Genomic DNA, 72089 nt, shown 5'->3' on the forward strand with positions numbered 1-72089 from the left:
TTGAACTGATGTTATCAATTGAGATTTTTGTTTTTTGATATATCAAGTTGATAGTCTTTAAGGGTATGCATCATCCATAGTAATTGAGATGTGCATTCACCTAGTGCTATATATTCAGCTTCAGTGGTAGATAGGGCAACACAGTGTTGCTTTCTGCTTGACCAACTTACTAGGCAGTGCCCTAAAAATTGGCAACTGCCACTTGTGCTTTTTCTATCTAGCTTGCATCCGGCATAGTCAGAGTCAGAGTAGCCGGTTAGATCAAGGGTGCAAGATCTAGGGTACCAAAGTCCTACGTTTAGGGTTCCCTTAACATACCTAAGGATTCTTTTTACTAGGGTTAAGTGAGACTCTTTTGCACAATATTGGTCTCTTGCACACATACCTACTGCAAAGATGATGTCTGGTCGACTTACAGTTAGGTACAGTAGACTTCCTATTGCACTTCGATAGTATTTCAAGTCTACTGGTTTACCTTCTAAGTCTGAGTCAATTTTAACATTAGTAGCCATTGGTGTATTAATGATTTTTGAGTTTTCCATTCCAAATTTACTAATTAATTCCTTAGCATATTTGGTTTGATAAATATAAATTCCATCTTTGGTTTGCTTAATTTGTAACCCTAAAAAGAAATTAAGTTCACATACTAGACTCATTTCAAATTCATTTTCCATTAGTTTGGTAAATTCTATTAGAAATTTTGAGTTGGTTGATCTAAAAATAATATCGTCGACGTAAATTTGGGCTATAAAGATGTCGTTTTCAAAGGTTTTACAAAAAGGGTTGGGTCTATTTGACCTTGGTTGAACCCTTTTGATATTAGATAGTTGGACAGTCGTTCATACCAAGCCCTAGGTGCTTGTTTTAGTCTGTACAGGGCCTTTTTTAATCTAAAGACATAATTTGGATGTTCTATGTCCTCAAATCCTGGGGGTTGACCTACGTATACTTCTTCTTTAAAAAATCCGTTTAAGAATGCGGATTTTACATCCATTTGGAATAACTTGAATCCTTTGTGTGCTGCATAGGCCAACAACATCCTAATGGATTCAAGTCTTGCTACAGGAGCATAGGTCTCATCATAGTCTAGTCCTTCTATTTGATTGAATCCTTTAGTTACTAACCTGGCTTTATTTCTGACTATTTCACCTTGATCACTTAATTTGTTTCTAAAAACCCATTTAGTGTCAATTATGGTTTTGTTAATGGGTTTAGGCACTAATTCCCATACCTGATTTCTTTCAAATTGGGCCAATTCTTCTTGCATTGCTATAGTCCAATCTGGGTCTGGTAGGGCTTCTTCTATAGTTTTGGGTTCAATTTTTGAATTAGGGCTATTTGACTCTGGTTTCTATAGGATGACCTAGTTCTGACTCCTACAGTTGGATCACCCAAGATTTGGTTAGATGGGTGATTTGTACTTGTTCTGGTTGGTCGTGTGTCATTTGAATTAGTGATTTGTTCTTCAGATTCAATAGGTTCAAGTTAATTTCGTCATCTTCTTTGTTTATTGAATTAGCATTTTCTGTATTTTCAGTTTCATTTATAGTGTCTTCATCAAATTTTATATTTGTTGTTTCTTCTACTTTTAGGGTATTTTTGTTATATACTCTATATGCTCTACTAGTGGTTGAGTACCCTAAAAATATTTCCGGGGTTGTTTTTGATGTAAATTTTCCTAAGTAGTCTTTAGTGTTTAAAATGAAAATTTTACACCCAAATACCTTTAAATAGTTTAAGTTAGGAATTTTATTATAATAAATTTCATAGGGTGTTTTATTTTGAAATTTGTTAATTAAAATCCTATTTTGAATGTAGCATGCTGTACTAACTGCCTCAGCCCAGAATTGATTAGATAGTTTATATTCATTTAACATGGTTCTAGCAGCTTCTTGTAGGGTTCTGTTTTTACGTTCTACTAAACCATTTTGTTGGGGGGGGGGGGTTCTAGGGCAGGAGTATTCATGTTTGTACCCATTTATCTCACAAAATTTAGTGAAGTTGTGATTCTCAAATTCTCCTCCATGGTCACTCCTTATGCTTTTAATTTTGGTATCTTTTTCATTTTCTGTTAATTTGCAAAAATTACTAAATATTTCAAAGGTTCCATCTTTTGTTTTTAGAAACTTTACCCAGGTGAATCTGGAGTAGTCATCGATTATTACTAAGCAATACTGGTTCTTGCTTAGTGACTTGGCTCCATGAGAATCAAATAGATCTAGGTGAAGGAGCTCAAGTAGATAGGTAGTTCTAACTGAATTGGTTGACTTGTGGGTGGACTTGGTTTGTTTTCCTTGTTGACATGCATTACAGATTGAGTTTTCAATAACTTTTAATTTGGGCAACCCTCTAACTAGTCCATTTTGACTAATTTTTTAAATGAGTTTTGTGTGAGTGTGACCGAGTCTTCTGTGCCACAGCTCAGTTTCCTCTTGTTGTGTTAAAAAATACTTTATTCACTACAAGAAAAATGGGATTCTACAACACTTAAAAGACAACGTTTTTTTTTTAAAGCGTTGTCTTTTTTTTTTTAACAACGCTTTTAGTGAAAAGCGTTGTCTATTTCATTATTTTCTTATTAATAGACAACGCTTTTTAAAAAATCGTTGTCTATTAGTGATTTTTATGGGTCAAAGACAACGCTTCTTAAAAAGCATTGTCTATTAGCATTTTTTTACAACGATTTTTAAAAAACGTTGTCTATTGTCAAACTCTCATCTAAATCTAAATTAATATAAACCGTTAGATCAAGTAAGGAGTAGAAAACCCCTAATTTCACTCGCCCACCTATCTTCCGATCAAATCCCTCCCGAACCCTTCTCCCAACTCCTTAAACGCCCTAGTTCTCGTCTAAATCTCACGCCGTCCTCCATCCAACTCCTCCTCTCAAGCGGCAGATCCCGGTGCTGAGGTGATCGACCACGATAGATCGATCCCACCGCACCTACCTCTTCCCCTCCATCCCCTCCCGCCCCTCCCGCCTCCGGGCTCTTCTTCTGCGCTCAGTATTCTTTTCCGCAGGGATGCCGCAGCTGGCGGGATTTTAGGGTATGCGATTATTTTTCCGTGGTGTTGTTTGTTCTAGTTCTTAGATTTCCGGAACATGGCACGGCCTTCAGGAATCGCCGTCTCCCGTGCTCTTCTTCCCCTAATCGCCCTGGGGTTTCTTTCCAAGTCAGAGCTCCAGATGAAGGGATAAGGATACGCTGTAGTGGTCGGGAGCATGCTCTACTGCACGTTCCCTTCTCCCCAGCATTTGCTGGTGCCAAAAATTCAATTTTTTTTTTATATATATAGAAGAAGATCGGTAGATAGCTGTTCTTGTTCTTTACCGGTCCATCTTTCTTGGAGGAAGATGAAGAAATTGCTAAAATTGTGACAAGCGAAGTTGTACGTACTATATTACTTTAGTTTCTCTGTTTTTGGATTCTCTACTTTTTTTTTTTTTTTTGGCTTTGCTCGATCATTCGCTCCAACATTATTGCTTTTTCCCTTGTTGAATCAGGTTGTACCAACCACAAAGATCAAGCTTTCTTCTTCTATTTGACAAGATCTTACTGGTTTTTGGTCTTTTGTAAGATCTGCTTTAGCTCTGTGCCATTTTATCATGTTCCTGTTGTTTCACAATAATATATCCTTCATTTACTATCATTTGTGCTATTTTTTGTTGCTATACTTGGTATCTTGCAAAATCTTCTTGTCTTCTTTTTAGATGCTGATGCTATGTCTTCAGCTCTGCCTTTTTTATGCTGTGCATGCTTTGATCCAAGAATTTTTTGCAGAATAAATTGAGTTGTGGAATTAGGACTTTTTTGAATTAAGATCAAGCATCGACAAACATAGCAGAAAGCATAACTCTTAAGGAGAGACAAGGAATGAATACAACTAAGATCAAACGGAGAGTCGGTAAATATGAGCTGGGACGCACGATCGGGGAAGGAACATTTGCCAAGGTCAAGTTTGCAAGGAATATTGAAACTGGAGAACCCATTGCCATCAAGATTCTTGATAAGGAGAAAGTTCTCAAACACAAATTAGTCGAACAGGTGGCTAAATTTTCCTGAAATTTTTTACTTCCTTATGTGCTAAGTTTGTTTTTTTTTCTATATAACATCCGCAAAACTATTTTTGCAGTAACCTAATCCCAATGTGTGTGAATGCATGATGACATTGGAGCCTTTGTGCTGATTTCAAACAATTGAGTCCTGCATGTATAGGCAGATGCATTTGAAAACTTAAAATGCACTACTATTATCTTTTTTTTTTCTGAATATTTTTGTTTCTTGCCACCATAGAAGTAGCTTTGTTAAGTCTTCCTCGATCGTCTCTTGACATATTTCAAGTTTACTAACAGTAAATTCTTTGTGCAGATCAAGCGAGAAGTAGCTACTATGAAGTTAATAAAGCATCCTAATGTTGTTCGCATCTATGAGGTCTAATTTTGCTTTCAACCTTATTTCTAGTCTCACTATGTGATAATTTTGGTAACACTATCCTAGTTGAAAGAGTGGCATTGTGATGCTTTCCTTGTCCCTCGTGATGTCTATTTCACAATTCATTTTAGTTATCATCTAGTGACATGGTACTGTAGTTTGGTCGGTAATCATCAACTAGAGTCTTGCTGTCCATGCATTGATCTCTCAATTGATTCACACTTACAAGAACTAGGCAATAAACACACACACATAGATGCAGGAATAAGCACTTTCTGTCAATTTCTTCTTTGAGAAATGTTCATTCACTTAGCTGATTAATGTTTTCCCCTATTCCAGGTGATGGGAAGCAAATCTAAGATTTTCATTATACTAGAATTTGCTAAGGGGGAGAGCTTTTCGACAAAATAGTAAGTGCAAATTTTGATGCATCAATTTCCTTATGACAATTTTCTTCTCTAGAAAGAACATACATGCTCAAGCCATAAGGAATATACTGTTGTCTCATAACGCGAATTGATAAAGAGTATATACTACCGACACCAATGAATTCAAACATAGAACCTTTTTGAGATCATGTTAAAACTTATTAGCTTAAAACTTATCTCAAAACTTTGATTTTTCTTAGAAACTCAAATTATCACCATTCATATACTTCTCACTCTAGTCTGATATATCATGTAGGTAAACCATGGTCGTATGAGGGAAGATGAAGCACGAAGATATTTCCAACAACTTATCAATGCGGTTGATTACTGCCATAGCAGGGGAGTTTACCATCGCAATATGAAAGTAGACTAACCACACACATCCTTATGACGATGAATTATTCAAGTCTTTGAGCAATATTAATTATGTTAAATGCATTTCTGCAGCCAGAAAATTTACTACTCGATGCTTACGGTAACCTGAAAGTTTCAAACTTCGGATTAAGTGCATTATCACAACAAGTCAGGGTAAACTTCATTTTGATCAGTGGATAATTTCTTAATATTTTTCGATTTATAATCATCCAATTAAGCTTCAAATTTTTTTAATGTTTGTTCCAGGATGATGGCTTACTTCATACCATTTGTGGCACTCCAAATTATGTTGCTCCAGAGGTCGAGATAACTATCTCGTGACGATATGTTTTGAACTAGTTTGAAGATCAAATCTGATACTTGTCTAAAATAATTTTGCTCTTCGTATTAGGTTCTCAATGATAGAGGCTATGACGGAGCAACTGCAGATTTATGGTCTTGTGGAGTCATCCTATTTGTGCTGCTTGCAGGTTACTTGCCCTTTGAGGATTCTAATATTATCACCTTGTACAAGAAAAGTCACTAAAGTCATGTCTGTATGCTAAATGCACAATATTACACAACTCTGTTGTCTAAGTAGTTGTATGTATTTATAATTCTCATAAATTTGCAGGAACTGATTCTTCAACCCATTTTCATAAAGAACTGATTCTCATATTTCTGCAGTTTGAAGAAACGTTGCATTTCTACAACAGTGCTTTTTGCAAGAAAGCGTTTGTAGAGAAGAAAGTGTTTCATTTCTGCAAGCTTTCTTTATGCAGTTTGAAGAAACATTGTATTTCTGCAAGCTTTCTTTCTTTCTTTCTGCAAGCATTTCATTTCTGAGTAATGAGTTTTGGTTCATTTATAGAAAATAGCTAGTAGAAATAATTTTTTGGTTCAAACTATTGATTGTAATTTTTTATTTATATTTCAGGCCAACTGTTCAATCTGTTCAAAGCTCACAAAGATCCTAGACAAAATCCAATTGCTTATTCTTGTAATAGATTGAGAAAGATAAGCTACTTCTTCGGTATTGTGTTAGTAATTACTGTACTGTTTTGTCCCGTTCTCAAGACGATAATAATTTTTGAGTGTAGCTAGTAGAAGTAAACAGATTGTTGGCTTCGAGGTCGGTTAGTTATTTTGTGCTTTTTTGTTTTATTTGTGAATATCACTATCTACTTTGAAACAGAATTAGTGTTAATTTTGATATTTACTAGCTTCTCATGTAATTAAATACTAATATTACTTCAATGTCATAATTCTATTATTTTGGTATGAATTTGAAATCATTAGCTGAGTTGATTATATGTAAAATTTGAATTTAGACATGGTAAAAGAAAAATAATAGTTTCGTAAATATAAAAATAATGATTTTTAAATATTTTTTAAATTTTTTTTCTTTAAAACAACAACGCTTTTAAAGCGTTGCAAAAAGTGTTGTCTTTGTAAAAAAAACAACAACGTTTTTAAAGCGATGCAAAAAGTGTTGTCTTTGTAAAAAAACAACAACGCTTTTAAAGCGTTGCAAAAAGTATTGTCTTTGTAAAAAAAATAACAACGCTTTTAAAGCGTTGTAATAGTGTTGTAAAAGCGTTGTCTTCGCTACAAACGACAACGCTTTAAAAGCGTTGTCGTTGAGCAGACTTTTAACAACAGTGTCTTTAACAACGCTTTTTCAGGCACAAAGACAACGCTTTAAAAGCGTTGTCTATTAGCTTTTTTCTTGTAGTGATTGAGGATGTTGGTAGATAAACGGTGTAGACATTATCTTTCCTAGTACCCTTAAGTACGATTTTTGGATTATCAACATGTTTGACTATACATTTGGACTTGGTAAAATTGACTGAGTAACCAGTATCGCATAATTGACTTATACTTAATAAATTGAAATTAAAATCTTCAACTAATAATACTTTTTGAATAATGAAATCAGAGTTAAGTTCGATATTACCTTTTCCGATTACTTTCAATTTTCCATCGTTGCCGAATGCAACTGATCCTAGGTTCTTTAGCTTTAGCTTAGTGAACTTTAACATATCTCCAGTCATATGTCTGGAGCATCCACTGTCCAACATCCATTGATCCAATTCAGAGGGGTTTGGCCCTTCGGAAACGGATGTGGATCCGTGGCTTCTCTCGGACTCGGCTTCCGATTCGTCCTCACTTCCGGATTCATTGGTGTAGTCCCGGGCTGTCAATGCGAGAAAGTTAGTCTGCTCTAGTTCTTCGTCGTCGGATTCCTCGGAAGAAGACTCATCCCATGTTGCCTTCAATGCCTTCTTTCTTTTTGGTTTCTTTGGATCCTTCTGGTTCGGGCAGTTTGCCTTGATGTTCCCCTTCTGATTGCACCCGTAGCAGGTCACTTCGAATTTAACCTTCGAGCTTGGTTGGGCTTCTTTAGACTGGATGGCCTTTCTGACATCCTTTTTGTGGAAACCCTTCTTTTTGCAGAGCTTCTTTACCAAGTTGACTATTTCGATTGTAAGTTCATCGTCGTCTTCCGAATCTGGTTCTTCTTCTGACTCAGGTTCGGTTCTGCGCTTGATTTTTGATTCGCGCGTTCTCCCTGTTCCTACAACCAAAGCCAACCCTTTCTCAGTCGGGCGTGCATTAGTCAGTTCGTGAAGTTCAAATTCTGCAAAAAGTTCATCTAACTTAATGGTAGATAAGTCCTTGGAGACCTTGTAGGCATCTACCATGGATGCCCACAAGGTGTTCCTTGGAAAAGCATTTAAAGAATACCTTATGATGTCCCGGTTGTCTATCTTCTGTCCAATTACATGAAGACCATTGAGCAGATCTTGAATCCGAGCATGGAGTTGGGCAACTGATTCACCTTCCTGCAATTTGATGTTAAATAATTTATTGAAAATTAAGTCTCTTTTACTTACTTTGGTGTCGGATGTCCCTTCGTGAAGTTCAATGAGCTTCTCCCACAACTCTTTGGCGCTGTTGAAGGGGCCGACGCGGTTGAGTTCTTCTTTTGATAGGCCGCACTGGAGGGTGCAGGTTGCCTTGGCATTAGCTTCCACCTTCTTAATAAGAGATGCGTCCCAATCCTCGTATGGTAATGGTTTGCCGGCGCTATCAGTTGGCAGTTGAAGTCCGGTTTTGACAATCATCTAGACTTCAAAGTGAGTCTGGAGATATACCTTCATCCGACCCTTCCAGTACGCGAAGTCGTCTCCGGTGAATACCGGAGGGCAGGTTGTACTGTAGCCTTCTTGAAGGGCCATTTCAGATCAACCTAAAAAGAAAACAACTGACAAGATGTTCCAGGACTTGGTCCTGGCTTAGTAGTGCGGAAGGAAGAAAATGGATCACGAACTCGGGTGGTGCTGCACCAACTCCGAGTAGAAAACTGATTCGCGAAAAAGAATTAGAATATAGCTATGAAGCTAAATTCTAATCGACTCCGAAAAATCTGAAAATACCATGAAAAATATTTTGAATGGTGGTTGCACCGATTCAAAATGACCCCGCTCTGATACCAATTGATGGATCGAAAACACTAGAGGGGGGGTGAATAGCGCTCATGGCTATTTCGTTTTTCGAAATATCGGAATTGTAAAATTGAGTAACGCAGCGGAAAAAGTAAAGCAAGCACAGAACGACACAGGGAGTTTACTTCGTTCGGAGCCTGGGATGACTCCTACTCGAAGGCCCGCGATCCTTGATCGCTTTCCGTGGGCAACAACTATAAGCTCGTAAAATATTACAACTAGAATACAGTAGAGATTGCAATTATGTAAAGCGAAAACTAATACCGACAACGAAAGATCGAAGAGTCTGAGCTTCGGGTCGTCGGCGTCGAGTCGTAGCACTTCAAGGTCGTCTCGATGGCAGCACTTCACAGAAGAAAGCTTAGAATTTGTTGTTCTTTAGCTGCTCCCTCGACCCTCTTTTTATATGACATTCTGGGCACCTGGATCCCTTCCGGCCGCCTGGAGTGTGACGTGGCCAACCAACCAGGATGCTCCACGTGGCGAAGTCGCGGCAGGGATAAAACTTGGTCCCGGGCGCCTGGACCTATTCCGAGCGCATGGACCTCCGGGCGCCCGGATCCATCCCGGGCGCCCGGACCACCTTTTTCCAGCAGGTTCCTCTCCTGCAAAACAAGGTTAGTCCGAGCAAATACCCTGCAAGACAGTGTTAGAATTTGATAAATCATGGTAAAGAAGAACTGACAGTCTTCGGACTGTCCGAGTCTGACTTCGGATTTCCAACCGAAAACCCTAGGTCGACCCGACACCTACTGTTCTCTCTACGGGGAACGCGTCCTCACCTACTCCCCTCAGGAGAGATTACCTGATGTCAGTCCGGTCCTCCAGACCGACTGGACTTTCCGCCTAGGGTTACCACCACCTAGGACCTAGGGTTACCGCCCCCTAGGATTTTTCTCCACCTAGGGTTACCACCCCCTAGGACCTAAGATTGCCGCCCCTTAGGGTTTTCCTCCACCTAGGGTTACCGCTCCCTAGGACCTAAGGTTACCCCCCCCCCCCCCCTTAGGGTTTTCCTTCACCTAGGATTACCACCCCCTAGGACTTAAGGTTACCACCCCTTAGGATTTTCACCTGCCTAACCACAACTAAGACTTTCCTGAAACACTCATTCAACATGTTAGATCACAAACTAATTTAACTTTATATCCTTTGCCATTATCAAAACTAAGGTTCGATCGTCGGATGCTTCCCGCACCAACACATGGCAATCGTAGCTAAGCATAAATCATCATGTGGATCTATAAGAACTAAACTGAAATAAAAGCTAAGCTACACTACTGCTAACTGATGCTAAGTTGCTCTGTATTCACATAAACTATATTGTGAAGTTTTGAAACTATTTATCATAAATAGATGAAAATACATAATCATGCTGCTGATGGGCCCGGTAACTATACTTGCTATGCGTGCATCCCTAACTAGACCCGGGGTTGCAAGTCCCGAATTTAGTAGAGTTACTAGGTTATCTAAACCTAGGGACGATTATGGGAGCCCAGCCCAAGGACAACTGAAGTCTAGTACAGTGCCACTGAAAAGTAAAATACTGCTTTGTAGCTAATATACCTTATCTTGCTCTTACTAGGTTATCTGAACCTAGAACTAGGTTATCTTAACCTAGAGGCAACTGTGGGAGCCCACCCATTGAACCGTAGTCCCATAAAAGCTGTAGCAAGACTAAATGTGCTATAAAATGCTTCTACTGCATTTATCTAAACTATTGAAATGCCTATGGTGGCATTTTACTGAACTAAGCATTAAAGCAAACACTTGGTGTGCGCTAATTCACACCCTATATACTGAAAATTCTGCATATGACTAAACTAATGCATAAAATGCACGAAGAGCTACTTATACTGCAGGTGAGGGGTTTCTTACCTCCTGCTCGAAGTTTCTTACAAATCTAAATGCAAGGTTTCCGGTGGAGAAGATCCCTTTGTCGATCTCCTCGCGTCTACGTGCCCTTCTCGCGGAGAGGAACGTTCTCGTGCTGGAGTCATCGTTGGAAGGTGCTCCTATCGCTCTTGGAAAGGAACCCTAGGTTCCTTTGGCTGGGTGCACCGAGAGAAGAAGAGAAGAAGAAGAGGGCGGCGTGAGGGTTTGAGGGAGAAGAATTGTCGTTAAAACAATTCTCCACTTAATAATTTTCCTATTTATATTAAGTGGTTTATTCGGCCCAACTCTAACATAAATATAATTGATTCCCTTTTCTTTCAGTACGGCCCTGCTGGGTTCATTTGGTTACTAGAGTCACCCTATAAGGCATAGAGTTCGCTAGGTCTCGGGTTCAATTCTCGCTTAGGCTATTTATGTTTCTATTTGTTTTTGCTACTTCCGCTACTCTAAAAATTCTGTAAAAATATCCTAAAATTCCAAAAAAATCGTAGAATATTTCTAAAATTGGTTTTAGAATTTTTGGGCGTTACATAGGGCACATCATGTACGCGATTTAGATCTAATCTAATCGTTAAGGCGCTAATTAATTATTATTCTAGCATGCATCACATATACACACACAAGCAATTAATTAAATATTTTTGTGATTAGTCATGGCCCTACTACGATCTTCTCAAGCCAATGAGAAGATCGGACGGTCAACCTAAGGTTAACAACTTCTCAAGCTCCTTCCTTTGACCACCTTGTGTTGCTCGCGCCCTCCTCGTAACTCCGTCTCGAGTGGACCTTCCACCGCTCCATTTTGTACATTACAAAAGTGAAACTCGAGTTACATTCGAGTCTAAACTATTTACAATAGGAATATAAAATAAAGAAGGCACGACGCGCAGGTCGCAAATCAAATATACAACACGCACATCACAGAAAATGGCACGCATGCCATAATATGAATTACAACACAAATTTCCAATCTAATTGGGTCTTTTGGGCCATGACCATCACAAAATAATATATAATTCTAAATTATGTAATTTCTATAAATTTATGTAATTTTTCTTACAATTTTTTTACAATTTTTATGAGTAAAAATTCTCGGCGGTCCCGTTTAGCGATTTTCGGGCGCAATCGCGGAACGAAGCCCCTTGCGGGGTCAGGGGCAGTACCCCTACCCGCGATATAACCATCGCGAGTGTTCCTTAGCGATCCTACAGCGCCTTAGTCCGCTGTCCCAAAACGATTTGGGGCGAAACCTTGCCGTTTCGGAAATATTTTCTCGGTAGTCGAAGCCTACAAGTGTCTAAACACTTGTGCTTCGCTTCTACGAGAAAATTTCCCATATAATCTATAAAAATCACAAACTTACAGATATTCACAGATCTGTAATTTTCATAAAAAATACAAATTGAAACATGTATACTCTTCGCACGTGGCTCTGATACCACTGTTGGGTTTTTTGGGCCCCAAAAGCCGCTTTTTACGTTGCAGAAACCCTGAAATTCCCATGCCACGGATTCGTGCGAAGAAATAAAATTTCATATACATGTTTTCTAAGCCTAGATCTACTTTAGATCTACAAGATAAAGTGGTTACCCTTGATGCGAAGCCCTTCGTGTAATCCCGCTCGTCCAAGGTTCGCCGGATCTCGAGAGTATCAAAGTAGATACTCCTCTATGTGTATCCACACAAGCAAGAGATGGAGAAAACCACACAAAAGGTGTGCTAGCACCTTTGATGGATTCGGCCAAAGAGGAGGAGAGGGAGAGGGGCGGCAATCCAAATTAGACTCATCAATACATGAACCAAATTGAGTCCAACTCAATTAGCCTAATTTGGATTACTCTTAATCCAATTTGGTTCATCACATGAACCTAATCCTCTTGGTTCATCATATGAACCTAATCTCCTTCTAATTTCCCTTTGTGTGTGACCCTATTGGTTCTTATAACATTGGCAATGCTCCTAAACCCATTTGGAAGCATAAGTAATGAGCGGTATCTAGCAACACATCATTACTACCCAAGTTATAAGAATGTTGAGATCCAACATCACCTTGTGACTACTAATTGTGACTCCTCACAATATATAACATCATCCTTCTATCCTAAACATCTAGATTGATCAACTTGAGGCATAGACCGTGTCATCCTCTAATAAATCTAAATCTTGAACTCCAAGTAGACTCACTCAATCAAATGAGCTCAATATCTCATATTAACTCATTTGGGCATGGCCATGCACTTCGTGGTCTCACTCTATCAAGAATATCGATGTCACTCCCGTCATATAGGAGGGATAGATCCCATCTACATCACTCACATCCCTCCGCATAATTTGTTACATACTCAGTAATCGCCTTTATACTCCACCCAGTTACGGGTGACGTTTGATGAAACCAAAGTACGTAACTCCTTATGTAGGAAACCATGGTGACTTCAGGTCCAAGGACTAATATGTTGGTGCGTTAGCACTAACGGTCTAACTCAGGTTTTGATGAATGACAAATCGGGTTAAGTTAGGTTTGTCGTGATCTAACACTCTGATCGAGTGTGCAGACGAAGTCCAGACAGGTCGACGGGTTGAACGGATGTCTAGCACGAAGTCCAGCTAGGTCGACGGGCTGACCGGATAGTTGGCAAGAAGTCCAGCTAGGTCGACGGGTTGACCGGATAACTGGCAAGAAGTCCAGACGAGTCGAAGGGCTGACCGGACATCTGGCAGGTAAGTAAGGTAAGTCACTTGAGGGGAGTGACTGTGAGGACGCGTTCCCGGGAAGGGGACATTAGGCGTCGATCTGACTTAGATCCATTTCGGATATCTATGTCAAGATTGTGACTAGATTCCAGTCTCAGAAAGACGGAATCTAAGTCATACTTTTTATGTCAAACTTATAGACTATGCTAACGATCTGTTTTGTAGGATATACATTATTCATTTGCCTCGGACTAACCTTGTCTTGTAGGAAAGCTGGTCTCTAGAGAAAGGTGGTCCGGGCGCCCGGAGGTCTGGGCGCCCGGAAGGGATCCGGGCGCCCAGAAGGTAAAACTCATCCTTATCGCGCATCGCCACGTGGAGCTTGCTGGTTGGACCTGCCACGTCCCACCAGGGCGCCCAGAAGGGATCCAGGCACCCCGAGCCTCCTATATAAGGAGGGTCAAAGGTAGAGCACAAAACATAACTCAGAATTCTCAGACTGCTTACTCTGCTGCTCTACGCTCCAGCGACGCTAACGAAGCTCCTGTTCTTTTAATTTCCTCCTTTGTCGATATAAGCTTTGTTTTATTTTCATTAGCGCTTCTGTACTTAACTTTCTGTAATCAAATATTCGAACTGCTAGTGGATTGCCCAACGAAAGCACTCAACGAGTGCGGGCCTTGGAGTAGGAGTCAACACAGGCTCCGAACCAAGTAAAACCAAACTGTGTTAGCCTTGTCTTGCTTTCTTACTTTGTCTTTACTCTATTTCCGTTGTGCGCTTAACTCTTTTCGAATGAAAGTTTTAATCGATATTCACTCCCCCCCCCCCTCTATCGAATGCTTACGATCCAACATAATAGTCATACTAATAGCCACATGAGAAAGTATATGACACTCATATAACGATCCATGATACTTTCTCATGGCGGGTCATTCAGTATACATTCTTCAATGCATACCCATGTGTAAACTTGATATCTCTATATCCGTGACTTGTGAGATCAAGTCATCGAGTTGACCTACATGTTAGTCTTGTCGCATTAACATTGTCCCTGAATGTTAATACTTGACTAGGAATAATTAAGAGTAGTGTTCCCTATATCATCTCACTATCGATTCAACCAATCGATTGATATAGGTAAGAACCTTCTACTCAAGGACGCTATTATACTTAGTTATTTGGCACCAATACAAGTAAGTATAATAACCATAAACAAATTCCTTTATATATACATAAGAATATGATACAACGAGTGAATAAAACAATCATCAAATGATTGACTCTAGGGCTCTAACTAACAATATTCGAGGATGGTTATAGTTTTGTTTTCTACTTTACTTGCATTATGAATTTATGGACTTAACTTGAATTTGTTTTCTCTAATTCGGCTTTGTTTTGAAGTTTTGCTATGTGTTGACTTGTATTTGTCTTGTTGTGGTTGTATAAAGTGTTGGGTTCGTCGGGCTGCGAAAACCACTTTTTCGCGTCGCGGAAACCCTGAGTCACCCAAAGCCATGGATCTCGTGCAAAGATTCGTAAACAAAATTTTTCGAAAAACCTTTTTCTTGTACGAGTTTGTAAAAACTTTAGATCTACACTAAAGTTAAGATCATTACCCTTGATGCGCGCCCCATGCGAATCCTGCTCATCCAAATGGTGCCGGATCTCAAGACCGTCGAGTGTACGGTCCTCTAGAAGTATCCACACGGACACACTAGATGGAGGTGACCAAAAACCAAGGTGTGCTAGCACCTATGTGGTTCGGCCAAGGAAGGAGGAGAGGGAGAGAGCAAGAAGAACTCTAGGAGGAAGAAGAAGGAATGAATGATGGAATCAATTTTCAAAAATGAAAATTGTTCTCCACATTCAAGTGGCCGGCCACCTTCTAGGAGGTGTAACCCCCACATTAATTCCAATTAATGTGGAGACCATTAAGAGTTGTAACCCCCATGAGGTGGCACTCTAGGATGATGTGGATTAACACTATTGGTCCACATCTTGCCACCTCACTAAATGACATGGCAACAAGTGTAACCTCCTCATTTAATGTGGGCCGGCCACATTAAATGCTATGGAGGCTTGTAACCTCCATGAGGTGGCACACATTGATGATGTGGAGCAATCCTATTGGTCCACATCTTGCCAACTCACTAGTGATGTGGCAAAAGTCAAGTCAAACATGACTTTTCTCTTCCTCTCAAATCAAGTCAAACTTGATCAAATCTCTCTCATGGTTGATCTAATCCAACCATATGATTCAAGCCAACTTAATATAATGAATCTAATTCATTAAATTAAGTTGATTTAATGAGTCATAATCTAAATTAGACTCATTGAATACATGAATCAACTTGAGTCCAACTCAATTAGCCCAATTTGGATTACTCTTAATCAAATATGATTCATCAAATGAATCTAATCCTCTTGGTTCATCATATGAACCAAATCTCCATCTAATTGTCCTTAGTGTGTGACCCTATAGGTTCTTGTAACGTTGACAATGCCCTAAACCTATTTAGGAGCATAAGTAATGAGCGGTATCTAGCAACACATCATTACTACCCAAGTTACAAGAATGTCGAGATCCGACATCACCTTGTGACTACTAATTGTGACTCCTCACAATATATGTGACATTGTCCTTCTATCCTAGACATCTAGATTGATCAATATGAGGCATAGACCGTGTCATCCTCTAATCAATCTAAATCTTGAACTCCAAGTAGACTCACTCGATCAAATGAGCTCAACATCTAATGTTGACTCATTTGGGCATGGCCATGCACTTAGTGGTCTCACTCTATCAAGAATACCGATGTTGCTCCCGTCATATGGGAGGGATAGATCCCATCTACATCACTCACATCCCTCTGCATAATTTGTTACATATCCAGTAATCGCCTTTATAGTCCACCCTGTTACAGGTGACGTTTGACGAAACCAAAGTACATAACTCCTTATGTAGGGATCCATGGTGACTTCAGGTCTAAGGACTAATAGTCATACTAATAGCCACATGAGAAAGTATATGACACTCATATAACGATCCATGATACTTTCTCATGGCGGGTCATTCAGTATACATTCTCCAATGTATACCCATGTGTCAGCTTGATATCTCTATATCCATGACTTGTGAGATCAAGTCATCGAACTGACCTACATGCTAGTCTTATTGCATTAACATTGTCCCTGAATGTTAATACTCGACTAGGAATGATTTAGAGTAGTGTTCCCTATATCATCTCACTATCGATTCAACTAATCGATTGATATAGGTATGAACTTTCTACTCAAGGACGCTATTATACTTAGTCTATTTGGCACTAATACAAATAAGTATAATAACCAAACAAATGCCTTAATATATATACAAGAATATGATATACATGAGTCCATACAATCATCAAATGATTGGCTCTAGGGCTCTAACTAACATAAAGCCTAGTCGGGTAGCAGTCTATCATTTTTAGTTTATGGGTTTTCCTTTTGTATTCCACTATATTTTTGGTACAGCCGTGTAGACTACTTATATAACTGCGTGGTTGTGATTATTTCTATCCATGTGGGCTACATATATAACTGTGTGGTTGTGTTTATTCTTTCTAGCCATGTGTGTTGTAGATATTATTATTGTACAATCATGTGGCTATGTATCTAGGTTTCAATTATCATCGTCACAGGCAAGATGTTGCCTGTTTATCGGGCAGGAACTCGTATGGGGGTGACAAAAATACACCGGTGGAACGAGAAGGACATGTGTGGTGAATCCAAGAGACGAGAAGCCGGGAGGAAGTCTGCTTGAGGAGAAGGCTAAAGTTGGATTCGGATGAGCTCAACTATGGATGGTTAGAGCATCACCCAAGCAACCGTGAGAAAAAGAATGGTCCATGCTAAGATTGACCATTAGGATGAATAATACTCGAGGTGCCTGAGATGGGACTAGAGGTGCCTTGAGTATCTAAGCTAATAAACTGCCTCAAAAGGGAATGGAGGCGGCTCAATTGACTAAAGGTGCCTCAAATGAATAGTAGCTGAGGTGCCTCCAGCTAATCTGTGACACTTCCATTAAACAATAGTCGTTGAAGAGTCATTACTTCTTGGATCAAACCTCATCACTTTGAGGGTATCCTAAATGATATTTGAGGTGCCTCCAAGCCATGTCAGCAAAATTGTAACTTTTCCAAAAAGGTTATAAATAGCATCCTAGAGCTATGAATTCAATAACACACTTAGTATTCATTTTATGTACTTCATTTATGAACTTTCTGAAGGCGTTGGAATTCCGTTCTTTTTAAATTCTCCCGTACAAAATTGTACAAGTACAGAACTATTCCTAGCAACCCGCATGTTCGATCAGAAATGTGTTTGATCAATCAAGTAAGTTCTTGATGGATCAAAGTACATCTTGATCGAAGTACAAGATCGCTGGCCACTTATGTTGGTATTCAAAATTGATACAAAGAAAACTAACTAATTACGCAGCGAAATTAAAGAACTAGTTGTACTTTTTCTTTGTAGCTAAAGACCTCTTGATCTTCTGCTGTATTCATCTCCTCTTCTTGGACGTCATATGGGTGACGATCTACCAAGACAACACCACCCTCCTTCTCTTCTCGATTTCCAAACCGTCGACTACAAAAGGAGGCTCTAGGATGGGACACCTTCTCTTCTTCTTCCTCTTCTCCAAGCCGCCACCCACCAAGGAGTAGAAGAGGGGGGCGCCGACCTTAGCAAGGAGGGGACCGTAGGCCCTAGCAAGGAGAGGGGTCGTCAGCTCTTAGCAAGGGAGAAGGGAAGGGGAGGGGTGCTGGCCCTAGGTGAGGAGGAAAGTGAGGGGCGCCGGCCATAAGGAGGAGAAGAGAAAAAAAAATAGGTTTTAGGAGCCACCACCTACTCCTTTTTATAGGCTTGCCGTCAGTTACAAAGAAAGAAAAATAACAGAATTCTGTTTAGAAAAATCTCCCTTTCTATAACCAAGTTAAACCAAACTGGATGGGTGGATGCGAGGCTTTATATAGAGGCTACAACAGGGACCTAGAGGAGAAATTGGTTTAGGCCTCCTGATGGGCTTGAGCTTCCTGTGTTCGTTCCGAACACTCAACCCAAGTCCATCAATAATAACCCATACCACTAAAGGATTATTATTGAACTACTGCACCAATCCTATATTATAATATGGACTCCTTATCATGAGTGCATTAATCTCCCTATGTTTAAGTTATCGTAACTCCGTTAATTAAATGAGTTACTGACAACTCAATTAATTAACATCTAATTCCAAGAGTAGTATCACTCAACTTTATTATCATACCGTACTAAGTCCACCTGCAGGGTTTACATGATAATCCCTATGAGCTCCTCAAGGGGACATCATCAGCCTAAATAATTAGGACGCAGTTTCCTTCTATAATCAACAATACATCGTATAAATAGTACTATTTCCCAACTCAGCGGACCTATTGATTTAACGAATAAATCTCACCCATTGATAAGTTAAAGAAATAAATACTAAGTATACTTGCTTGTTATTATATAGGGATTAAGAGGATGCACATCCATAATAACAGAGGTTCTGTTCTTTTATATAGTCAGTATAAATCGAACAACCTCAAATGGTCCTGCTCAATACAAACATAGTGTACTACTGTAATTTTATAGTCAAGACAAACTAATACCAAATTACACTACAACCGTTCCAATGGTTTGTCCCAATCCATCTTGGTTGTGAGATACTATTTATAATTTATAAGGAGCCGATAACATGATCTTTTGTGTGGCACCACACACCATATTATCTATAATATAAATTAAATGGACAATTGTATTGACATATATATAAATATAAGATGCAAACATTTGACCAAAGTGATTCTCATTTCAAAATATTTCAAAACAGATGTTCATACAAAAGCTAGGTTTATAGTATACATCCCAATAATCTTCCACTTATACTAAAAGACTATGATGTCATACATCTGATTCTCATCCCCTCAACATGTCTATCAAAAGCTCTCACCGGAAGGGCCTTAGTGAAAGGATCTGCCAGGTTATCTGCTGATGTAATCTTGGCGACAACAACCTCTCCTCGTTTTACAATGTCTCGTATCAGGTGGTACTTTCACTCAATATGTTTACTTGCCTTATGGGATCGTGGTTCCTTCGAGTTTGCTACTGCACCACTGTTATCATAATAAATTTTGATAACTTTGGGCAAATCGGGAATCACATCTAAGTCCATCAAGAAGTTTCTGAGCCATACAGCTTCTTTGGTTGCCTCAGAAGTTGCCACATACTCAGCTTCCATGGTAGAATTTGAAACGCATTTCTGCTTAACACTCCTTCATGTTATGGCTCCACCTCCCAAAGTAAACACATACCTTGAGGTTGATTTACTGCTGTCCCTATTTGATTGGAAATCCGAATCCTTGTAACCCACAGGGAGAAAATCATCTGCCTGGAAAACCAACATATAATCTCTAGTACTTTTCAGGTACTTTAATATATGTTTTACAATAGTCCAATGTCTCGGTCTTGGGTTACTTTGATATCTGCTAACCATGCCCACGACAAAACAGATATCCAGTCTCGTACATAGCATTGCATACATTAAGCTTCCTAAAGCCGAAGCATAAGGAACTGTCTTCATCTCCTCTATCTTCTTTGATGTCTTAGGAAACATCTCTTTAGATAAAGGTACTCCATGCCGAAAAGGTAGAAAACCTTTCTTGGAGTATTGCATGCTAAAACGAGCTAGGATAGTATCGATGTATAAAGTTTGGGATAAGCACAACATCCTTTTCTTGCGATCCCTTATTACTTTGATCCCAAGAATATGTCCACATTCTCCTAAGTCCTTCATATCAAACTGCATGGGCATCCATACCCTTACGTCTGACGACACTTTGACGTTGTTGCCAATGAGCAAAATGTCATCTACGTATAGTACAAGAAATACCACCATGTTTTCATCACTTTTCTTGTATGTACAAGACTCATCCAGACACTGAATAAATCCATAAGACTGGATCACTTCAACAAATCGGATGTTCCAAGATCTCTAAGCTTGATTTAGTCCATAAATGGACCAATTGAGCTTACATACAATATGCTCTTTGCCCTTCGCAATGAATCCCTCTGGTTGCTTTATATAGATGTTTTCTTCAAGACTTCCATTACGGAAAGTTGTCTTGCCATCAATTTTCCAAACCTCATAATCCATATGAGCAGCAATAGATAAAAGAATCTGGATAGACTTAAGCATGACTACCAGCGAAAAGTTTCCTCATAATCGATTCCCTCTTTCTGAGTATACCCCTTCGCAACAAGCCTCGCTTTAAAGGTTTCCACCTTTCCGTCTGTTCCTCTTTTTCTTTTGTAGACTCATTTACATCCAATGGCTTTTACACCATTTGGTAGTTCTATAAGCTCCCAGATCTGATTAGAATACATAGATTCTATTTCAGAGTTCATTGCCCTTTGCCAAGATGCTGTATCGTTATCTTGGAGTGCTTCATCATATGTCCAGGGATCAATTTCATGTTCACCAGGGATTAAGTCCAAAGACTCTCCAAAAAGCATGAATATATCAAGTTGCCTAACAACCCTCCCACTACGACGAGGTACTATCTGTAATTGTGCATCATTTGTGACACGTGTTGCAGTTACTTGTGGTATCTCATCTTCTACCATTGGTATTAAAGTAGAAGTGCCCTCTCTTATTTCCTCAAGAACAATTTTACTCATGGGCTTGTGGTTTATTACATAATTCTCTTCTAAAAATCGGGCATTGGTGCTAACAATGACCTTCTGATCTTTAGGACTATAAAACAAACCACCTTTCATTCCTCTAAGATATCCCACGAACAAGGGAACTTCTGTACATGATTCCAACTTATCAGCATCTCCCTTCAGCACGTGTGTTGGACTACCCCAAATCTGAATGTGTTTCAAACTAGGCTTACGCTCATTCCACAATTCTGTGGGAGCAGAGGGTACTAACTTTAAAGGTACCAAGTTCATAATGTACGTCGTCGTTTCCAGAGCATATCCCCAAAATGAATTTAGTAATTATGAATAACTCATCATTAATCTAGCCATTTTCATAAGAGTCCTATTCCTTCGTTTTTCCACACCATTCTATTGAGGTGTACCAAGTGCAGACAATTGGGATTGAATCCCGACTTCTGATAAGTAACTCCTAAACTCTCCTAAGAGGTACTCTCCACCATGATCAGACTGTAGTGTCTTGATACTTTTACCATGATGTTTCTCCACATCAGCCTTGTACTCTTTGAACTTATCAAAACACTCAGACTTACGGTGCATCAAGTAAATGTACCCATATCTCGAATAGTCATCTATAAAAAAGACAAAATATTCGAAACCACCTCTTTCTTGGATAGTCATAGGTCCACACAAATCAGAATGAACCAATTCTAACACTTCTTTGGCTCTATACCCCTTTGCCTTAAAAGGCCTTTTGGTCATTTTTCCTTCCAAGCAAGACTCGCAGTTCAAAAAATTTTCCACTACCAATGAACCCAAAGGTCCATTGACTATTAACCTTTGAATCCTACTCAAGTTAATATAACCCAACCTTATATGCCAAAGATATGTTTGGTTCATTTCTGAAAGTTGTTTTCTCTTATTAGAATTAGAAGATGTGTTATTAATTTCCATTTGTTATATCGTGGGAGTTATTGGATTAAGAGCATACAAATTGCCAACCAACGTACCAGAACAAATAACCACCCTATTTTTCTTGACAACCACTTTGTCATCAAAAGAAACAGAATATCCATCCATAAATAATTTAGAAACTGAAATCAAATTCTTTCTAAAACATGGTATGTAAAGACAATTTTTCAAAATCAAAGTTTTACTCCTATCAAAAGATAGATAAACATCTCCCACTGCAACAACCGCCACTCTCGTAGCATTGCCTATGTAAACGGTGATCTCCCCTTCATGTAGTCGTCGGGTTTCCTAGAACCCCTGCAATGAATTACAGACATGATCAGTGGCTCCCGTATCTAAACACCAGGTACCTGTAGATAACACCGCTAAACATGTTTCAACAACTAGTGAATAAGATATACCTTTATTGTTCTCCTTTCTGCGAGGACAACCCACCTTCCAATGTCCAGACTGCTTACATGTGAAACACTTGCCCTTCGATTTCTTCACACCTGCCTGCGGCCCAGTCCCTTGAGGTCAAATCACTTTCTTTACTGAACCAACTTGTTTCTTTTTCTTCTTTCCGCCTTTCGGCTTATAGGCAGAAACATTTTTAGCAATGTGAACTTGAGAACTTTGACGAAATAGCCCTTCTGCCGCTTGGAGTTCTGTCAGAAGTTCCACTAACGAATAAACTCTTTTGTTCACATTGTAGTTCAGGCAGAACTGCTCAAAACTCTTGGGCGGTGTTTAGAGAATGATATCGACCTGGGTTTCCCCATCGATTTCATCTCCAAGGACTTCCATCTCATTCAAAAGAGCCATCATCTTGAGGATATGATCCCTTATGGATGTCCCCTCAATCATGGTGGTCGTCATTAAGTTTCTCATGGCCTCCTACCTAGTAGTCCGATTCTGGTGTCCGAAGAGTTCCTAGAAATTGAGCATCATATTATAGGCAGTGGGTATGGCCTAATGCTGATGTTGCAGCATATTTGACATAGAAGCCAAAATGTAACACCGTGTCATCTCATTTGCCTTGACCCATTTCCTATGTTTCTCTATCTCCTCTTCACTAGAATCCTTATCAGGCACGCTAGGACAAACCTCAAGAAGTATGAACTGTTAGGATCGAAAAGAATTTAGGTATCTCCACAATGACATGATATTGTCCACTTTGGACCTAAGCCCTCATGGCTTTGCTCTTGGGCTCTCCCCAAAAGGCATCATGCCAATGGAGATATCTTTTCTCTTATAGACCCATGAGCTTTTCCATGTGTTTTCAATGTGGGACTATGTTTGCAACCTTGCAACTCCAACAATCCCCCCCCCCCTGCTCAAACAAAAGACCACAGGCTTCCCACGTCCAATCCTCGACCCACCAGGTCTTCCTGCCCCTCGGTCCACTCGACCTACTAGGACTTCCTTGCCTAACCACAATTAGGACTTCCTGCCTGGTGTGTGGTCCTCTTGATCCAAACATAGGAGCCCCTCTTTCTTTGTTCGAGGTCAATATTGTACCCACATGGCTCAATCAGATCATAGCTCTTGTGCACAGTCGGCCGTTAAACCTTCTGCAGTCCAGGCTCTGATACCAATTGTTAGGATTGAAAAGAATTTAGATATCTCCATAATGGCATGATATTATCCACTTTGGGTCTAAGCGCTCATGGCTTTGCTCTTGGGCTCTCCCCAAAATGTCTTATGCCAATGGAGATATCTTTTCTCATATAAACCCATAATCTTTTCCATGTGTTTTCAATATGGGACTATGTTTGCAACCTTACAACTCCAACACGAACTTGTATTCTTCAGCAGTTAAGACAATGTCCAAGTTTCATTTCTAATCAATATAATTTGGACTAGTAAGTTTATTTTATTTTAAAATAACAGCAAGAGGATTGAAAGCCATTTTGAAATCCTGAGAATCACAAAATAAATATTTGGTCAAAACTTTAGAATTTAAAATAATATTGATTCCTTAAACAATATAATTTAAATTCACCAATACCTCAAAACACTGTGAATTTCGTATGTCATGATAGTGTGGAAGTATACTAATTCAAACATTTGTAAGAGGAGATTTTACCTATTAATTTTATTATCTTGTCAACCTAATTTTATGATAAATAAAATTAATAGTTGGTTCATCTTCAGTAACACAAATAATAGCAGTGATTCCGATGGGGAGGATACTATTAAATGTGCCTAAGTATATACCATTACTTGATACTTAGTCCATTAATTAGGATTGTGCCCCTTCAGATGTAGAAGATCACACATACCTAAATAATTTTCTATAATATCCATAGAGGAAGTTTGATCTAGTGATCCACAAACAAACTCATCCGATATGGAGGAAGGCACTTAAAGTCAATGCGTAAGTTTGAATGCATCATTTACAAACCAGTAATGGAGACCATGGAATTTATTTAAATAATCCCTCTCTTACTTAGTTATTTAAATTGAGGGATTTTAACATGCACACACATCACAACACACATCACAGCACATAAAATAGCATATAAAGGCAATAAATATGAAAATAAAATTTTAAACTATTATGGCCTCATCCAACGCTATCCTCCAATATGCCACCAATGGATCGTTGTCCTCCAATATGCCGTCAATGCATCAAGTCGTTGCTTCTATCTTGCTTCCTTCTCCGCCGCTACTCCGGTCCTCAAAATAGTACCACGCATAGCAAGGATACAAGTCGCAACAAAAAAAAATTATATTTATCGATCCTATATTCAATAAAGGAATTTATATGTAATCTAGCCATATTTAATTATTACGACAACTGACCATATTTAATTATTACAATCATGCGCACACAATAACGTCAACATGCCCGAGGGTTCAAATCACACACAAACACACAAAGACATAATAGTTGGACTTAGGATGCCTGCAACCATAGGGTTAAAATTTCTTGCACATCCTACTATTATCCGACTTAAACTTATATATAATCAGTGCATAATTTAACTGAAAACCAATTACACAGAACTAGAAAACTTGCTCTAATACCACTTGAAGGAGCTAGAATTCTGTTCTGTTTAAATTTCCCCGTACAAAATTGTACAAGTATAGAACTATTCCTAGCAACCTACATGTTTGATCAGACATGTGTTTGATCAATCAAGCAAGTTCTTGATGGATCAAAGCACACCTTGATCGAAGTACAAGATCACTAGCCTCTTGTGTTGGTATTCAAAATCGATACAAAGAAAACTAACTAATTACATAGCGGAATTAAAGAACTAGTTGTACCTTTTCTTTGTAGCTAAAGACCTCTTGATCTTCTGTCGTATTCCTCTCCTCTTCTTGGACGTCGTGTGGGTGACGATCTACCAAGACAACACCACCCTCCTTCTCTTCTCGGTTTCCAAACCGTCGGCTACAAAAGGAGGCTCTAGGATGGGGTACCTTCTCTTCTTCTTCCTCTTCTTCCTTTCTCCAAGCCGTCACCCACCAAAGAGTACAAGAGGGGGATGCCGGCCTTAGCAAGGAGGGGGTCGCCGACCCTAGCAAGGAGAGGGGTCGCCGGCTCTTAACAAGGGAGAAGGGAAGGGGAGGGGTGCCGACCCTAGTGAGGAGGAAAGGGAGGGGCACCGACCACAAGGAGGAGAAGAGAAAAAAGAAATTAGGTTTTAGGAGCCACCACCTACTCCTTTTTATATGCTTGCCGTCGGTTACAAAGAAAGAAAAATAATAGAATTCTGTTTAGAAAAAATCTCCCTTTCTATAACCAAGTTAAACCAAACCAGATGAGTGGATGCGAGGCTTTATATAGAGGCTACAACAGGGACCTAGAGGAGAAATTAGTTTAGACCTCCTGATGGGCTTGGGCTTTTTGTGTTTGGCCTAAACACCCAACCCAAGTCCATCAATAATAACTCATACCACTAAAGGGTTATTATTGAACTACCGCATCAATCTTATATTACAATATGGGCTCCTTCTTATCATGAGTATGTTAATCTCCCTGTGTTTAAGATATCGTTTGCCCATTAATTAAATGAGTTACTGACAACTCAATTAATTAACATCTAATTCCAAGAGTAGTACCACTCAACTTTATTATCATGTCGGACTAAGTCCACCTGTAGGGTTTACATGATAATCCTTATGAGCTCCTCAAGGGGACATCATCAGCCTAAATAATTAGGACACAATTTCCTTCTATAATCAACAACACATTATATAAACAGTACTATTTCTCAACTCATCGGGCCTATTGATTTAATAAATAAATCTCACCCATTGATAAGTTAAAGAAATAAATACTAAGTATATGTGCTTGTTATTATATAGGGATTAAGAGAACTCACATCCATAATAACAGAGGTTCTGTTCTTTTATATAGTCAGTATAAATCGAAAAATCTCAAATGGTCTTGCTCAATACACACATAGTGTACTACTGTAATTTTATAGTCAAGACAAACTAATACTAAATTACACTACAACCGTTCCAATGGTTTGTCCCAATCCATCTTGGTGGTGAGCTACTATTTATAATTTATAAGGAATCGATAACATGATCTTCTATGTGGCACCACACACCATGTTATTTATAATATGAATTAAATGGACAACTGCATTGACATATATATAAATATAAAATGTAAACATTTAACCAAAGTGATTCTCATTTCAAAATATTTCAAAATAAATGTCCATACAAAAGCTAGGCTTATAGTATATATCCCAACACTTTCAACTGTTGTAAGGGGCATCTCTGCCTCCTACTTAGTCAAATAAAGTGTTCTTGCTTGTACACTTTTATTGTATTATATTAACAATCGTTTAAGTTGTAACCAAGTAATTTCTAGTCCCTTCTTTATTTTTATTTAAATTGTTTTAAATTAATTAGTGTGTCCTTGCTAGAGTAAAAAGCAAGTGAATTGTAAATTTTTTTGCGAACTATTCACCCCCTCTAATCGGTCCATATGATCCAATAGTACGTCTTCTACCTTTTGACCATTTATATGAAGACATTAAACTGTTATCTAGATTTTTGTACAAACTCAAAATTAAATATATAAAAATAAAAAGGATAACATTGACTTAAGAATTAACTTGGTAAATGCATATATCTATTAGAAGAATTTGATAAACTTTAAATTAAAAATACAAAATTAAAAGAACATATTGAAAAATTAAAATCAGAAAAAAGATTTTATATATTCAAGTTAACATGCCCCCGAAAGTGACTTTAGATATAATGAAGGGTTTAATTGGTATATTAGAAATCATAGGGGTCAAAGTACAACAGTTGTAAAAAAATAAAATTCTTAGAAAATACTTGATAAATTTGGTAGATAAAAATTTATTTTGGATTCCAAAATCTATTGAAGGATCAAAAACATGATAGAAAGGGGGGGGGGGTTGAATATCGCTTATTAAAAATATTTTCTTTTATCGTAAAAGCAAATCAGAATAAGCAGCGACATAGAATAGCAAAAGAAATACAAGTGACTCAGGTGGTTACTTGGTTCGGAGCTTATGTCGACTCCTACTCCAAGACCCATGATCCTTTATATCATCATTAGGAAATTCACTAATAGTATTCTTTCCGAAAACTTCGGAGAAGAAGTAACTCATACAAAATGATGTATATGATAGTAACAAACTACTATCTTACAGAAATAATGCAAGCACAAAATATACTAACAAAGATGGAGAGTTAACGTGTAGATCGTTGGAGAATAGTCGTAGCAGCTTGCACACAAAATGAAGCATAGTAGCAGCACAAACAAAAGAGTAGTAGATCAGAAGGTTGCATAGCAAAGTTGTTTCTTTAGCTTAGATCTCAAGGTCTTTTTATCAGATTCTTTCGATCGGCTGAAAAGAGATTCGGTAGACCAAAAAGATGTTCGATCGACTGATCAGTTTGGTAAATCGATCTTCCTATTGGTTGATTGATCAATCAGCTTTCTTTCTTCATTGAGATCCGATCTTCATGTAATTAATGGCATTAAATGTTCGATCGACCGATAACGTTGATCGATCGATCGATCCGCTTATTTTCCTTCTTCGCTGAGATTTGAATCTGCCACTGTGTGTTACCAAATTAGGTTCGGTTGATTGATCCCTGCGTTCGGTCAATCGATCCGCCTAACTTCCAAGTCTACGCTGCGCGATCTGAACTCTACCACATTAGCTTAGTTCGGTCAATTGAACCTCCTATTCGGTTGATCAATCCCTTCAGCTTCTGCAAAATAGAGTTAGTTCAATAGTATAAAAATAATATCCTGGTAGCACAAAGTTAGCACAATATTATAATGATGCATGAGTAAGAAAAGACAGTAAGACATGTCTTGATCTCAACTTGGAAACCTTCCAGTTTCTTCAGTTGGATCAGCGACCTAGGGTTTGTTCCTTCTTGGAACACGACCTCCCCGTTGCTCCACACCAGTTGCTTTTCTCAACCTACCTGCCAATTATTGGGTCCTCCAAACCTGTTTGGACTTTCTCTGCTTAGTGTATGATAGTCTGATCCTCTAAGATTTTTCATGCAATATTAAATTAGTCAACAATAATAATAGTAATGTAAAATACTATCATAAAACTAAATTTAGATTTACCAAGATCTGATGGTCCGGTCAATCACACGTTCGATTAACCTTGCTTGGAGTTTACTCCTCCAAGACTTCACGCTACTTAAGGTTACCTCCTTAGGATTTTCTCCACTTAGCTTCATTCACCAAGACCTAGGGTTACCTACCCTTAGGATTTTCATCACCTGGCTTTACTCATCAGGACCTAGAGTTACCTCTCCCTAGGGTTTTCACCACCTGACTTCACTCACCATGACTCAACATCGGATCGGTCTGCTAGAGATTTGATATCAAGTTCTTTAAACCTATCGAATCCTACCTAGTTTTCACGATTTACTAAGATTTTCCTTGCCTAGCTATAACTAAGACTTCCTTTGCCTAACCGCAATTAGGACTAGTTACTCGGTAGACTTCTCACCCTACCCTTGCTAGTCATCTGGTTAATCTTGACCTGACTAGACTTTATTAAATATATTGTCAATCAAACATCAAAATCATGGAGTCGATTGTACCAACAAATCTATTCTAACCTATTAAATTATTTTTACGTGCATGTTAGAAATAAATTTGATTTAATCATTAACATTAGTCAATAAATTATTTTTCAGATACCTTCTCTTCAATTATTTTTATTTAATTTTTTTCTTAATAAAAACATGTGATTTACTAGCAGAAATACTTTTGAAAATTTTTAACTATTGTATAATTTTTTATAAATTTAATACCAAAAAATGAAATTTTCAAATTAAAAATTTTTAGAGGAAAATATTTGAAAATTTTGATTTTTCCAAAACTAACAGCTATATTATTTTAATTATTTATTTTGTAAAACATCATATCGGTAAAGAAAAATATTTTATAATTAAAAGAAGAATAATTTTCTAGTGAAAATTTTTTCAATGATTATAATTATTATGTTTCACATTAATACAAATTTCTAGTATTTTTAGAAAAGATAAAAATAATTTTTAACTTTATTTTTGATAATCTAGATTTTAATTCTTATAAATTAGTTAATTTGAAAAATAATTGTTTGAAAAAATATAGAGACTTGCATACTATAGAACATCCCCATGAAAATTTTTCTCTACTATTTTTTACTTTATTATCCATATTTTTAAGATGAGGACTTAATTACAACTAGTCATTACAAACAGACATTGCATGTATAATATAATGCATAAAAATGTCTAACTTAGTGCCCCAAGCCCATAAATTAGACTTGGTAAGGGTGTGTCAGGCCCATGCAGTAGTACAACGCAAAGACAACGCTCGAGAATCCCAACAGCAAATTACTATAATAGACTCTCCCTTATATAAAATTAATTTAATTTTTTATGTTAGATATTAAACTGATATGAGCAGATACTACACTTGATCTTACCTAAAAGGATGAGAAAGATATGTTTTCTAATGTCGCAGCCCCAAGGTATTTATAGAAGCTTCTCAGCTCACGGTGTTGTCAATCCTAAGATGTGAGACTAAAGATAATCATTATAGTTATATTTTTTTATATAATAAACAATCAGAAAAAATTACTAATAAGCCTTAAAATTATTTTTAGTGTAAAAAAGAACATTAACATAATTTTATTTTATTCTTTACCAAAATTGGTTAGTAAAGGGCCCAGATTCTTAATAAAATAGTAAGATACTTTATGCTTTTAATTGTTTTAAACATAACTCATTTATAGTTTAATTGTTTGATTACCTTAATCTTAACTCGGGTTGATACACATCAAAAAGAGGGAGATTATAAGTATTATGGTCTAAGTTTGATATTGATCAACCGAATTAAGTTAGGTCTTGTGTATTTTGATTCCTTGTGTCTAATTGTGTAGGGACTTAGTGTTGGTGTGGTTAGCACTAACGGTTTAACCCAGGTTTTGATGAATGACAAAATAGATTAAGTTAGTCTTGTTGTTGATCTAACACTCTGATCGAGTGTGCAGGAGAAGCCCAGACAGTTCGACGAGCTGACTTGATGTCTGGCACGAAGCCCAGCTAGGTCAATGGGCCGACCGGATAGCTGGCACGAAGTCCAAATGGGTCGACGGGCTGACCGGACGTTTGGCACGAAGTCCAGCTAGGTCGACGGGCTGACCGGATAGTTGGTAGGTAAGTAAAGGTAAGTCACTGGAGGGTAGTGACTGTGAGGACGCATTCCTGGGAAGGGAACTTGGGCACCGATCCGACTTAGAACCATTTCGGAACTCTAAGTCGAGATCTTGACTAGATTTCGGTCTCGGAGAGATGGAATCTAATTAATATTTTATTTAATGATAAACTGTGCTAACACTCTATTTTGTAGGATATATGTTTGCCTCGGACTAGCGTTTTCTTGCAAGTAGGGAACCGCTGGAAAATAGAGTCTGGGCGCCCGGGTACGTCTCGGGCGCCCGGAGGCAAATTCTATCCCCAACGTCGCTGTGCCACGTGGAGTTCGCTCGTTGGCACGGCAAAGTCACAACCAGGGCACCCTGAAGGTTTCAGTTGCCCCAAACCTCATATATAAGGAGGGTCAAGGCTGGAGTCAGAACATCAACTCTCAATTCGATCTCTGGTGCTCCTGCGATGCTACGAAAGCTCTCCAATAAAGTTCTAGTTTGCTTTTTCCTTTTCTAATTGTCGGTTTTTATTTTACTAATTAATTCTTGCACCTCAATTCTATAATTACTATTCGAATTATTAGTAATTGCCCACCGGAAGCACCCTTGTGTGCCGGCCTTGGAGTAGGAGTCGCCAAAGGCTCTGAACCAAGTAAATCTCTGTGTTGTCTTTAGCCCATTTCTTTTCCCACTGTGCTTAACTCTTTTCGATAAATTTTAAATCGATATTCACCCTCCCCCCTTTATCGAACGATCATGATCCAGCAAGTGGTATCAGAGCCGATACCACTCTGATTTGGTGCAACCACCAATCAGACAAGGGGGTGAAACTTTCCGTTTATTTGTTTTCGGCTTTCAATTTTCGCATAATTCCAAACTTGTATTATTACCTTTTTGAAAATTTTTTCCATTGCAATTAAATCTAATTTGGTGCAAGACCAATTTAGCTTTTTTTATTATTCTTAATTCTTCCCGCACTACTAATCCAAGACCAAGTCTTGGGACTTTGTTTGTCGTGGCTTTATTGTGTGCAGGGTCAGCATGTCTCAGATTGAAGGCTTCAGCACGGTACGTCCTCCCCTATTCAACGGGGATGATTTTATGTACTAGAAGAAAAGGATGGAAGTCTACTTGAAGATGTACTTTGACCAATGGCTCAACGACACAAAAGCCTACAGAGCACCAGTTGACAACTCCGAAAATCTACTTGATCCGGAACAGTGGACTTTGGACATAAAGAAGAAAGCATCGACGGAGAACAAGGCAATCAACAGGCTATAATGCGGACTGACAAGGGAAGAGCTGAACCGGGTAGGATCGCACCAGAACGCGAAAGAACTTTGGGACAAGTTGATCGAGCTGCACAAAGGAACCAGTGACACTAAGGTAACGAAACGCGATTTGTTATTAAATAGAATATTTAATATAAAAATGCAGGAAGAAGAAACGGTGAGTCAGCTTCACGCGAGGTTCAAGGACATCCTCAATGGGCTCCACACGATAGGCCACCAGATGGAAAATAGAGATCTGATAAGGTACGCGTTAAACGTATTTCCATGCAATAATTTGTGGGCATCTATCATGGATGCCTACAAAATTTCAAAAAATCTATCTAAATTAAAATTAAATGAACTGTTTTACGAATTAGAATTACACGAGCAAACTAACGTCAGGACCGAGAAAAGTATTGCTTTGTTTGCAAGTTCCTCCAAAGAAAAGAAGAACAAACCTGAACATGAAGAAGATTCTAACCAGGATTCTGAAGACGAGGAGCACCTGGTGAACCTGGTAAGGAAAATATTCACCAGGAGGAAGAAGAGCTTCAGCAAGAAGGGCCTGCAGAAGATCAACTTGTAGGACCGTTAGATTCGATAGAAGAGGGGGGGTGAATATCGATTCGAAAATATTGAGTATAAGCGCAGCGGAAAAGTAAAGTAGACACAGGGTTTTTTTACTTCGTTCGGAGCCTGTGACGACTCCTACTCGAAGGCCCGTACTCCTTGAGTACTTTCGTTGGGCAATTCACTAGCAATTCGGATAATTACAATTTAAGTACAAAAAGATGCTAATGAAAAGAAAAACAAAGCTGTACCGACAGACAAGGAATTTAAAAGAGCGGGAACGTGTCGTCGGAGCTTTGTGAGCGTCGTTGGAGCGTAGAGCAGCAGAGCGAGTAATCTCAAAGGTCTCAGATGTGAATTATATGTTGCTCCGGGCGCCTGGAATGTGACGTAGCTGCTCAAACCGAGATGCTCCACGTGGTGACGACTTGGCATGGATATAATTTGCTTTCCGGGCGCCCGGATCCCTTCCTGCAAAACAAAGTTAGTCTGAGGCAATATATATCCTGCAAAATAGATTGTTAGCACATTTATGAATTAGCACAAATAGTATGACTTAGATTCCGTCTTTCCGAGACCGGAATCTAGTCACGATCTCGACTTAGATATCCGAAATAGATCTAAGCCGGATCGACGCCTAATGTTTCCTTCCTGGGAACGCGTCCTCGCAGTCACTCCCCTCTAGTGACTTACCTCACTTACCTGCCAGACGTCCGGTCAGCCCTTCAACCCGTATGGACTTCTTGCTAGCTATCAGGTCAGCCCGTCGACCTAGCTGAACTTCTTGCCAAGCGTCCGGTCAGCCCGTCGACCCGCTTGGACTTCTTGCCAGCTATCCGGTCAACCCGTCGACCTAGCTGGACTTCGTGTCAGACATCCGGTCAGCCCGTCGACCTTTCTGGACTTATCCTGCACACTCGATCAAAGTGTCAGACAACAATAAACCAAACTTAACCTTTTTGTCATTCATCAAAACCTGGGTTAAATCGTTAGTGCTAACCGCACCAACAATCTCCCCCTTTTTGATGGAATGACAACCTGGTTAAGTTAGTGAAGACATTTGCAAGAAAAAACAGATAACATCATTATGTGAAGGTTTTTAGGTTGGTTTTAGTGTTTTCAATTTGGTTTAGCTAACTTAACCACCTAACCCTCCCCCTTTGGCATTCATCAAAAAATAGACAAGGGTAAACAAGCATAGTGTAGAGTTACTGTAAGAAACAGCTAATTTTGGAAAATATCTAAGTTTGATTCAAAGATACTGATAAAAGTACAAATTTTTAACACCAAGTTAAAAAAATAGTCAAGTTGACTTGGGGGAGTCAAGTAAAAAAAATAAAAGTTTAAGTTTAAAATTTGATTTTTCAAAACAAAGCAAGAATTAAACAAGTAAAATTAATTTTTCAAGAAGGAAAATTTTAGCCAAAATAATTTTGTTAAGGCTAATTTGATAAAAGCTAAGTTTTGGAAAGCATATGTTACAAAACTGAATAAGTTTAAGTTTGTAATGATTTTCAACTTTAAAATCAAGTTTAAAAATTTAGTGGGATTAAACTTCCAAATTTTTCAAACACTTAGTTAATTTTAACTTTTTGAAAACTGGTGTCTTAAAAATAAGTTAGTTTTAAAATAAATGTATAAAATCATTTTTAAACACACAAAATTTTAATTAATTTCTCCCCCTGAACTTGATACTTAAAATTAAACAGCTGTATAACCAATTAGGTACTAACTAACTATCAGAAGATAGTAGCTTTCATTTGGTTAGTTAGATTAAGGTGATTATAAGCAGTTAGTGTTTGACTTGACTGATGATCTTAATCTGATTACTGTCTGATTTGTATTTAACGTCCAGACTTATACTGATGCACTGAAATAAGCATCTTAAGTCCAGACAGTTGGCCTACGTATCTCACCCCTTTCTATGTTTGTCAAACACAAGTAAGGTAAACCTAAGGTGTTGGTGAGATGCTCAAAAACTAGTCCTATGGGTACATGCTTTCTAGGGATTCAAAACTAGTCTAAGGCCAAAACTGTTTTTGAAAATCTAAAAATGGAAAGTTTTGAAAACAGACAAGTTTAACTTATAATTTGAAAAAAAACATGTTTGAAAATATTTTTGAAAAATCCTAGTCTACCAAGATTGAACATAATCAATGCAAGTCTGAAATATCACTAGATAGATCCAAAATATTTTACAGATAGTGTAGCTACAGAAGTCAGTCATAAATGATGAAGGGGGTGGTCCAGATCCCAAGGATCGAAGAAGCGCCATCAGCTCAGTGTGTCGGGTCTCCTCAGCAGCTCGTAACTCAACAACCTCTCGCCGTATGTCCCGATGAAAACCAGAGTTCTCCTGTTGGAGACTCGCCATAGCTCTCTCTAGTCCGGTCATACGGTCGGCTAGAGTGCGGGGAGCATGACGTGGTGCTCGAGCTGGTGGTGGAGGTGGAACAGCCTCCTCCGGAAACAGTGCAAGCATGAACTCATCCTGCTCGGCCTCCCCCTGTGCGCCTGGGTCGTGCTGGTGCTGTGCCCCCCTCTGCCAAGACATAGTCCCGTCATCCCTATCTACGTGGATACCAGCTAAGGAGAAGTTCCGAGCTGCTATAACATCGAACTCGGTCATATAGGCAATGTCTCCTCTAGTGACATCAATGTGCAACGAGGACATATAGGCTGTCAGAATGTGACAGAATGGCATGTGGACTCGTCTATCAGTCATGTATCCAGCCGAGTAGATAATGGTGGAGAAGATATGTAGGCTGATGTCAATATCTAACCTATGAATCAGGGCATAGAGTAAAAATGAATGGAATGGGTGCATCACAGCGATGTCCCGAGTAGTCAGTGGTAAAATGCAAAGGACTAAGACCCTATAAAGAGCATAGTCCTGGACTCGAAGTTCTACCGACCTAAACTGGGTCACAGTGGGATCTCGCTCTCCCCTAAAAAAATACGAATAGATCGTATCGAGAGTAATATGTGAGTAGGGATCTCCGAATGGTAGATCTCTGGGAGGATAGCACAAAAAGGAATAAGTAGATGGACGTAACTCTAAAAACTCTCGGATAGTCGTGGGGGAAAATATGATATTAGTACCCGCTGCCCTAGTGGTATAGGTGAGATCGTCTACTTTCACTAGGTTATTGCCAAATTCAGCACACAGACTTATGTTTACTGGACTGGTACATTCGACAAGGTTCTTTAAGTTATAGTGGTTTACAACCTCTATAACGGAGGGACATGAACCTAGAAAGAACGATCTATCTATGCAAACAGTCCTAATGGCCTTGTAAACGGTTGACTCAAACTTAATCCTTAGTTCATCTGTGGGAAACCTAGGGTCAGTGCTAGCATTAGAGGGTCCAGCACCAGTGTTTGTTCGTTTCCTACTGTATATAAAACAATATTCTAAGAAAGAATTAAAGGAAAATTCAAATAAATTTTCAGATAGGTGAAGAAGATTTACTGAGGAGCCATCGACAAATATAGATCTGACGACCTCGGTTGAATCGCAGCAGCGTCTTCATCGCAAGAAAATTTTGATTTAAAATACTTTCGCACTGAGGTTCGGAGTGAACCTTGGAAAAAGTGAAGGAGTTTGTGGCAAGTGTTGGGGGCGCCTGCTGCCCCCTATTTATAGGGAGCTCCGGGCGGGGCGCCCGCCCTGGTTTTTTTTTTTTTAAGATTAGGTTTGAAATTAAGTTTTAAAATTAAAATTTTGAAATTAGTTTTTAAGTTTCAAATTAAAATTTTGAAACTAATTTTAAAAGTAAAATTTTGAAATTAATTTTTAAGTTTAAAATTTTGAAATTAATTTTTAAGTTTCAAATTAAAGTTTTGAAATTAATTTTTAAGTTTAAAATTAAAATTTTGAAATTAATTTTTAAGTTTAAAATTAAAATTTTGAAACTAATTTTTAAGTTTAAAATTAAAGTTTTGAAACTAATTTTTAAGTTTAAAATTAAAATTTTGAAATTAATTTTTAAGTTTAAAATTAAAGTTTTGAAATTAATTTTTAAGTTTAAAATTAAAATTTTGAAATTAATTTTTAAGTTTAAAATTAAAGTTTTAAAATTAAAGTTTTGAAATTAATTTTTTAAGTTTTGAAATTAATTTTTTAAGTTTAAAATTAAAGTTTTGAAATTAATTTTTTAAGTTTAAAATTAAAGTTTTGAAATTAATTTTTTAAGTTTAAAATTTTAGCCTTATTCATCTCACCCGATCTATATTATCAATCAGAGAATCCTATGATTTTGTGAGATAAAATTAGATTGTTAATTATGGAGTTTTGGTTTAACTTGTGTTAGATTCAGATTTAGCTTTGGTCTCCACAAATAGGCAATTTTCGGATAAACTTCTAAGCTTGGTGAGTCACATGGACGTCATTAGAAGTAACCAACCTTTCGAGGTTTTCCGAATAGTCCTATCCACGGAGCTTAGTACTAAATCTTGGTCTAACTGGTTAGGATTCATTTAAGGGTAGCTTCGGTCAATTCCACTTGGTCAAATGCACCAGATCGAAACCATATCTTTCTAGACATGCGATGCCCAAGTTTCCCTAACGTACTATCATCCAAAAACTTCACCAGTACCATGATTCAAGTTAAACTTGGTCTCTAATCCTAATTACCCTGCCGGATTAGTTTGTTTTAGGTTACCCTGTCGGGTAAGTTAGTTTTGGAGGTGCCAGCTATTCTGAAGCCTCCCCCTGAATTATTGGCCATTAATTTAAATTTTGGATTTAGGTTTGTGTCGATTCCTTTTATAGTTATGCTTAACTTGATGATCATTTTGTTGATTTTTAAAGTGTTTAAATTTTAAATTTGATTTTGGTTTGTATTTTGGATTTTGGTTTGATTTATTCGATTTTATATAATGTATTTTTTCTTTAGGTATATAATATTGATTAAGTCCTATTTGCGTGGTTAAGCACGCTTTCGGAACCCAAGCTAGATTGGTTGATTTGTATTGGGTTATTAATGATTTGAAGGTTTTATTTGAATTCGACTTATATCCTAGTCCGGTTTTATTATAGCATGTTTTTTTATTATTTAGGATTAAGTCTAGATTTTTTGATCTTGTTGTGAATTTTTTTAACATTTCTTTTAAATTGTTAATCTCATTTTTTAATGATAAATTTTCCTCCTCAAGTGTTAGATCTTGAGTTGGATTTGTATTTTCTTTTTGATCCTTGAGGTTTTGATTTTCCTCCAGAAGTGATTTGTTTCCATTTTCTAGTTTAATCAATTTACTATTTAAACATGAAATAATTCTAAAAAAATTTTTGTTTAAATTAAAATTTACCTCATTCGGGCCTTCGGAAACGAGTACGGACTCGTGGCTTGTTTCGGGTTCAGACCCGTCTTCATCTTCCGACTCGTCTTTTGTTTCAGCTTCGCGGGCCATCAGTGCGAGGTGGCTCTGATGTTTCTGCTCTTCTTCCTCCGATTCGTCCGAGGAGTCGTCCCATGTTGCTTCGAGTGCCTTCTTTTTTATTGGCTTCGGTTTGTCGAACTTCAGTTTTGGGCATTCGTTCTTGTAGTGTCCCTTTTTATTGTAGCCGAAGCACGTCACGTTCCTTTGTTCTGAGGGAGAACTGATTTTTTGAAGGTCCTTTTTGCTGAAGCTCCTTTTTCTCCTGGTGAACATTTTTCTTACCAAGTTCACCAGGTGTTCTTCGTCTTCGGAGTCTTGGTCGGAGTCTTCTTCAAATTCAGGCTTGCTTTTCTTTTCTTTAGAGGAACCTGCAAATAAAGCTATACCTTTCTCGGCTCCAGCATTAGTTTGTCCATGTAATTCTAATTCACAGAAAAGCTCGTCTAATTTTAACTTAGAAAGATTTTTAGAAATTTTGTAGGCATCTACGATTGATGCCCACAAACTATTACGTGGAAAAGCATTTAATGCATACCTTATTAAGTCTCTGTTTTCCATCTGGTGGCCTATCGCATGAAGCCTGTTGAGGATGTCCTTGATCCTCGCGCGGAGCTGATTTGCCGTTTCACCTTCCTGTATTTTTATATTAAGAATTTTATTTAAGAGCAGCTCTCGTTTGGTTACCTTGGCGTCGCTCGTTCCCTCGTGCAGCTCGATCAATTTGTCCCACAGCTCTTTAGCGTTTTTGTGTGGACCGACTCTGTTTAGTTCATCGCTTTATTTTCTGTTGACGCCTTTTTCTTCAGATCTGCTGTCCAGTCTTCAGGATCCAGTATATTCCCGGAGTTGTCCGCTGGAATTTTATAGGGTTTCATAACGCTCATCCATTGGTCGAAGTCTGTTTTGAGGTAGACCTCCATGCGCTTCTTCCAGTACGGAAAATCGTCCCCGTTGAAGAGTGGAGGTCGTACTATGCTGAATCCTTCTGTCTAAGACATTTTAGTCCTGCGCACAGAAGAAAGAAAAGAAAAACAAAATTCCAAGACTTGGTCTTGGATTAGTAGTGCGGAAGGAAGAGAAAAAAAATATAGAAGTATCTAAATTGGTGTTGCACCAATTTAGATTTAATTGCAACAGAAAAAAAATTCGTAAAACTGAAAACCGAAAAATAATTTTTCACCCCCTGTCTGATTGGTGGTTGCACCAAATCAGAGCGGTACCTGCTCTGATACCACTTGTAGGACCGTTAGATTCGATAGAGGGGGGGGGGGTGAATATCGATTCGAAAATATTGAGTATAAGTGCAGCGGAAAAGTAAAGTAGACACAGGGTTTTTTACTTCTTTCGGAGCCTGTGACGACTCCTACTCGAAGGCCCGTACTCCTTGAGTACTTTCGTTGGGCAATTCACTAGCAATTCGGATAATTATAATTTAAGTACAAAAAGATGCTAATGAAAAGAAAAATAAAGCTGTACCGACAGACAAGGAATTTAAAAGAGCGGGAACGTGTCGTCGGAGCTTTGTGAGCGTCGTTGGAGCGTAGAGCTGCAGAGCGAGTAATCTCAGAGTTCTCAGATGTGAAAGATGATTCTGAAGCTCCTGCCTGGGGCTTCTTTTATATGTTGCTCCGGGCACCTGGATTCCTTCCGGGCGTCTGGAATGTGACGTAGCTTCTCAAACCGAGATGCTCCACGTGGCGACGACTTGGCCTGAATATAATTTTGCTTTCCGGGCGCCCGGACCACCTTGTTCCAGAAAACTCCCTTTTCCTGCAAAACAAAGTTAGTCCGAGGCAATATATATCCTACAAAATAGATTGTTAGCACATTTATGAATTAGCACAAATAGTATGACTTAGATTCCGTCTTTCCGAGACCGGAATCTAATCACGATCTCGACTTAGACATCCGAAATGGATCTAAGCCGGATCGACGCCTAATGTTCCCTTCCCGGGAACGCGTCCTCGCAGTCACTCCCCTCTAGTGACTTACCTCACTTACCTGCCAGATGGACTTCTTGCCAGCTATCCGGTCAGCCCGTCGACCTAGCTGGACTTCTTGCCAAGCGTCCGGTCAGCCCGTCGACCCGCTTGGACTTCTTGCCAGCTATCCGGTCAGCCCGTCGACCTAGCTGGACTTCGTGCCAGACTTCCGGTCAGCCCGTCGACCTGTCTCGACTTATCCTGCACACTCGATCAAAGTGTCAGACAACAATAAACCTAACTTAACCTTTTTGTCATTCATCAAAACCTGGGTTAAATCGTTAGTGCTAACCGCACCAACACAACTCTCCAACCAAATCAAGGAATGTGACGTGCTTTGGGTGCAACAAGAAGGGCCACTACAAGAACAAGTGCCCGAGATTGAAGATCGACAAACTAAAGACGACCAAAAAGAAGGCCCTCAAAGCGACGTGGGATGACTCTTCCTCGAACGAATCAGAGGTCGAAGATTAGAAGCACCAAAGTCACCTCGCGCTGATGGCCCACGAAGTAGAGTTAGAAGATGAATCGAAAGATGGGTCCGAACCCGAATCGAGCCACGAGTCCGTACTCCTTTCTAAAGGTCCCGAAGAGGTATACCCAAATTTAAATAGAAAGTTCTTTAAAATTATTTCTTGTTTAAATAGGAAATTAGTTAAATTAGAAGATGAAAACAAATTACTCCTTGAGGAAAACCAAAACCTCAAGGAACAAATTACAAAAAATAATCCAACTCAAGATTTAACACTTGAGGAGGAGAATTTATCACTAAAAATAAAAATTAATAAATTAAAAGAAATGTTAGAAAAATTTACAACAAGATCTAAAAATTTAGATTTAATCTTAAATAATCAAAAAGTAATTTACAACAAAACCGGACTTGGCTATTAATCAAGTTCAAGCAAAACATCTAAATCATTAATAACCCAACATAAACCAACAAGTAAAGTTTGGGTTCCGAAAGCGTGTTTAACCATGTAAGTAGGACTTAACCAATACTACATACCCAAAGAAAAAATACATTACATAAAACCAAATCAAAAATTAAAATTCAAACCTAGACTAACAAATTCAAAATCTAAATATTTTAAGTCACACCAAGACTTAGAATATCATCAAGTAAATTACAACTACAAAAAGAACAGACATAAACCAAGAACCAGAAATTAAAGGCCAATAATTCAGGGGGAGGCTCCAGAATAGCTACCCGACAGGGTAACCCAAACCAACCTACCCGGTAGGGTAATAAGGACTAACTAGAAAGGGACCAAGTTTAACTTGACCCATGGTACTGGTGAAATTTTGGATGATAGTGTTGGAGCAATCCCAATGGTCCGCGGGACCATGTGTTTTGGTGTTTGGGCAAAGGGTTTAAGTTAGGTTTACCCTCGTTATTTGATATGTGTACTTGAGTTGTGCAGGACTGCAGGTGACACATTTGACTCAGGTTGACGGCTTCGGGTCCGATGAAGGATGGCATTGAGGACAAGCCGCGGGCTTGAATGCATCTGAGGGATCGTGGACAAGGCAGCAAGGACAAGGGCCGAGGGAAGCGACTTCGAGGCATACGCGAAGGATGGCATTGGAGACAAGCCGCGGGCTTGGATGCATCCGAGGGACGAGAGCCAAAGGAAGTAGGCTTGAAGGCAAGAGGTCAAGGCTGCAAAGAAGAGTCAAGAGAGTCGTGAGGGTCCGAGTGCGAGTGAAATGTACTCGGGATGGGAAACCCTAAGTTTAGAGTTGTACCAGTCGACTGGTACTGGGATCAGTACTGGTCATGGGACCAGTTGACTGATAGATAGCCGTTGGAGTGCCGTTGGGCTGGCACCAGTCGACTGGTGCATGGACCAGTCGACTGGTAACGGGCAAATCAGCAAGGCTGATTTCCCCAAGCTCTATAAGAAGGAGCTTGGTATGGCCGGCCAAGGCGACGAAATTAGACTTGGTTAAGGTCTAATTAGTAGTCTACAAGTGCTCAAGTGTTTGTGGAATCCAAGAGGTCTTGGTGTGTTGTGGTGAGGTTTCTCCACCCACAAGGAGCGACTTGAGATAGCCGGAGTTTCCGGGGGCTAATCCACCGAAGGATCGGGATCGTCCACCTTACGGACAGCCGTGGAGTAGGAGTATCATCTCCGAACCACGTTAAACGAATGTGTATTGGTTTGCTAGTTCTTTTCTTTGTCTTTAGCTTTCGTATTTGTAATTAGTATTTGTATTTCCGCTTGCGCACTAACGAATACGTAGGAAGCGAGTTATTGGGGGTGCCGTCCATTCAACCCCCCTTCTAGCCGGCCACCGATCCTCCAACAAGTGGTATCAGAGCGAGGACGCTCTCCGTTGGACTAACCGCCAAGGAAGCATAAGATGGTCGGGTTGATTGTCCCTCCAAAATTTGAAGGAGGAAGCCTTGGGGACATCACCTATTGGATGAAGAAGATGGAGATCTTCTTCAACACGGATTGGGACACCATGATGGTGGTAAATGAATCGTTCAAAGTCCCAAAGGACAAGAAAGGAAAGAACCTCCGAACACGACATTGGACGGAGGAGCAAACCTCACGATCGGAGGCAAACTCAAAGGTAATAGCAATTTTAATTGATTTATTGCCTCCTAATGTGATAAGTGGTGTAGGTGGCTATGAGAACGCCCACGATTTGTGGAGCAAGGTGAAGAAGGTTCAATGGGAAGAACTCATGCCTACACAAGAAGAAGAAGAAAAAGAAAAATTCGAAGAAACGGATGTAGAAGCTCAAGTAGAGGAAGATCAACAAGAAGTTGAGAAATGTTCAACATCCGAGGAGGAGAAGAAGGACCATTTGGGTGTGGAGACCAATTCAACATCAAAAGAGGAAGAGGAAATGAATTCGGTCACATCCAAGGAGAAAGAGGATGAAGAAGAGGTTTTGGAAGTGGCCAACATAGTAAGTACCTCCACCGAAGCAAAGTCAAAAGATCACATTATATGCTTCGGGTGCAATGAGAAGGGACACTACAAGAGTAGGTGTCCAATGAGCAAGAAGAAGGTATCTCCTAAACTCAATTCAATTCCTTTAGAATCTAATTTGAGTTGTAGGAAGAAGAAGGAGAAGAAGCACATTAGATGCTTCACGTGTGGAGAACTTGGACACTACCACACAAGATGCTCGAGGAAGGGAGAGTTCAAGAAGTTGGAGCATCTAAAGAAGTGGGAGAAGAAGAAGAGAAGCTCAAGTCAAGGGGGAGCTTCAAGGGTAAGGGAGGTATACCCTAATTTGAAATGCAATTCAAACTTTCATTCCTCCATGCATGCTAGGAATAATTCTCATTATGTAGCAATGCAAAATTTTGGATTTAAGTATCATGATAGGAATAGGGTTAATGTAGATCAAAACCCTAGGAGGCCAATTCATGAAAAACCTAGGAATGGTAGACCTAAGGAGGCCCAAGGCATTAATCCTAAGAAGGGGAAACATATGCCTAGAAAGGGTAGGTCTAGGAATGTCCAAGGTGGACATGTTGACTCTAGGTTTAGGAACCTAGAAAGGGAAAATCAAGCTTTGAAGGCAAAGCTTGATCAATTGGAGAAATTCCTTAAGAGATTCACTATTGGATCTAAGGAATTAAATATTGTGTTGGGTAGCCAAAGACCCAACCATGATAGATCGGGCTTGGGATACCGATCTAGTCCCTCCAAGGCTAATGAGAGATCATGTGCTAGGGTGGCAAATGATCATGGCAAGGGAGAGTCCTCCAAAGCTAAGGGAAAGTCTTATGCTAGGGTTGCATATGACTATAGCAAGGAGAAGCCAATAAATGGCAAGGGAAAGCCATTTAATGGTAAGGAGAAATTAACCAAGGACAAGGTGTCCAAGGTTAAGAAAGTTACGTTTGTAGGCCAAGTGTCACCGGGGGTGGACCGATGTGGCCTAGCCATTGTGGATGAGTCACCTAGGGAGGTGACTAAGGCAAAGAGCTCTAGGGGGAGCTCTAAGAGTCAATTTGGGACCCATGGCCAATGGATCTCAGGTGGGTTCTACTTGGGGGTCTAGAGGAGCCATGGAGTGTGCCAAAAGGTTTGGAGATGGATTTGAGTCTCAAACCTAGGGATTTGGCACACATGGGTTGTGTTTCATGCTTGAAAATATGGCATTGGGGTCATATAGCATGATAATTGGTTTTGGATGTATAGATGTCATATAAACCAATGCTAGGGATGCATTGTGGGTTAGTATGGGCAAATACATCAAAAGGAAGGCAAAACTAGGACTTTAGGTCAAGGTTCAATTGAACCATTTAGCTAGTTTTGGATTTTGTGTCAATCTTGGGATTGGTGATAGATACATTTTGTAATGTATTTTTCCCAAGTAGACACTGGTACAATAGACCTCTCCACAAAATTTGGGAATTTTTGGAGGTCTAGGGAATTATTGGTGCATTTCTGAAGTTGGCCTGAAAAGGCTGATTTTTTCAGAAATAGGGTACCAGTCGACTGGTGCAGTTCTGTAAGGTTCTGTCGAAGGGGGGCAGTCGACTGGCACTTGGGGCAGTCGACTGATACCAGTCTGAAACTGTTTTCAGCATTGGTATGTGACCATGTCAACTCGGTTAGATGTATGGGATCCAAGGGGGATTAATACATGAGTTTAGGGTCAGTTAGATGATAAGTTTTCAACAATTGGGATATTGTTGGAGAACTTTTTGGATGTTAGGCAAAGGGGGAGAAGTAAGGTTTAAATTGGGAAAACCTTAAGTGCCTTTGCATAGGGGGAACCTTGGGATAGGTTCTTAAAAAGCCCTGTGGGAAAATCCTAGCTCAATGGGGAGCTTAGGTGTAGGAGGAGCCTTGTGATATGTTCCATTGCTTGGTGCATCCATTCGGCGGTTGCCAAGTGTGTAGCCTTGGCAACGTAAGTCCATTCGGCGGTTGCCAAGTGTGTAGCCTTGGCAACGTAAGTCCATTCGGCGGTTGCCAAGTGTGTAGCCTTGGCAATGTAAGTCCATTCGGCGGAGTAAGTCCAAGTGTGTAGCCTTGGCATCGTAAGTCCATTTGTTTTTAGCATGTTTATTTGCTATTTGTTTTCCCTAACTTAAACGTATTGCCAAACACCAAAAAGGGGGAGATTGTTGGAGCAATCCCAATGGTCCGCGGGACCATGTGTTTTGGTGTTTGGGCAAAGGGTTTAAGTTAGGTTTACCCTCGTTATTTGATATGTGTACTTGAGTTGTGCAGGACTGCAGGTGACACATTTGACTCAGGTTGACGGCTTCGGGTCCGATGAAGGATGGCATTGAGGATAAGCCGCGGGCTTGAATGCATCTGAGGGATCGTGGACAAGGCAGCAAGGACAAGGGCCGAGGGAAGCGACTTCGAGGCATACGCGAAGGATGGCATTGGAGACAAGCCGCGGGCTTGGATGCATCCGAGGGACGAGAGCCAAAGGAAGTAGGCTTGAAGGCAAGAGGTCAAGGCTGCAAAGAAGAGTCAAGAGAGTCGTGAGGGTCCGAGTGCGAGTGAAATGTACTCGGGATGAGAACCAGTCGACTGGTACTGGGATCAGTCGACTGGTGGTGAGCACAGAAGCATTCTGTGCCCGAAATGGCTGGGATCAGTCGACTGGTCATGGGACCAGTCGACTGATAGATAGCCGTTGGAGTGCCGTTTGGCTGGCACCAGTCGACTGGTGCAAGGACCAGTCGACTGGTAACGGGCAAATCAGCAAGGCTGATTTCCCCAAGCTCTATAAGAAGGAGCTTGGTATGGCCGGCCAAGGCGACGAAATTAGACTTGGTTAAGGTCTAATTAGTAGTCTACAAGTGCTCAAGTGTTTGTGGAATCCAAGAGGTCTTGGTGTGTTGTGGTGAGGTTTCTCCACCCACAAGGAGCGACTTGAGATAGCCGGAGTTTCCGGGGGCTAATCCACCGAAGGATCGGGATCGTCCACCTTACGGACAGCCGTGGAGTAGGAGCATCATCTCCGAACCACGTTAAACGAACGTGTATTGGTTTGCTAGTTCTTTTCTTTGTCTTTAGCTTTCGTATTCGTAATTAGTATTTGTATTTCCGCTTGCGCACTAACGAATACGTAGGAAGCGAGTTATTGGGGGTGCCGTCCATTCAACCCCCCTTCTAGCCGGCCACCGATCCTCCAACAGATAGTACGTTAGGGAAGCTCAATCTATGTATGTCTAGGAAGATATGGCTTCGACCTAGTGCATTTGACTAAGTGGAACTGACCGAAGCTACCCTCTATGGATCCTAACCAGTTAGACCAAGGTTTTGTATTAAGTTCAGTGGATAGGATTATTTGGAAAACCTCAAAGGCATGGTTACTTTAATGATGTCCATGTGACTCACCATAGTCCAGAAGTATATCCAAAAAATGTCTATTTGTTAAGCCTAAAGCAAAATCTGAATCTAACACAAAGTTAAACCAAACCCTAAAATTAAACCTAATTCATCTTACAAAATTATAGGATTCCCTGATTGAAAACGTAGATCGGGTGAGATGACTAAGAACTCAATTAAAATTATAATTATAATTAAATTAATTGTTTTAAATTATTTTAAAAACTCTTTTTTTAAAAAAAATCTTTTAAAAATTATTTTAAAAACTCTTTTAAAAAAATCTTGTAAGAAAGTATTTTAAAAAATACTTTTAAAAATCTTTTAAAAATTATTTTAAAACCTCTTTAAAAAATCTTTTAAAAAATTATTTTAAAAACTACTTTTAAAAATTATTTTAAAAACTCTTTTAAAAATTATTTTTTAAATCTTTTAAAAATTATTTTAAACAATACTTTTAAAAAATTACTTTAAAAACTCTTTTAAAAAAAACTTTTAAAACATTATTTTAAAAACTACTTTTATAAATCTTTAAAAAAATATTTTAAAAACACTTTTAAAAATATTTTAAAAATTAGTGTAAAAACTCTTTTTAAAATCCTTTTAAAAATTATTTTAAAAACTACTTTTAAAAATATTTTAAAAACTCTTTTAAAATCTTTTAAAAATTATTTTAAAAACTACTTTTATAAATCATTTAAAAAGTATTTTAAAAACTCTTTTAAAAATCTTTTAAAAATTATTTTGAAAACTACTTTTAAAAATCTTTTAAATTATTCTAAAAACTCTTTTAAAATTATTTTAAAAATTATTTTAAAAACTCTTTTAAAAAAATATTTTAAAAATTATTTTAAAAACTCTTTTAAAAAATATTTTAAAATTATTTTTAAAAAATCTTTTTAAAATTATTTTATAAATATTTTAAAAACTCTTTTAAAAAATCTTTTAAAAATTATTTTAAAAACTCTTTTAAAAATTATTTTAAAAACAACTTTAAAATTCCTTTTATAATTTATTTTAAAGACTTTTAAAAACTTTAAAAATCCTTTTAAAAATTATTTTAAAAAAACTTTAAAAATTTTTTAAAAAAATATTTTAAAAACTTTAAAAAAACCTTAAAAATCCTTTTAAAATTTATTTTAAAAACCCTTTTTTTAAAAAACCTTAAAACCCTTTTAAAAAAAAGGTCAAAAACCAGGGGTGGGCACCCCTGGTATTCCCTTCCGAGGCGCCCGAAAGGGACTCCGGGCGCCCTGCCCCACCTGATCCCAGGCGCCCGCAGACCCTATATATAGGGGCAGTGGCGCCCTCTACCTTTGCGCCACATTCTCTTCACTCTTGTTAAAGCTCTTTTCGAGCTTTATTGCGAGAGTAATCAAAATTAAAATTTTACTTCATTCCGCGGTTATTACGCTGCTGCGAATCAACCGAGGTCGTCATCTCTAAAAAAACTTTAGTTACAATGCCTCGAAAACTCTCTTTTTCCTCCTAAGTTTCTTTAAATATTTCATTGATTACTTGCTTAAGTATAATTTTTTTTAATAATGTAGAAAACGCTCTAGATCTGGTGCTGGGCCCTCGACTGCTAGTATTGACCCTAGGTTCCCTACTGACGAACTTAGGATTAAGTTTGAGTCGACTATTTATATGTCCATTAGGACTAAGTGCCTAGATAGAGAGTTTTTCGTGTGTTCATATATTCCAGTTGTAGAGGTTATTAGCACTATAACTTGCGGAACCTTGTTTACTATACCAGTTCAGTAAACATAAATTTATGTGCTGAATTTTATAATAACTTGGTTAGGGTAGATGATCTCACTTATATCACTAGGGTAGCTGGTACGGATATTACATTAACTCCTACCACTATTCAGGACTTCTTAGGGTTACGATCATCTATGTGTCATTTTCAGTGCTACCCTTCTAGGGATCTACCATTTGGTGATCTCTACTCACACATTACTCTGGATACGATTTACTCGTATTTTTTCGGAGGGGAGTGTGTACCCACGGTGACCATGTTTAGGTCAGTAGGCCTTCGAATTCAGGATTATGCACTCTATAGGGTTTTAGTTTTCTGCATCTTACCACTATCCACTCGCAACATAGCGATGATGAGACCATTTCACTCCTTTCTCTTGTATGCCATGTGCCATAGATTAGACATAGATATTAGTCTACATATCTTTTAGACCATTATCTATTCAGCTGGATATATCACCAGCGATCGAGTTCATATGTCATATTGTCATATTTTGACGGCATATTTCGCCCACCTACATATTGATGTCACCCGAGGTAATGTTCGGGCCATGACTGAGTTCGACGTCGTAGGACCTAGGAGCTTCTCTTTAGCAGGTGTCCATGTAGATGACGATGGTGTCATGTCGTGGCGGAGGGAGCCCAACACCAGCCAGACCCAGATGCCCAGGAGGCGACAAAGCATGATGAGTTTATGGTTGCGTTATTCAGAGAGGACGCTCCAACCCATGTACCACCTCCACCTCCAGGCCGAGCACCTCATCCTGCTCCTCACACTATAGGCGATCATGTTGCCAGACTCAAGCTATCCATGATGAGTCTTTGGCAGGAGGTATCCGACTTGGACGACACGTGAGACAGGATATCTTGGACCTTCGACGCGATCTATCCAATTCCCGAGAGTATGCCCGGACCCGTCACGCCGAGCTGATCGAGATGTTTCGTTCCTTGGGATCTGGACCACCCGGACCACCCCCCTCCTCCTCATCTTGATAGATATCCCGACCACTATATATATTTTATGATGATCATTGTACCTAGACTTTGACATTAACTTATGATATTCTACACCTACTTAGGTATATCTCAACTTTGAAAATGATTGACTCTGGTTTGTTTAATAGACTAGGATTACAAAAATTGTTTTCAAAAATAGGTATTTTCAAATTCTAAGTAAAATGCTTTCAACATTTTCTATTTTTAGAATTTAAAAACAGTTTTAGCCTTACACTAGAATAATTCCTTAGAAATCATGTTCCCCTAGGGCTAGTACTTTAGAATCTCACTAACACCCTAGGATTCCTTTGTTTATGATTGCCAAATATAGCAAGGGGTGAGATGCATAGGCAAATTGTCTGGACTTAAGATGCTTATGTCAGTGCATCAATATAAGCCTGGGTGTTAAATACCAAACAAATAGGAATCAAGTTATGTCATTCGGTTTAGTCAAACACCAACTGATGCTTAGACTTAACTTGACTAACCAAGTGAAAGTTGTTATCCTCTGAATAGTCAGTAAGTAGCTATGTAACGACCCAATTTTCCTCATTAGGAGTTCTAAATGTTCTTTAAAATATTTAGAAATATTTTAGAGATTTTTAGAAATTTTTAGAGTATTTTTATGTAATTTTTGGAGGTCGTTTGGTATTTTTACTAAACGAAGGAAGTTTCGACAAAAAAATGTCCAAGCTGAGAATTGAACCCACGACCTTTGATTCGGTCAAAACCCGATTGACCAAGTGGGCAAACGGATTTTTCTATTTAGAAAAGGTAGCGAATTTGTTTAAGATAGTTAACAGAATATTGGATTATAAAAGGGATAAGTTGATCTTAGATTTGTCTGTTTAGAAAAGGTAGCGAATTTATTTAAGATAGTTAACAGAATATTATAAAAGGGATAAATTGATGTTGGATTTGTCTGTTTAGAAAAGGTAGCGAATTTATTTAAGATAGTTAGTAGAATATTGGATTATAAAAGGGATAAGTTGATGTTGGATTTGTCTGTTTAGAAAAGGTAGTGAATTTATTTAAGGAGTTAACAGAAATATTAAGTTATAAAAAGGGATAAGTTGATGCTCTGTTTTCCGGTGACTTAAACCATTCTCTCCTTCGCTTCTGCGTACGATGGCGAAGCTCGGGCAGAAAATGAAAGGGGGTTAGGGCATCATCTCTGGCGGTCGGCCAAGGTCCTAGAAGCTCTTTTTGTTCGATTATGAGTCCAAGAATCAAGGTAAGTGCTTCTCACCTGCAGTAGGAGTAATTTCGGACCTTTGTTCTTCTTGAATTCGAAACATAAGAAGCGCTTATAGTGCAGATTTTTAATTAAGCTTATAGTGTAGATTTTAATTAAGCTTATAATGCAGATTTTTATGTAGAGCTTATATTGCAGATTTTAATTAAGCGCTTATAGTGCAGATTTTTAATTAAGCCTATAATGCAGATTTTAATTAAGCTTATAGTGCAGATTTTTATGTAGAGCTTATATTGCAGATTTTAATTAAGCGCTTATAGTGCAGATTTTTAATTAAGCCTATAGTACAGATTTTAATTAAGCTTATAGTGCAGATTTTTATGCAGGCTTATAGTGTAAATTTTAATTAAGCTTATAGTGCAGATTTTATGTTTGCATAGTATGCAAAAATAGTGTAGCATAGAATGCAAAATCTTGATTAGAATAGTATGCAGAATTTTGATTAGCATAGTATGCAAATTTTTGTTTATGCATTTCAAAGTTAGAATTTGTTTAAACATTTTAGTTTTTAAAGAAGCATTCTTTTATTAGAGGTATTAACAAGTATAAGAAAGATAAAGAAAAGAAAGAAAAAGGTCAAGGCCTTAAGTAGATCCCAAAGTCAAGACTTTAGGGATTTTGACACACAAGGTGCTCGTTAAAATGCCGAGGCATTATATATTAGAAGTATTAAAAGATAACAAGTATTTTACTTTTATCAGTGGCACTGTACTGGACTCTCAGTTGTCCTTGGGTTGGGCTCCCATAGTCGTCCCTAGGTTTAGATAACCTAGTATGCAGGACTCTCAGTTGTCCTTGGGTTGGGCTCCCATAGTCATTCCTAGGTTTAGATAACCTAGTAAACCCTACTAGATTCGGGACCAGCTATCTCAGGTCTAGTTAGGGATGCGCGCAAAGTAAGTATAGTTGTCAAGGCCCAAGAAGAAGTTGATTATTATTTTGAAGTATTATAAGTATAAGTTTTTTGAGCAAGTAAAATAAGTTTCACATAAGTATTAAAGAATAAGTCTTTAAGCAAGTGAAATAAGATTCAGAAGGTGTTTTGAATTCAGTAAGTTTAGTTCTTTATGCTAGCATGATTGTATAGATTTACTTTACATGTTTAGCCTTTTAGTATGTTTCTTTCACTAGTAGATGTGTAATACCCACTAAGCTTGTAAGATAAATATATGAATGTGGGATTTTTCCATAGAAAAATAATAGGAAGTGAGTTGAAGCAAAAAGAAATAAAATGAAATAAAAAGAAGAGGAGGTCAAGGATTGAACCATGAACCTCTTATATTATATTTCATAGAATTAATTAGTAGAAACCAATTGGGATAGAGAGAAGATGTTGATAACAAAGGAGGGAAACTCATGATAAAGGTAAGAGTAAAAGCTAGCCAAAAGAAAACAAGAAAGGAGCAAGAGAAAGGCAACTTGCCTTCCTCCCTTTCTCTCCTTCTTCCTCTTTGTTCTTGCCGAAAATTTAAAGAGGGAATTAAGAGGATTCAATCCCCATTATTTCATCATGAATGGTGAGAATAAATAAAATAAATAGGAAATAGAAAAAAAAGGCTAAGGGAGAAGGAAAGCAAAAATCAATTTTGCTACCTCTTCCCCCTTAACATAAAAGGGAGCAAGAAAAGAGAAGTTTATTTTTCTCTCATTCTTCCTCTCCCTCACCGAAACCATCAGTCCCCTCTCCTCCATCTTCGGCCCCAAAGCCAAGGTTTTTCCCCTAAGAAGCCTAAGATACAAGGAGGACTTAGCAAGGGAATCAAGGGAAAGGAACTAGAAGGAGAGGCTACTTCTTTCATCACCATACCTTAGATCCACAAGCGAAAAGGATGTAAGCTTCCCCTCACCTGTGGTACAAGGCTTTTTATGTGATTTTTGGATTTTATAAGGATTAGAAAACCTAGGAAAGAATTTAAGAAAAATTCGGCCAAAGAAAGGGTTTTCAAATCTAGGAAGGTTTAAACAAGTCCTTATTTCATGATATTTTTTCTATGCTATGTAGGAAGGATTTTCTTCATGTTTTTATACCTAAATGATGCTTGATCAGAGGAGTACCTAACCCTAGAATTTCGGCCAAAAATATTTTAAAGAGGTTAGGGAAAATATTGTGTAACCAAACTAGTGCAAGATTCTCTCCATGAACTATTAAGGATCTTTTATTGGTTTTCTTGCTTAAAAGTTACTTGAAACCAAAAGAAATCCATTTATATGTTTCGGCCAAGAAAAGGGATTAGGGTTAGGAAGACCTTTAAATTTAAGTAACCATGTTTGTATGATAGAATATAGAATTTTCTTAAAGAATTGCATGTTGAACATTGCTAGAAATTCATGAACTCTTATTTTAGATTTTCGGCCATGATAAGATGGATAGTTTAGAAAAGCTTAAACAAAATTCTAATATGCTCAAGACCTCTGTGATATTATGATATGAAAGTTGTTTAATGTTCTTATGTTTAAATTGAGTATAGAAAAATTAGTTACATGATATATGACATGTAAGATCACAAGGGTCCTAGCTTGTTTATGAACCAACTTTGTATATGATGTTCTTAGTAATTTTAGCCATGAAACTTACTTAGGTTTTCCATGATTTAGGCCACTTAAAACCTAGTTTAAAGATTGGTAGGTTTCGTCCATGAGGAAAAATAAAAGAAAAAGGGAAAGAAACCTAGGAAGCCTAAGACACAATTCACATATATGTTTATTATGCTTGTCTTTATACATGCTATGAAACTTGTATGATTTCTTATGCTTTTAGAATATTTGAAGCAAGTTTATATACTGTTGAGTTTCGGCCAAGTAGGGTTTAAAAGACCTAGAGGCCTTAGAAATGAAACCAAATGTGTTAAAAGTGCTTCTTATGAAAATAGGATAATGTGTTGATTGTGTCACATGCTTGTATAATTTTTCCATGACCTAAATGGACCATTGTATGTTTCGGCCAAGAAGGAATAGATGCCCTACAAACCCTAGAATAAGAATTAAATATGCTTATGTCACTTTACATGGAATATGATAAGTAGAAAGACAAAGTTCCCATGCTATATGTTGTTTAATGACCTAATTGAGGCTAGGGTAAGTTTCGGCTATACATGTTGTATAATGTCTTGTTATGAATTTATACATGATGTTAGTTCAAGTTCACATGCTTGTATGTTTGTTTTTAGCCCTAATGAACACTTGTTAAAAGTTTGACTATGACATATGTCAAGGGCTTGAAGGACTTAGGAACTAGCTTAATATGCTTACTATGTTACTTGAAAAAAATGCTATAAATATGGTTTAAGGTTTCCATGCTTTCATGACATTTGGGACCTTGTTTATATACTGATAGGGTTCGGCCACATGAGTTTAAGGACTTGGAGAACTTAGAAACCAAGTAAATCATACTTATAATGCTTCCTATGAAATTCATGTAATGATAATTTAGGTTTCACATGCTTGGAAGTTGTTTTTACCTAAATTGAGACCTAAGGGGGTTCGGCCATGATAGGAACCCAAGGGTTTAGGAAGCTTAGAACCCAAGTTAACTATGTTACCATGTTTCTTATGATAGTATAATCACATGATACACCCTTATGCTTAACCATGTATGCTTGTGATTTATACCTTTTTATGATATGATATGTGGATAGAGAATATGCATACTTTTTATGATATGATGTATGCCTAAGTGATGCATACTTTCTCAAGACATGATGTATGCCTAAGTGATGCATACTTTTTATGATATGATGTGTGCCTAAGTGATGCATACTTTCTCAAGACATGATGTATGCCTAAGTGATGCATACTTTTTATGATATGATGTATGCCTAAGTGATGCATACTTTTATGACATAATGTATGCCTAAGTGATGCATACTTTTATGCTATGCTATGTGACTAAATGATGCATTTTTATACATGCTACTTTACTTTGTAAGGCTTGTACCAAGGGTGGACTCCTAATCAGTCTATAGGCCTTGCTTTGTGATCTAGGCTAATAAGGGATGGGCTCCTTAGTACGCCCCTAAGCCTTGCTTTGTGATCTAGGCTAATAAGGGATGGGCTCCTTAGTACGTCCCTAGGCCTTGCTTTGTGATCTAGGCTGATAAGGGACGGACTCTTTAAGTATGCCCCTAGGCCATGCTTTGTGATCTTGACCTAGTTCCTAGTATGATTCAAGACTTGCTACCTTGGATATACTTAGGATGCGCGCATTTATGTTATGTATGTATGGTACGAGCTGGGGCCCTGAATATGTTGATATTATGTTCAAGTATATATGTAAGAAGAAATGGTTTTAAAGATCATGAGACATACACATGTTTTTCGGATACATGTTTTCAAAATCATATTGCATATACTTTATGATCATGTTGTGATAATGCTATGATTTATGATATGCCATGATTAGATATGACTATGATATGTTTCATGCTATGCTTTAAGAGATGAGATGCCATGATTAGATATGATTATGCTATATTTCATGCTATGCTTTAAGAGATGATATGCCATGACTAATTATGATTTTGTTATGTTACATGATATGCTTAAAGAGTATGATATGTTATGCCATGACTAGTTGAGATCATGTTATGTTGATATATTCTTTGATTATGTAATGATTTTTGGTTTTAGTGAGTTGGAAAGGAACTTACTGAGCCATGAGTGCTCATAACTTACTTTCCTTGTACCACAGATAAAGGAAAAAGCTGGATGAGCTAAAGGAGCAGCAGGAGAGGTAAAGAGATGTGTGTGGCGGTGGCTAGGCAACCAAATAAGAACCTGCTTTAAGAACTTTTATGAATTACACTTTGGTTTCATAAATTGTAGTACTACATGGTTGACTTGATGTTATGTTTCTATTTAACTTGTTATCATATTATGAAAACCATATTAGTGTAGTTCGGTTTTTATTAAACCAAGAAAAATGATTTTTAAGTCTTCCGCTGTAATATGTACGTTGAGTATCGTAGCCCCGTCCCTTAGGGTTAGCAGGGAGGGTGGGCGTTACAAGATGAGCATGAGTAGATTTCCTTTTGAGCATTCAGTTTTAGATTTCAGTATATTCTCATGCATATCGAGATTTTGTGAGTTAGATAGCGCTTACTAAGCAATTTTGCTTATAGATGCATTTCCTCTTACTGCAGATAAAGGAAAGGAAAAGTTATAGTAAAGGAAGGTGACAAGGAGGTGCGGATGGATGTGTGATGCCTGGACTATAGGAGATTTGAGATTTAGTATAAGAATTTATTAACAAAGAGTTGAGTAGAATGTATTAGATGAGTCATTTAGTCTTCCGCTGCTAGTTAATTGTATGTTTTGAGTTCTCCGAGAGTTTTAGGAATTTCTATCAACATGTGAACAAGGATAGTTAAGTAAAGTTAGTAGTCCAGTAGCGCTCCGCCCTCATAATCTAGTAGTGAGGAGGGTGGGGTGTTACAAGCTAACTATTAGACAGATTTTGTAAATTCAAGTTCAAGGGGAGCAACAATTATTTTCACATCTATTTTTTATTAAAAATATTTTTTGAAATAAGGTTTTGAAAAATATTCTTTTAAAGATGTTTTAGAAATGTGTTTTTGAAACCTAACCTTTGTAAAACTAAGTTTTATGTTAAATTTTCTTTGGTTTTGAAAATTTTATGTTATAAACTTGGTTTGAAAACTAGTTTTGAAAATCGAATGTTACAAACTCAGTTTTGTAAATTAGATTTCATAAACTTATACTTGAAAAATTAGCTTGTATAAAGTTATGATTGCAATAATTATCTTTTGAAAATTAATCGACAAACTTACTACTAAGATATGTTGCTAAATTAGTTATCTTTCTAACTTAGTCATTTTTCAAAACTTAGCTATTGTGGAAAAGTTATTAAAAATTACTCTTTCAAAGTTATCTTTCTTAGCTATTTTTGAAAAGGATAAGAGATACTTTTTAAAGTAAAATTTCTAATTATTTAACTCTCCTGAGTCGATCTGATTTGTGTTTGCACTCTTTTTGCAATATTTTTATATTTATGATTATTTGATCCATGTTTATATTTGATGAATGCCAAAGGGGGAGGGTTAGGTGGTTAAGTTAGCTAAAATAAATTGAAAATAAAAACTAACTTAAAAACCTATTAATGCTTGTTTTACTTACACTTTACACTAACTTAACCAAGTTGTTATTCCATCAAAAAGGAGGAGATTGTTGGTGCGGTTAGTACTAACGGTCTAACCCATGTTTTGATAAATGACAAAACAGGTTAAGTTAGTCTTGTTGTTGATCTAACACTCTGACCGAGTGTGCAGGAGAAGCCCAGACAGGTGAACGGGCTGATCTAATTTTGGCATGAAGCCCAGCTAGGTTGACGGGCTGACCGGATAGCTGGCACGAAATCCAAACGGGTCGACAGGCTGACCAAACGTTTGGCACGAAGTCCAGCTAGGTCGATGGGCTGACCGGATAGCTAGCAGGTAAGTAAAGGTAAGTCACTGGAGGGGAGTGACTGTGAGAAAGCATTCCCAGGAAGGGAACTTAGGCGCCGATCCGACTTAGAACCATTTCGGAACTCTAAGTCGAGATCTTGACTAGATTCCGGTCTCGGAGAGACGGAATCTAATTAATATTTTATTTAATAATAAACTATGCTAACACTCTATTTTGCAGGATATATATTTGCCTCGAACTAACGTTTTCATGCAGGTAGGGAACCGCTGGAAAACAGGGTCCGGGCGCCTGAGACGTACCCGTGCGCCCGGAGGCAAATTCTATCCCCAACGTCGTTGTTGTTAGGACCTTCGGACTCGGCTAGAGAGGGGGGGTGTGAATAGCCGACCCCAAATTCACGTTTCTTCCTACAATTTAAGTTAGTGCAGCGGAAATAAAAGATAGAAACGAAACAGGAGAATATCAAACCTCAAACGCGACGATATAACGAGGTTCTGAGATGATACTCCTACTCCTCGGCCTGTCCGTAAGGTGGACGAATCCTATCAATCCGTCGGTGGATGAGACCCTGGAAAATCGGCTAATAAAAACTCCTTCTGGGTGGAGAAACCTCGCCACAATCTCTCTTGCAACAGCAAGATCAGAGTACAAGAAATACAACAAGAAGCCAAGAACAATATGAATGTGAAAACACTAGTTTTCTTGCCTTCTCGTCGACTGTTGATGAAGCAGCAACTTCACGGATGCCAACCACAGCAGCAACTGATCAGTTGGAAACCCAGCCGAGGGAAGCTCACACGAAGCTTCAGTAATGGAGAGCTCAGCAAAGCTCAGATCGCAAGGAGCAAGAAGAACAACCCTTCCCTGTAGAGGCCCTCCACCTCGTTATATAACTTGAACCTGCGAAGAAGACAGAAATCTAGCCGTTGTGTCTCAACGGCTAGGCCTGGACCGATCAGGCTCCACCCTGATCGGTCCAGGATGGGTCTGATCGGTCATGGGACCGATCAAGCCCTAGGCTGATCGGTCCCCAGACCGATCCCAACTCTCACAGAGAGTTGTTGCCGATCCCTGATCGGTCTGTGGACCGATCAGGCCATAGGTGGATCGGTCCACAGACCGATCCCTCCTATTCCTTCTCCCAATCTGTTTATTTACTGATCGGTCATCAGACCGATCAGATGACCCACAGTGAGAATCAGTGTATCACTGGATCGGTCAGCAGACCGATCCAGATACCCATAGTTTCACTAGATCGGTCAGCAGACCGATCCAATTTCCCAGCCTTAAACCCTAAAGCCTTCCGATCTAGAGAACGAGCTACCGAGCCCTCTCTGACCTAGTCCGGAGAAGGAGCTACCGAGCCCTCTCCGACTTCCACGTCCGGTCCAGAGAACGATCTACCGAGCCCTCTCTGACCTAGTCTAGAGAACGAGCTACCGAGCCCTCTCCAACTTTGTCCGGTCCAGAGAACGAGCTGTCGAGCACTCTCTGACCTAGTCCGGAGAACGAGCTACGGAGCCCTCTCCGACTTCCACGTTCGGTCCAGAGAACAAGTTACCGAGCCCTCTCTGACCTAGTCCAGAGAACGAGCTACCGAGCCCTCTCCGACTCCATCCAGTCCAGAGAACGAGCTACCGAGCCCTCTCTGACCTAGTCCGGAGAACGAGCTACCGAGCCCTCTCCGACCTCCCATGCCAAGCTTCCATTCTTGGACTTTTCCCCGTGCCAAGCTCCCTGCTTGGACTTTTCCGTGCCAAGTCTCCATACTTGGACTTTTCCCGTGACAAGCTCCTTGCTTGGACTTTTCTGTGCCAAGTCTCCATACTTGGACTTTTCCCGTGCCAAGCTCCCTGCTTGGACTTTTCCATGCCAAGTCTCCATACTTAGACTTTTCCCATGCCAAGCTCCCTACTTGGACCTTTCCGTGCCAAGTCTCCATACTTGGACTTTTCCCGAATCAGGTCAACTCAAGTCGGGTCTACCAGGTCAACCTTGACCAAAGGTTGCACCCACAATCCCCCAAGTTCCTATTCTTGTCAAACATCCAAATATAACTTCTCCATTCTTGTCAAACATCAAAATATACCTCGAGTCGGGTCACCCAGGTCAATCTTGACCTAAGGTTGCACCAACAGTTGTGCCACGTGGAGTTCACTGGTTGGCTCGGCTAAGTCACAACTAGGGCACCCTGAAGGTTTCAGGCGCCCCGAACCTCATATATAAGGAGGGTCAAGGCTGGAGTCAGAACATCAACTCTCAATTCGATCTCTGGTGCTCTTGCGACGCTGCGAAAGCTCTCAGACAAAGTTCTAGTTTGCTTTTTCCTTTTCTAATTGTCGGTTTTTATTTTATTAATTAATTCATGTACCTCAAGTCTATAATTACTATTCGAATTATTAGTAATTACCCACCGAAAGTACCCTTGTGTGCGGGCCTTGGAGTAGGAGTCGCCAAAGGCTCCGAACTAAGTAAATCTTTGTGTCGTCTTTGGCTCGTTTCTTTTTCCGTTGTGCTTAACTCTTTTCGATAAATTTTAAATCAATATTCACCCCCCCCTTTATCGAACGATTACGATCCAACACTTAGAAACACAAAGTTGAGCGAAAGATGCCATGAGCGAGAAGAATGGCATGGGAAAGGAGTCAATAGGCTACATGCATCCGAGGAATGAGGAGCTATAGAAGAGTACACCGGTGGAGCGAGAAGGACGCATGTGACACATCCAAGGAATTAGAAGCCAAAAGAAAGCTTATTCAAAGAGAAGGTCAGAATTTAGTTCAAGTGAGCTCAACTCCAGATGACCGGAGCGTCACCCAAGCGAGCGGAGTCAGATAAATGTCAACTTGGAAGTTGAGCTTGAAGACCTAAGGTGCCTCTGTTGACTTGAGTTACCTCGGATTCCTAGATAAGTCACTACCGAGTATGGGACTTGGGGCCTCTCCGATGGACTGAAAGTGCCTCGAATGAACAATAACCAAATCACCTCAGATTAGTTGGAGGTGCCTCTGATGATTAGAACCGTTGCTAAGCGGATAAACAACGGATTCCACCTTAGCCTAACGGAGGCATCTCCGATGAACGGAGGTGCCTCAGATCTACCAGTTCAACTAAAAGTTGGTAGCGATAAGGATAAAGTTTATCCGATTGGAGGTGTCTCCAAGTGTTTGAGGCACCTTCGATGTGCCATGTCAGCAAATAGTCACTTCAACTAGTGGCTTATAAATAACACCCTAAAGTCAGTTTTAAAGGACACACCTAGTATTCAATTATGTATTTATTGTTCTTGTACTCAACTGTTGTAAGGGGATACTCTCCCTTTGATCTTAATCAGAGGAGTTCTTTTTTAGTAAGATTTATATTATCTTGAATTAACAACCACTCAAGTTGAAATCAAGTAAATTTTGAATTTCTTATTTCTTTTTATGTTATTTTTATCTAATTAAGTGTACATCCTTGCTAAGTAGAAAGCAAGATAAATTTTGATTTTTATCTGTAGAGCTCCCCCCCCCCCCCCCCCCCCTTTTAGTTGGTCCATCCGATCCAACAAGGAAGATATGTGGTATGTCAAGATGTCATTCCTCCTCAAGCAGATAGAAAATGAGTATATCCTTTGAATTAAATTATTCTTATTAGCTTGCATATTACTATCTCAAGATTACTCTCTATGCCAAAATCAATGGTTGTTGACTCAGTGTAGCCTTCACAATGCGTTGGACTCATACGATACCCAAACAGGTCAAGGGCGCCCTATGCTCAATATCGCCTCCATCAATTACCAGAATGATTATAATTCCTAGTCAAGAGGAGATACATCTTAATGAGTATAGTTCTCACGACTATTGGGAATATAATAAAAGTCTCATATTAGAAATACATAGAAAATATCATGAATTTATAAAATGGAAGGTATTTCCATTGGTATGAAACCTTTTGGATAGAGATCAAAAATAAATCCATGTCATACAATTATAGAGATATGTGAATTCTTTTAATTCCAACAAGTGGCATCAGAGCCATGATCCATATCGAGCCATATGGGTAGAACAGCAGACTTGAACAAAGGAGATGGGGGCTTCCAAAAAAGTGAACTCTAAACTAAAATTCCAAGCAAGTCAAATGTGACCGGATGTTATTGGATTGGGTAGACCGGCTAGAAGGGGATAAATAACATGCAATAAAAGTTAACTATTTCTCTTGCTCTTAAACTAGCAAGGACACACTAATTATTTAAAAACAAATAATAAAAATATAAAGTAAAAGAATTAAAATTTTTACTTAGTTTATAATCGGAAAGATTGCTAATCCAAGGCAATAACAACTCATAAAAAGATATCCTTCTTCAACAAAGTCAGAGGTGGAGAAGCCCCTTACAGTAGTTGGAAGCTCAGACTTTGATAGAACAGAAATGGAAATGAAAGTACAAGTGTATTCTTTACAACTAGCTCTAGGATGCCATTTATAGTTCACTATCAAAGTGATCATTTTGTTAAAGTGGCAATTCGGGGCACCTCGATTGATTGGGGCGTCTTTAGTTGGATGAAGTTTGCCAACATTCAGCTGATATAGCTGAATGGAGACATTTCAGTTCATCAGAGGTGCTTCAATTCCAATGGAGGGGCCTTAGTTCAATCAAAGGTGTCTCAGTTCAGCTGACATGGATTATGCTGCTTATCTCTTCACTAACAGTCTCCAACTCTTTTGAGGCACCTTGGACCATCAAAGGCACCTCAAGCCCCACACACGACAATAGCTTCTCTAGGCATTCAAGGCACCTTAAACTATTCTAGGAGCCTCGAGTCTTCAGGATGGCTCAGGTCATCCGAGGCGCCTTGAATGGTTGATGTTTCAAAAGTTGACCATTCTTCAATCCGCTCGCTTGATTGATGCTTTAGTTGTCCAAAATTGAGCTTATCCGAACCCAACTAGACCTTTTCCTCGAGCAGACTTCCTCCCTGCTTCTCATCCCGCGGATGCACTATCGTGTCCTTCTCGCTCCATCGGTATATTCTTTCATAACTCCTCGTCCCTCGAATGCACTAAGCCCATCGACTCCCTTTACGTGTTATCCTTCTCACTCGCTGTGTCTTCCACTCGACTTCTTGTAATCCTAAGTTTCTACACACGAGACCTAACTTAACTCAGTTGATCAACATCCAAACTAACTCAAGGTATTTACAGATGCTTGGGAAAAAAAATCCTAGGAGAGTAAACCCTAGGTGGTGAAAAGTCTAAGTAGATCTAGGGTGACCATATGCTTAGCGAAAATCCTAGGGGAGTGAACCCTAGGTGGTAAAAAAAGTCTTATAGGAGAGGAGTGACCTTGATTGATAGGATGCTTGAGCGGAGACCCAAAGCAGGTCAATAGTAACCAGATACTTGAAGGGAGGCTCGAAGCAAGTCAAGGGAGATTGGATGCTTGAGGAGAGGCCCAGACCATGAAAATAATGGTAGTCCTTCATTTGATGGGAAGATTATTGGGAATACAATCAAAGTCCCATATTGAAAATACATGGAAAATATAATGGATTTATAAGATGAAATATATCTCTATTAGTATGATATTTTTTGGGTAGAGCCCAAAAATAAATCCTTAAGGGCTTAGGCCCAGAGTGAATAATATCATACCACTGTAGAGATATATGAATTCTTTTAGTTCCAACAATGACTTTTGGTTACTCCTAATCCTCAACTAGATCGAGGAGGCACTTATTACTACTGGCCACAAGATCAAGCACCTCTTCTCGGTCCAGATGCAAAGGTAATTCTTATTACTAACCGTGAGATTGAGCATCTCTCTCTCTGGTTCAAAAACAAAGGTCATTTTTATTGATGGCTATGAGATCGAGCACCTCTTTCCAGTCTAAATACAAAGGTCATTCTTATTATTGGCTGTGAGATCGAGCACCTCTCTCTGGTCTAGATACAAAGTTCATTCTTAGTACTGGCCACAAGATCGAGCAACTCTTCCGGTACAGATGCAAAAGTTATTTTTATTACTGGCCGTGGGATCGAGCACCTCTTTATGGTCCAGGTACAAAAGTGATTCTTATTACAAGCCACAGGATCGAGCACCTCTCTCATGGCTAGATACAAAGGCCATTAATTGTTTTTACTGGCCACGAGATCGAGTGTCTTTCCCCAGTTTAGATACAAAGATCATTCTTATTAATGGTCACGGGATTGAGCACCTCTCCCCAATTTAGATACAGAAGTCATTTGTATTTCATCTTTTAGGATCAAGCTCTTCACTTTCAATTAGATGTCAAGGTTCTCCTTATTCAGGAATTCAAATTCCTCTTCCTCAAGCAAACTGGATGGAGCTTTATGGTACTTGGAGCTCTTGGCATTATTTGTGATTCTAAGCATTACCCCAATGATCAACATGTTGATCTTGACGGGATGACATTTGAGAGATACTAGCAATAGATTTCTTCTATCTTCAAAGTCCCCACGAATAGCTAGCATAGTTAGATCTAATGGCATCTAACATGCCAAATGTAAATATCTTCTTTAACTTTTTAACTTATCAGACTTCATTTGACATAGCTCTTCACTCAGACTTGGAGAGGGGGCATGCGATACCATCTTGGTAAATCTAACCACGTGACAGACCTCAGGACCCATTATCCTCAATTAACCTCCTTTATCTCCCAAAGTAGCCTGGATAGCTTGGGGCTGAGTAGCCACATTAGGGACTTGCTATAGAGGAGTCAGGCTAAGCTGACTCTTTCGATGTTCTCTTTTAGCCACCTCTATTGCAGGTCAATATTCACTAGTGGCCCCCTTTGAAAAAGTGACACTAAACTGACAATCCACTACAACAAAAACATTAAAAGACAACGGTTAAAAACTGTTGTCATAGGTCCTTTAAAACCATTGTAATTGACAGTGTTGTTAAAAGTGGGGGCTACGACAACAGTTTAAAACTGTTGTCTTTGAATGAAAAGACAACAGTTTGTCTTTGAATGAAAAGACAACGGTTTAAAACTGTTGTTGTTTAGAGCATTTTTAATAATACTGCCTGTTACAATCATTTTTGGGGCTACGACAACGGTTTTTAACCGTTGTCTTTGAGGGTGATAGACAACAACAACGGTTTTAAACTATTGTCTTTTAAATTATTATCTTTTAATACCAATATATCATATTTGAATATAAATATATAATAAAGAATCATAATCATAAAAGAAAGAATATTCTCCACATCAATATCATTCAAAATGTTACTTATACAAGAATTACAATCACAAGAGAAGAAACATGTCTAATATTCAAATAAAACTTATCCCAATACAAATAAACAAATAAACCTCATTTACAACTAATGATTGCAAGTAATTATTGTCAACCCAATCTTCAACTTGTAGAATTTAATTGGACTCCTCTTTCTCACTTGTTGATTCTTCCATGTCAATCTTTTCCAACATTGTTGATCATCAATTCCATAATAAATCTAGTCTTCCCACACCAGCTTCATCAAAAATTCCAATCTTTCCACCCCTTCGATAAGGTACCAAGAGATCTCAACATATAAAAAATGCACATGAATACTCATTTCCATTGGATTAGGAGTCTCCAATACGAAAGTTGAAAAATGCGCATATGAAAATGCTCACCCTTATTTTATCTTGTATAAGAAATAGTAGAGTGGTCTTACGAGGTCTAAATAGTCTCAGCATCACCTGTCATTAGGTAAACGAAAGCAACTAAGAAAAACTCAAATTAAAAGTATATGCAAAAAAGTTATTGTAAGATGGGAATAAGATTAAGATAATGAAAGATAACCTGAAAGATTGTCTTTAAAAGAGGCTTGTTTGCCACTTGTTCTCGACCAATATCATGGCACCACCTTTATCAAAAAGGCAAATGCTCACTCTTGTTTTAGACAAAGGTAGCGTTTGCCGCATAATGAAAATGAACTTACATGTTTATTAGGACTATATCAGAAACTGCTAAAGCAAAAAGAGCACTCTGCTTCTCAAAGGAAATATCATCCTGAACAAAGTAGAAATACAACTCAAAGTTGTGTTATTGACAGACTGAGAAATGGAGTAAAAAATCCAATTAAGGTAAACAAAGGAGAGAAAAGGTAAACCACTACAATTGTGAACTAGATTCAACAAACTTATACTCAAATGTTTTCAAGGTGACTGCTCTATGATTCAAGTCCTTAGCATTGCAAACAGAGCTTCTTAATTAACTTGTTAATGAAAACTACATGATTCTTAACCAACTTCATAAAGTATCAAATGGTTGCAATCGTGACAGCGAGCTTTCTAAAAGAAAGTCTTGAACAAGTTGAATTTCTCATCACATTGACTAACTTTGTTAAATGTTAGAGGTTTGCAAATAATGAAAATTTTACTTTATATGCCTAAAAATCATTCTAAGATAGGGGCACCTCTTAGGTATTGTTAGTTAGAGCCTTAGAGCCAATCATATGATGATTGTTGTATGGACTCGATGTATCATATTCCTATATATATATAAAAGTATTTTTTTATGGTTATTATACTTACTTGTATTGGTGCTAAATAACTAGGTATAAAAACGTCCTGAGTAGAATGTTCATATCTATATCAATCGATTGGTTGAATCGATAGTGAGATGATATAAAGAACACTACTCTTAATCATTCCTAGTCAAGTATTAACATTCAGGGACAATGTTAATGCGATGAGACTAGCATGGAGGTCAACTCGATGACTTGATCTCACAAGTCATGGATATAGAGATATCAAGTTGACACATGGGTATGCATTGGAGAATGTATACTGAATGACCCGTCATGAGAAAGTATCATGGATCGTTATATGAGTATCATATACTTTCTCATGTGGCTATTAGTATGACTATTAGTCCTTGGACCTGAAGTTACCATGGTTTCCTACATAAGGAGTTACATACTTTGGCTTCGTCAAACGTCACCCGTAACTGGGTGGACCATAAAGGCGATTACTGGGTATGTAACAAATTATGTGGAGGGATGTGAGTGATGTAGATGGGATCTATCCTTCCTATATGATGGGAGTGACATCATTATTCTTGATAGAGTGAGACCACTAAGTGCATGGCCATGATCAAATGAGTCAATATAAGATATTGAGCTCATTTGATTAGAGTGAGTCTACTTGGAGTTCAAGATTTAGATTGATTAGAGGATGGCATGGTCTATGCCTCACATTGATCAATCTAGATGTCAAGGATAGAAGGACATTGTCACATATTGTGAGAGTCACAATTAGTAGTCACAAAGATGATGTTGGATCTCAACATTCTTGTAACTTGGGTAGTATTGATGTGTTGCTAGATACCGCTCATTACTTATGCTTCTAAATGGGTTTAGGAGCATTACCAACGTTATAAGAACCTATAGGGTCACACACAAAGGGCAATTAGATGGAGATTAGGTTCATTTGATGAACCAAGAGGATTAGGTTCATGTGATGAACCAAGTTGGATTAAGAGTAATCCAAATTAAACTAATTGAGTTAGACTCAATTTAATTCATGTGTTAAATGAGTCTAATTTAGACTTGGACTCATTGAGTCAATTTAATTCAATGAATAGAGATTCATTAAATCAAATTGACTTGAATCAATGGTTAGTTTTGATCAACCATGGGAGAATTTAAGTCAAGTTTGACTTGACTTGAGAGGGAAGATGAAGGGTCAAGTTTGACTTGACTAAATGTCACTTCATTAGTTAAGTTTGACCTGACCAAAGCCACTTGGCATGGGGTCGGCCAATGATGGTGTTCCACATCATCAAGGTGTGCCACCTCATGAGGGAGATCAAGAGACATGACTCTTGATATTCCATGGAGGTATTAAACCCCTCATGAAGTGGTCGGCCACATTATTGCATGAGTGAAGAGCATTGTGTGCTCATTGAAGCCATCTTCCTCCTCTCTTCCTCTCTTCTCTCCCCCTCATCCTTGCCGTGACCTCTAAGGGTGCTAGCACACTCTTAGTTGTTCTCTCCATCTCTTGTTCGTGTGGATACTTCTAGAGGTGTGTCCACTTGAACACACTTGAGATCCGAAGAACCTTGGACGAGCGGGATTTGCGAAGGGCTTCGCTTCAAAGATAAACCCCTTTCTTGTAGATCTAGTGTAGATCTAGGATTAGGAAACATGTACATGATAATTTTTATATATCTTCGTACGGATCCGTGACAAGACTTCGGGGTTTCCGCAACGCAAAAAATGGTTTTTGCGGCCTGAAAGTCCCAACAGTGGTATCAGAGCCACGTGCGAAGCATGTACATGTTTCGTTTGTATTTTTATGAAAAATATCAGATCTGTAAGTTTCTATAAATTTGCTATTTTTATGTATTTTATGAGTATTTTTCTCGTAGAGGCGAAGCAACAAGTGTTTGGACACTTGTAGGCTTCGACTATCGAGAAAAATCTTCCGAATCGGCAAGGTCTCGCCCAAATCATTTTGGGACAGCGGCTCAAGGCACTGTAAGATCGTAAATGGACACTCGTGTGACTCATTTCGCGAGAAGGGGCGCTGCCCCTAACCCCGCAAGGGGCATTGTCTAGCGATCGCGCCCGAAAATCGCAACGGGACCGCCGAGAAGTTGCGTCTCATAAAATCGTAAAATTAGTAGTAAAATTATAGAAATTTATGGAAATTACATAATTTAGAATTATGTATAATTTTTGTGATGGTCATGGCCCAAAGAACCCAATTTGATTGGAAATATGTGTTGTAATTTATAATATGGCATGCGTGCCATTTTTGTGTCATTGTGCGTGTTGTATTTGATACGCGACCTGCGCATCGTGCCTTTCTAATTTAATTCTTGTCGTAAATAGATTTTTAGACTCGAATGTAACTCGAGTTTCAAATTTGTAATGTACAAAAGGAAGCGGTGGAAGGTCCACTACAGAATTACGAGGAGGGTGCGAGCAACACATGGCGGTCAAAGGAAGGAGCTTGAAGAAGCTGTTAAACCTAGGTTGACCGTCCAATCTTCTCATTGGCTTGAGAAGATCATAGTAGGGTCATGACCTAATCAAAATTTAATTAATTGTTTGTGTGTATGTGATGCATGCTAGAGTAGAGTAATTAATTAGTGCCTTAACGATTAGATTAGATCTTAATCGTGTATATGATACATCTTAACGATTGGATTAGATCTTAATCACGTATATGATACACATTAACGATTAGATTAGATCTTAATCATGTCAACTCGAAATGCCTACCACATTTTGATACTCATCACTACCTCGATCACATGTTGTTGTTGAATCTGTCAAAGCAAAGCAACGCATATTATCTTGGTAGGGTGCGAAGGGATAATCTTAGTCCCGCCTATCAAAGCTTGGGTGAGTACAAACTCAATTAGATTGAGTAAAACTAGTTAACTCAATTGGATCGGGTTTAACTATAGGCATTTTTTCAATGGTTGGAAGATAGGTCAAAATCACATTTATATTAACTCTTGGGTAATTTAGCCAAAGCTAACTCAAGTTTTAATATACATGCAGATCTTGATCCTATAAACAAGAGTTGCATAGAGATGTAATTGGTAATTAGTTACCTACCGATCATACTAAGTCTTGTCCTGCAAGAATTATAGCCAAAGCTAACTCAAGGCGTAGTATGATGTGGATCTTGTCCTGCAAGAATTATAGCTAGTTGGTTAGAATCTAGTGAGTGTGATTTGACCACATCCATGACTCGATTCTACAAAAACTCTATAATTCAATGGGAGCATCGTTTAATTAAAGGCCTAATTAAATGATTGTCATGTCAACAAACACGAACACCTTCTCTCTGCGTTCTGTCCTTGATAAGGACAAGCTCAATGGAGCTAATTTCCTGGACTGGTACAGGAATCTGAGAATAGTTCTCACTCAAGAATGAAAACTGTACGTCCTGGAGCAGCCCATTCTCGAGGCACCTCCTGCCACTGCCATGCGAGCTGACGAAGATGTTTATAAGAAACATCAAGACGACGCATTAGATGTGTCATGCCTCATGCTTGTAACCATGAACTCTGAGCTTCAGAAGCAACACGAGTTGATGGGTGCTTATGATATAGTTGAATATCTTCGTCAACTATATCAAGGACAAGCGAGGCACGAGAGATTCGAGATCTCCAAGGCACTGTTTCAGTGCAAGATGTAAGATGGGACTCCCGTAGGACCATATGTGCTCAAGATGATTGGGTACATAGAGAACCTATAGTGGTTGGGATTCCCACTTGGCCAAGAGTTGGTCACAGACTTGATCTTAAGAAGTTACCAGAGAGCTACAGTCAATTTGTCATGAATTACAACATGAACGAAATTGACAAGCCACTGCCCGAGCTACTAAGCATGTTGAGAACTACTGAGCTAAACCTTAAGAAGGTAAAGCCAAAATCCATTTTGATAGTGCAAAAGGGCAAAGGCAAGGGCAAGCCTAAAGGTAAGGGAAAGTCCCAAACCAAGGGCAAAGGCAAGGCACTGAAACCTAAAGGAGGGGTCGCCAAGGATGCTACCTGCTTCCACTGCGGTCAGACCGGACACTGGAAGAGAACTGCAAAGTTTACCTGGAAGATCTTAGGAAGAAGAGAAGTGAGACTTCTACTTCAGGTATATATGTTATAGAAGTCAATCTATCTATCTCTGCATCATGGGTATTAGATACCAGATGTGCTTCTCACATTTTTATTAAAGTGCAGGCACTGAGAAATAGTAGGTCATTGACGAAGGGCGAGGTGGACCTACGAGTAGGCAATGGAGCATGGGTTGCTGCTATTACTGTAGGGACTTACTTTCTATCTCTGTCCTCTGGGCTTGTACTAGAATTAGATGAATGTTGTTATGTGTCTGCTCTTACTAAGAACATAATTTCAATTTCTTGTTTGGACAAGAAAGGTTTTTCGTTTATCATAAAGAACAAATGTTGTTCCATTTATTTAAATGATATGTTCTATTGTAGTGCACCTCTGATGAACGGACTCTATATTCTAGACTTAGAGAATCCCATCTATAACATAAATACCAAAAGGTTCAAGTCAAATGATATGAACCAAACCTATCTCTGGCACTATCACTTAGGTCATATAAATGACAAATGTTTATCCCATCTCCATAAAGATGGTTTGCTGGACTCATTTGATTTCGAATCATATGAGACATGCGAGTCATGCCTACTAGGCAAGATGACCAATACTCACTTTAGTGGACACAGCGAAAGAGTGACTGACTTGTTAGGACTTGTACATAGTGATGTATGTGGCCCTTTCAATGTCGCTGTCAGAGGTGGTTATAGGTACTTCATTACATTTATTGATGACTTCAGTAGATATGGTTATGTGTATTTAATGACACATAAGTTCGAATCCTTTGAAAAGTTCAAAGCATTCAAGAATGAAGTACAGAACCAGCTTGGCAAGAGTATTAAGATACTTCATCAGATCAAGGTGGTGAATACCTTTTTCATGAGTTTCGTGACTATCTAGCTGAGTGTGGGATTCTATCCCAACTCACTCCTCCTGGAACACCACAGTGGAATGATGTATCCGAAAGGAGGAATCGTACCCTATTAGATATAGTACGGTCTATGATGAGTCACACAGATCTTCCTATATCTCTTTGGGGCTATGCTCTAGACACAGCAGCCTTCATACTTAACCGTGTTCCATCCAAGGTTGTGATAAAGACACCATATAGGATATGAACTGGGAGAGATGCCCAGTTGTTTTTTATCAGGATTTGGGGTTGTGAGGCTTACGTTCGACGTCAAGTCTCGGACAAATTGGGACTCAAATCTGATAAGTACTATTTTATTAGATATCCCAAGGAAACGAAGGGATATTACTTCTACATTCCCAGTCAACACAAAGTAGTTGTGGCTAAGACTGGGGTATTTCTAGAAAGAGACTTTGTTTCTAGAAAAACTAGTGGGAGTACGTTCAATCTTGAAGAAGTTCAAGATATGGACCATAGCACTGAAGCCTTGATGGAAGTTGAACTGGAACCGCAAAGTGTTGTGGATGATGAGATTGTTCCACAAGGAGTTGAGGAACAACAACAGTTCAAGTAGACCTACCTCTTCGCAGGTCTGATAGGGTACGTCGTCAGCTTGAGAGATACTCATTTCTCTTGTCTGACTATGATGACGTTATGCTCATTGAGAATGAGCCTACCTCCTATCAGGAAGCTGTGATGAGACCAGATTATGAGAAATGGCTAGAGGTCATGAGATCCGAGATAGAATCCATGTACACCAACCAAGTATAGACTTTGGTTGATCCACCTGAAGGGGGCAAACCCATTGGGTGTAAGTGGGTCTTTAAGAGAAAGACTGACATGGATGGACTTATCTATAAGGGTTGTTTGGTAGCTAAAGGTTTCAAGCAAATTCATGGTATTGACTATGATGGAATCTTTTCTCCAGTAGCGATGTTTAAGTCCATTCGAATCATGCTTGCTATTCCAGCATACAACGATTATGAGATCTGGCAGATGGATGTCAAAACCGTGTTTCTGAATGGAAACTTGCTCGAGGATGTGTACATGACATAACCTGAGGGTTTTGTAAATCCACAGTATACTGGCAGAGTGTGCAAGGTGCATAAGTCCATTTATGAACTAAAGAAAGCTTCTTGAAGCTGGAATCTTCGATTTGATGATGCAATCAAACAGTTTGGTTTCATCAAGAATGAAGACGAACCCTATGTCTAAAAGAAGGTTGTTGATAACACAATTGTCTTCCTTGTATTGTATGTGGATGACATACTACTCATTGGAAACGACATCCCTTTGCTGCAGTCTGTCAAGACTTGGTTGGGGAATTGTTTCTCAATGAAAGACTTAGATGAAGCAGCCTGCATTCTAGGCATAAAGATCTATAGAGATAGATCTAAGAGATTGCTTGGCCTAAGTCAGTGTACATATGTTGACAAGGTATTACTACGGTTTGCCATGCAGAATTCCAAGAAAGGATTTCTGCCAATGTCACATGGTGCGAGTCTTTCGAAGACTCAAAGTCCCTCTTCACGAGAGGAGAGAGACCGCATGGATACGATCTCTTATGCTTCAGCCATAGGATCTATCATGTACGACATGCTATGTACTCGTCCTGATGTTTCGTATGCTTTGAGCATGACGAGCAGATATCAGTCAGATCAAGGTGAGTGTTACTGGATAGCGGTCAAGAATATTCTTAAGTACTTAAGAAGGACTAAAGAATATTTCTTGATATATGGAGGCGATGACGAGCTAGCTGTAAAGGGTTACAGTGATGCCAGCTTCCAAACTGACCAGGATGACTATAGATCGCAGTCTGGGTTCATGTTTTACTTAAATGGTGGTGCTGTGAGCTGGAAGAGTTTGAAGCAGGACACAGATGCTGATTCTACAACAGAGGCTGAGTATATTGCTGCATCAGAAGCAGCAAAGGAGGCAATTTGGATCCGCAAGTTCATTACTGAGCTTGGGGTGGTTC

The 72089-nt window shown here is 38.7% G+C and overlaps 1 protein-coding gene, 1 long non-coding RNA gene and 2 pseudogenes across 2 annotated transcripts in view; 2 read left to right on the forward strand and 2 right to left on the reverse strand.

Moving 5' to 3' along the window:
* Positions 1-3781: 3781 nt before the first annotated feature.
* LOC121972305 lies at positions 3782-48739 on the forward strand (annotated as a pseudogene).
* LOC121973211 lies at positions 5489-5739 on the forward strand. Its single transcript, XR_006109421.1, has 2 exons — positions 5489-5536; positions 5628-5739. It is a non-coding gene; the product is annotated as an uncharacterized LOC121973211 (long non-coding RNA).
* LOC121973902 lies at positions 29788-29966 on the reverse strand (annotated as a pseudogene).
* A 15258-nt stretch (positions 48740-63997) lies between the features above and the next one.
* Positions 63998-72089, reverse strand: part of LOC121969717 (protein ROOT HAIR DEFECTIVE 3-like) — a 10457-nt gene continuing 2365 nt past the window's right edge. The window contains exons 2-5 of the mRNA XM_042519942.1: positions 64559-64629; positions 64420-64483; positions 64251-64316; positions 63998-64156 (exon numbers count right to left, since the gene is read on the reverse strand). Coding sequence (XP_042375876.1) covers positions 64088-64156; positions 64251-64316; positions 64420-64483; positions 64559-64629 — 270 coding nt within the window. The 3' untranslated portion in view covers positions 63998-64087. The remainder of the gene's footprint in view (positions 64157-64250; positions 64317-64419; positions 64484-64558; positions 64630-72089) is intronic.

Source organism: Zingiber officinale, chromosome 4A (assembly GCF_018446385.1).
Source record: "Zingiber officinale cultivar Zhangliang chromosome 4A, Zo_v1.1, whole genome shotgun sequence".
Classification (NCBI taxonomy): domain Eukaryota; kingdom Viridiplantae; phylum Streptophyta; class Magnoliopsida; order Zingiberales; family Zingiberaceae; genus Zingiber; species Zingiber officinale.